A 72,089-nucleotide genomic window follows, 5' to 3' on the forward strand; every position below is an offset into this window, starting at 1 on the left:
AATACCTTCTATTGCATAATATACCCCCTCATTTTGTTCCTTTTTAAATTAAATGTCTTAAGAGTTACCACTTTATTCCCATCACGATGGCTCCAGGTGTGCTATACCTTTGTAATAAGTAGGACTGTTAGCGCTCTAGTTGTTCTTTAGAACACTCTGGGACATTCTGTCATTGGGCTATACTTGGGCTACATCTGGGTGATATTTGGGCTACATTTGGGCTCTTTTGTCTCTGGTGGCCATTTTGGGAGACTGCATGTCAGAATGTTTTAATGAAATAGAAAAGGATTTGAGAAGTCACTCAAAATGTGCCCTAATTTTTCATTCTGCAGCACTAATCATACTTTCTATGGCAAAATATACCCCCTCATGTTGTTTCTTTTTAAATTAAATGTTTTAAGAGTTACCACTTTATTCCAATCAAGATGGCTTCAGGTGTGCCATACCTTTGTAATAAGTAGGACTGTTAGCGCTCTAGTTGTTCTTTAGAACACTCTAGGAGGCTGCAGTAGAACACAAAGGAATCAACTGACAGTCTCTGTCCTTGTTGGATGTACATGTTTTACTGAGAATGTCAGACTTCATTTTCACATGACTGAGAAAGATAATGTGAATTTACAGAAAATATGCTTTCAGTTTAGCTTATAGATCCCCTTCCAAACCACTGTGGGAAAATCATGAGATATTAGTTTTCTTTCAAACAATATTCATGATATCACAGCAGAAGGTTTTTTCACATGGTAAAATCACCTTAGAACCCACCACAATTCCTAAAACGAGTATGGTACCATCAACAAATGATTTATAATGTAACTAAAGTCCTAAAACCCTCTATTAACTACAATGCTTTTTAATGAGGTGCTATCATGTATATTGGTCCCAAGATGGCTGCCAACACTTCTTGGATGAAGTGCTGACAGCCAATCAGATCAGATGTGTGGTTAGGCTCCGCCCAGATATATATATTTTTTTGAACCTAAATTACTCAAAATCCACTGGAGCACATATATTGAGACCTAGCAAAGGCACATCAGGCTAACAGTCCCTACAATTTTGCCAAGTTTCGTGCAAATCCATTCAGCCGTTCGAGCTAAAAGTGAGGCCAACCGCCCTATGGAAATTAACATGGGAAAAATGCGTTTTGGGACCCCCCTTTTTTCTCGGCCCCCCCTTGATGAAACCCCCCCAAATTGTCAGGGGCTGCTCAGAAACAAAATGTTCCATTTTCCTGAAAATATCAGCCAATTCCGTCCACAAACGCCAAAGTTATTAGACATAGAATTTTCAAAAATCCCATAGAGAAAAAATCCTAACTATATATACCTACTGGCGACCGCCAGTAGGTAATATATATATATATATATATATATATATATATATATATATATATATATATATATATATATATATATATATGTAGAGTGCAAGATCACACAAGGTTTTAACAGATAAGAGTTTTTTTTTGTTGTACGCCACCTCATCCTCATTGATACTCGTTGTATAAACCTTTGAAGGATAAAAGACTGTGTGGCATTGGTTCCACTGGAGCCATTGAGACTAACAAACACCTTAAGCCCACTTCTGAGGGACCAGGGCTGGACCACCTGGCAGGGTAGACTCACAGATGGCAGAGATCAGGTGTAGGTGCAAGGTTGTTGGAACCTTCTGTCCAGAAAGGCTCAAGTCAGGAGGCAAGCCAATTTGCCCTTGGAGTCACTTTGGGGTTCTGAGTTCAAGAGATGTAGGTCTAGTCCTTTTCCCCTAGGCAGGAGGGCAGCTGGCAGCAGTTCAGTGCCGCAAAGAAGAAGTACAACAAGACAGTAGTCAAGCAGAGTGCAGTCCAGCAGAGTGGCAGTCCTACAGCAGCACAGCATTCCTTCATCCTAGCCGAGTGCCCACAGGTCCAGAAGTGTACTGAAGTTGTGGTGTACGAGGTCCTGCATTTATACCCAGTTTGCTATTGAAGTGGGGAAAGCCTCTAGAGGTTTTCCCTTGAAGTCCCCAGGCATCCTGCCTCCCCTGTCCTTGCTCCAGACTGACTCTATGGGGTGTGGAGGCAGGACACAGGTTATTCAGGTATAAGTGGAGCTGTGCCAAATCCTCCCGCCCTTCTTGCCAGTGATGGCCCATCCAAACACACCTAAGTTCTCTATTGTGTGTGGCTGTCTAGGAGGAATACACAAAGCCGAACTATCAGGTGCACCCAGCCATGTGACCAGAGACGGGCTACAGGTGTCAAATGGCTTTGACAGGAAAATGTCAACTTTCTAAACTGGAGTGATGGAGTGAGCTAAAGAACAATGATGGATTCAACCAAGATCTTTGACTGGGGGTGAGTGTCTGAAATGTTTCAGAGCTCCATCCATCATCTTCTTGTGTTTCTTTTGTTCGCCCTAAGTTGGCAGGGTATGTTCAGATGCGGGTCCCTTGCTCACTTTGTCACTGGATTCAAGTTATCTCAAAACCATTGAGTGCACCTAGGGAAAAAAAACACATATGTGTATTAAAACTGCCCTCACACACAGCAAGCTGTGTCATGCTTCATCATAGGGCTGCTAACACACCTCCGTGCAGACCAACACTGGAAGTAGAGCAATAGGGAGGGGGAAGACAATTCAACACAAAGTAAGCAATAATGTGGGATCACAGTTGAGAAATGTGCAGAAAAACGTGATATAAAAACTGGTTCCAAGGAGTCTCTTTTATAATTGTAATACTGGGTTACCTGTCCAGAATAAAATGTGGTCAAAACAGGACCAGTGGATGATGGACTGGGGAGCTTATAATGACACAGCAGTCCCTTCACTCTGCAATACCGTCAACATGTTTCAGCCGGGCAAATGTACTACCCTGTCTTTCATTAGGACTCCCACCAATATGATCCCCTGGGTGCTAACCCTACCTCCTAACAATCCAGGGGTGAAGGATATCCACCCTTCTGAGTAGCTGCACAGGTTAAATGTGGGAGAGCCCCTTGCTCTCCATGAGGAACCTGTAACAGAATCAAATAAAAACATGTGAATTGTCAAGTGCAGTGCCCTCAGTGCAACACATAATACCAACTGAAATGGTATATAACCCCCCCACACACACAGTCATCATTCAAGGACAAGTCAACCCCAGCTCCGGCTAGAAAAAGTGGCACCCGGGAGTGTCACTGCCATATTCCAAGTCATGGAAGCTTTATTCGACTGTTTGTAGGACAATCATAAAAGCACATAAAACACACAGTTAACATTTATTTTTAAATTGTAAACATTACAAATAGTAAAAAATAAAAACACATTTTTTTCACAGAATTCAGATGGACTAGCAAACATTTTAAATATAAACCCACCGTCCTCGATCAATTAAAACTCAGCTATTAACAATCCTCAAATATCATAGTTTTCCTAAGCTGGTGTACTTTCTTCAGATACAGAGCTATCCTCCAGGCAATATGTTCATTTTCCAAAAACCGGAGTCAAAGTAACGCTGGATGACACTGTCTAAAATCATGATTTTTTTTAAGGGAGGCAGTATTCAAACTTTCCTTAGTGACACATAAAATTAACAAAAAAATATTACATGAATTGTGGAGTGGGCAGATTGCAAGTCACAGGGGCAGGGCAATAACATGTGTGACCAATCATTCCATCTGGAGATAGACAATAAACTGTGGACAGTGCCCAAGCTAAAGCTAGTTGAAAACATTCTGTCAAAGCCACTTGGTACAAAAGTCAGGTATGGCTTCATCCCTAAGCAAGTAAGTCTTAACGTAAGTGTAACTGGTGTTGCATCATGCCGTGTTTAGATGCTTTATCTGCTGCTCTTATCTCCCCCAATAATAAAAGACCCTCAGATTGTAAGCCCTTTCTAGACGTTGATAACATGGAACTTGGGTTTGTGAAGTATTCCGGACGACCAAGACCAATCATGAAGCTCTGCACATACCTGACCCAAGGAATCTGCAGTGCCCCTTCAAGTCTCAGGGTGTCTAACATGATCTCTCTATTTAACTGAGTCTGTACCTTTGACCATATCCCATGCCAGAGAAGTATTGGTTCAAGTTTAATAAGATTTGATAAATAAGGAACACCCAGCTCCTCATGGCAGGCAAAGGAAGGAGTACTTTGAGGGACAGACAAAATATAACGCAAAAACGCATTTTCTACAAGTTGTAATGGGTTGGTCTTAGCAAAGCCCCTCACCCCTGCCCCGTACACTGATGTATATTTTGCCATCTCAATTTGCAGGAGCTCTCCCGGCGGCTTCCTACCCAACTTCTTTGAGAAGGTGGCAGGAGCACTAGTTGTTCTTATAAACGCAAGCTTTTTAGTAGCTATCGTTTTGGTCCATGTATCATTACAATTAAAAAAGATGCCCGAATATGTGAAGCTTTTTGTTTGGGCTATCTTCCTACTCTTCAGGAAGATCTCCCTTACCCTCTCCACTGAACCCTTTGGCCACAGCTCATAACAAAGGTTTTAGAAATGTTGATAATTAGGCCCAAGTCCATCTAAAAGTAATTAAAACTGTCTAAAACGATTTGAAGCCCATTTTGTGTGCGAGCCATTAAAACTGCATCATCCGCATACAGTAACGCGGGTATCGAACGACCGCCGCAATAAAATCATCTCTTTAGTATGCACATATGACTAACGCATAGAATATCACAGTAATGCCATGTTACTAGTAGTTAAGGAGTTAAAAACAATGCAGGCATCAATGCTAGGAGACATAGTTGACACCATCATGAGTGATACACCGCTTACTGAGGTTATTTAAAATCTAGACTTGAACTGGTGGTGGGGCTAGGACAGCTCCCTATAGTCACACTCTATGAGACATAAAGATAGGAGTTAACAGAGTGAGACAAAAACAAAAGTTAACATGAGCGTAATATTGATGTATGCATCCATGGGGAACGTAATGTCCATCCGGTATCGGTGCTGAGCCAAACGAGTGGAACCGCAGTGTTTTTGCTAATGAGACTCGCCCACGAGTGCGGTATATGTAATCACCGTGGGCCATCCTGGTTCAGTCTCTCCATACCCTCAAAGAACACTTACTGCATCAAGGTGAGCTGTGGCCAACCCGTTTGGTCTCTCCTGGCGCCGCATAGAAGAGAAGTGCGGTGCTGCCGGGGTTCTGTATGCCCGATCCCGGCCCAGCCTCTACTCACGTGATCCACGTACCTGGATGCCTTGATCACTGCGTGAGTTCTAAGACTATGCTGGTAAAGGTCCCTGTCGGTCATCTTGTTTGAGGGAAAACCTCTGCACATGTGTGTCCTGGAAGGATACCAGGAAGTAAAAAGGCTCAGTTGGTGCCCATATGTCAGTAGAAGAGGCTGGTTCAAGGCAGTAAAACAAATTAAATAAATGCCAGTTACCGCCTTACGTGACCGGGCAGGTCGAGGCACAATGTAACATAAATAATGCACGCACCGCGAGCTCTAGTGAGGGCTCTGGTGGTTAATCTCCTGATATGCCATGTGTTATATGTCCACAGGGCAAGTCCATTTAAAGACAAGGTGAGGGCTACTTGACCAGGAGGACACGGGTGATGGATGTTAAAGTAACGGAGCAATCTCTTATTGAGATAGAGTGGGGAGTCCCGAGAACAGGAGAAGGGGTGGGAGTAAAGCTCAGCACGCAGACAGGAAAAACTCATCCACAATTAGCGATATTCTTAGAGTGTGTAGCATAACTAAGGGAGATTGGATACCCTACCAAGGAACAAAGAAAGAGACATAGAGACCGAATATTCAGGTACATCAATCTCGTCCTAGGCTAGTTACAGGTTGTTCAGGATATTCCATGGGATCTCGTCATTCAGGCCCTCGGCGTGGCTCCAAACCCTGTAAATTCATTTTTGTTCCCTTATGAAGAGGGCCCTCTCAGAGTTCCTGATGTTCATGTCCAGGTTAGGTTTATCGAGGACCACCCAGAAGAAATCTGCAGCCGAGTGGTTCTTCTCTTTGTATTGGGTGGTAAGTCTGCTGACAGTTCTCTGGCATCTGAACGTGGATCTATGTTCCATGATCCTTGTTTTCACCCTCCGAGTTGTCAACCCGATGTAAATGAGATCCCACCTTAGCATGTAGATCACGTTTGTGGAAATACAGTTTGTGTGCCTACGTTGTTCCCATGGATGGGTGAGTCCAATGTTGACAGTCTTGGTGTTTGCAGTCAGGTGGCATATGTTGCATATCCCACATCTTGTTTGCCCTGTGACTGGATGGAGGGTCCATGCAGATCTTCCTCCTGCTGTCGTGTCTAGTCTGGGCAGGGTGTTTCTGAGTCTGGATTGGACCAATATGTCATTAATATTCTGACTCCTTTTAAAAGAGAAAACGAGTCTCTCCACCTCTAAGACTTTGGAATTGAGAATCCTCCAATTCCGCAGGATGATCTTTTGGATGCTGCTCGAGGCAGTGTTAAATGTGGTCTCACATACTGTCCTATTTGTTTCCAGTTTTTCCACTGACTCCAGGAGGGCATCCCGATGACAGTTGTTGGCTCTCTTATGGGCCTCTCGAAGGTTTGTTGTGGATACTTCCTCCGGAGAAGTTTCTGTTGTAAGACATTTGCTTCAGATCTAAAGTCTGCCACATTAGAACAATTACGCCGGAGACGCAATAAATGGCCCATCGGGAGGTTCTCCCTAAGGGATTTAGGGTGAAAACTCTTGAATGATAACAGACTATTCCTGTCTGTTGTTTTATGGAGCATGGTAGTCTGAAGTCCCCCATCAGCAGTAAAGATCATTAAATCCAAGAAAGGGAGGTTCTCTTAGGTAATGGTGGACATGAACAAGAGTAGGGGGTTGTGGCTGTTGAGCCATTCCAGGAATTCATCGAGCGACTGTCTGTTGCACTCCCAAATAAGGAGGACATCGTCAATGAACTGCTGCCAGACCTTTATGTGGTTGTTCCAGGTCCCCCCTGAAGCGTAGATGTATTGGTACTCAAAAGCTGCCATGTAAAGCCCTACTAGGCTGGGGGCAAAGACACTCCCCAAGGATGTACCATGCGTCTGGAGGTAGTGGGTCCCCTGGAACTCGAAAAAGTTATTTGTCAGCGCAATTTCTGCCAGATGTAGAATAAAAGGTCTTAGGATGCAGAACTCCCACTACAGAGTGTACAGGGTCTCCTCCACCACACTCAGTGTCTCCCTTTGCGGTATATTAGTATACAGGGGCTCCACGTCCAGTCCCACCAGATTTTTTTAAGTCCCTCTTCTAGGTTGTGTTTCAGATACGTGTGTAAGAGGTTGGAGTGAGAGTATTTTCACTAACCCTTCAATTCATTTGTGTGTTCAGTCTCCATCCCAAAACCGGTCCCTGGGTGCTTTTTTCAGGTCCAAGGAAGACATGGCTTGGCAGTTCAGGCTAGACTGTTTCCAAGAGGCACAGGGTCTGCACTGATTTGCAAATAGCTGGGTCTGATCGGATGTGATGAAGTGAGCTAAAGAACGATTATGAATTAAACCCGATCTGTGACTGGGGGTGAGTGTCTGAAAATTTCAGCGCTCCGACCATCATCTCCTTGTGTTTGCTTTGTTCACCCTAAGTTGGCAGGGCATATCCAGACATGGGTTCCTTTCTCACTTTGCAGCTGGATTCAAGCTAGCCTGGCTGATAAGGGGTGCTGCCCTAAAACCGGTCCCAGGATGCTTTTTTTCCGGTCCAGGGAAAATCTGGCTTGGCAGTTTGGGCTGGACTGTTCTCATGAGGCACAGGGTCAAGGCTGATTTCCATATAGCTGGGACTGAACCGGGGTGGCAAAGTGAGCTAACGAACAATGATGGATTCAACCCAGATCTGTGACTGGGGGTGAGTGTCTGAAAGGTTTCAGCGCTACGACCATAATCTCATTGTGATAACTTTCTAAAAGTGGCACTTTAAGAATTGTAATTTAAAAATTCATAAATTAGGGTTTGAGATTAGGATTCCAGAAATTCCAGACACAAACTAGTTATCTATATCCATTTGGAAATCACACTGTAATATAATAACTCAATTTCAATGTTGTCCTATTGGAGAGGTAGGCCTTGTAGTAGTGAAAAGCAAATGTAAGATTTTTCAGTACCAAGACATGTAAAACTTAAAAATATATGTTCTACTTTATAAATTCATTTCAGCCTGCCCTCTCAGATGTCCAACACTTATGCTAGGGCTGACTTATATATATTAAAAAGGAATGTTTGAATCTGGCCAAAGGTGTAATTTTCAAAGATGTCTGGTGCATCGTCAAGCACCAGTTTCAAGCTGCGTAGTCATGTAGTCAACAGTCACAGGAAATAATCCAATGTTCTTACAAATAATCCTTTTCATCCATTGTTATTCTAGTTTGTTAATGCAGAGTGGTTTAGTCAGGTATGGGGTTATTTTTTTTTCAGTGCAATCGCATATGCCCATAGTGTAATATATTTTTCTGGTTCAGTTTTTTTTGTTAATTATTAAGGATCACTAATGTGTTGCTAGAGTTAATGTTTGTGTATTTATACTATGGACGTACATGGTTTGATTATCATCATGAACATTTTTCAAATTAATTTATGATTTCTGATGGGCTGTTTTTCATTCACAATATCCCTTGATGAGGGGCCCACAGCCAGAAAAGCATTGGGTGGACATTTGTTTGGTTGCTCAAAATGAAATGTGACTTAAAAAGCTGTTGGAAAAAGCCTAGATGGGCATTCCTTGAGCATTAAAAGGTTTCAATCACATAACCTCTGTATGAACTTTAAAATCATGGACAATAACTAGAATAAAAATGGATAAAAAGGGTTACTTGTAAGAACATTGGATTATTTCCTGTGACTGTTGACTACATGGCTGTGGGGCTTGAAACTGGTGGCTGATGCCGCACCAGGCATTATTAGAATTCATATTCGTGCTACCAGGGCAGAGGACACTTCAAGACGGCATGCAAATATTTTGCCTTTGAGCATTGCTTAAATCTTTTGAAAATGTTGACCATGTTTAAGGAGAGGAGTTGGCCTAATTGCTAGGGCAGCTGACCGTGAACCTGGGGAACCAGGTTTGAGTTTTGGCAACGACGCTGAACATCCTGTGATTCTGGGCAAATCGCTTAATCTCCCCGTGCCTAACACAAAAAAAGTATGTGTCCTCATGTAACGCAACTGGTGCTATGTAAAGCTCTCTGATACCTGATACCTTCAGGTCAAGTTTGCGCTATATAAAACTCTGTAAAATAAAAAAAATAAAAAATAAGGGAAAGTTTGCAGTCTACCTTTCATTTTGATAAAAGGTGTACTTTACCAGGTCAATTAGGTCAGTTTTGCTGGGTCCCGAAATTTGGTTCGGCACCACTTGCAAAATCAATTAAATCAGGTCATATATCTTGAAGTCCTTATTGAAGTGTAGAGTCTTGATATATATCTAAAATTCTTTTATTTTCTTGTTCTAAATACCACAATCAGCAAACGCGTTTCGTTCCGCACAACTGAACTTCTTCAGGGCTGAATTGTTGGAACATACATAAAAACATGATATAACACCAATATTAAAGACAATACAAAAATACATATAAATAGAGAAATATATACATTTACATAACATTGACAATAAACATAGGCTTTTTAGAGGGCCATAACCTCATCATCTTATAACATTATAATAATAACAAATTGCCATTTGTTATAAGACTCTTATGACCTGTAGTTCCAATACACCATTTCAAAATGTTATGACCATACTACTACTCTATTTCATACTTCACCCTACATCCTAATTTTGTAACAAAATTATCCCTAATCACCCCAGAACCATGAAAAAATAGGGCTCAGACATGCCGTTCTCAATATGGTCACCAATTGTAGGTTATTTTTTTGATGTAACCCAATATCCTATGTATCCAAGAAGTAGACTGGTTTGCGAAGATATTCTTATTAGTGCATATAAGCATTGTTCTCGGCATTTTAGTATCGAAAACTAGGAAGAAAACGATGAGAAATAAAAATAAAAGTAAAGAAAAAACTAAAAATAACGAAGATAATAAAGAAACGATAATCAGAAGTTTTTTTGCAATTGCAATAGCTATAAGTGCAATTCATCACTATATAGCAACATTTCTACAATCATTCAATCGTAATACACATAGAGAAGAACCCATCCAAAATAAATGAACCAAATCTCCAAAGAGTTATGAACGTGCATATAGGGGCCTACCTTAAAGTATATGTAGCTCTCTTATAGTATATATTATATATTCACAATTTGTATCAATAGGGTATGATAATCCAAGTCCCAATATTTCACACCAACGGACAATGACCTGTGTGGGTTAAAAATATATCAACAATAACCCATCACTCTCCACAATAGCCATGTCATACTTGAGTTTAAATGAAATCGTGTTGACTGTCACTTATAACTATCCAATTTCAACATATAGCAAGGCATCCATATTCTGTGCCCCATATCAACACTTAAAGTATAAACATACTTATGCAGGGGCCTACCTTAAGTTATATGTAGCTTCCTTTTAATATATGTTGTGTGGTCCCAAGAACAATTTCAATACAATGGTCCAACACACGAAATTTCGCATGAATGGTCACCAGCCTGTTGAGAATTCAAAGTATCTCAACATTAGCCCACGCGAAAAACACATCTAGGTCATTCATTATTTTCAAACCCACATATCCGTAATCATTCCGTAAGCCCCTCTATATCTCAACTCACCGGCTGCAATGGCCAGAAACATTAGGCATTCCACTACAATGTGTCCGCACTCTTTCGTGCACAGTTAACTTAACATACTCCCAGGTTCATTCAGTCACCTATTGCGGACGCCCCTCCATAATTCGAACCAAAAGCAGCACTAGCCCGATACCCCGATATTCATCCGGTATTGTATTTAATAAACTCCTCTGTGCCTTAACTCTCTGTTAGCGCTTGGCAAATGCACCCGATACTCAGTCTCCTCCAACCGTAATCGAAACTCTCCCGGCAATCCTTCCAAGGCGGCGTACACGTCTGCCATACTTACCTGCCTCTCCCTGCCCCTGCGCAGCGTACGTCGTAGGCCACGCCTACAGCGAGTCCTGTAATTTTCTGAACGGGTCAATGGTACTCACAGACCCGCCATATTAGAATGGCGAGTTTGTTTCTACCATCTTACCATAGCGTATTATAAGTATGCATCCCGATATGTCCTTAACATTTTAAAGGAACCTAAATTACTTATAATCCCAAGGCAAATAAATTCATGAACAAACGTCAATTAGTGTGCGACATTAAGTTCCTTCCCAATTTATCACCACAATTCAATATAAATCAACATACCAATTTGTATCTAACTTTTATATTAATCACAAATACTTGGGCAAGGACAGAAACGGGGGGAAATAAACAAAGCAGTACTGCAGATAATACCGGAGTGGGAAGGCAAATGTATTTGCATTACAGCACAACCACTGTGGGGAAAAATTGCCTCTAGTGTAACCCCAGGTGGCCATGCCTAAACATGAACCAGCTAACCTTACATGGCACATTTTGTCATTTCGATTTCAAAGAAACCACAGTTTGAGTCAGCATATTTATAACCCATACCTAGCTTTATATATTCGTCCAGTAATTATTTAACCATTTGGTTAAAGGATATCCAGGGGACTTTTTAATTATATCCTTCCATAGCATGAGCGTAGTCAAGAAAGGAAGCCGTGCACATATTTAAGTCAATTTGACCTATTGTCCTACTTCGTAAAGACAATTATTTCAAATGTGAAAGTGTCAATTTAAGTTGCATTGAGCCCAATACAACTCAGGGTGCTTACAACACCTTACTAATCAAGCCATCATCCAAAGTAGACAAATCATCAATCATTTAGAAACAGATACGCAACCTCCATCTATTGTTTATATACATAATCATTAGCACTATTCTCAAAAGTGGATCACATAGATATAATAAAATTCCAACCAAATATGAAAAATAGAGACCCATAAATGGTCCATTTCAAATATGGTAATGCATTTCACCATCGGTATTATGCCCCATTTCGATACATTCCAAGCGGCATATCCACATTGCCTCTCTTTTGTGCAGGGCAAGTTCCCTATCACCACCATGTGGGTTTAGAGGAATGTGATCAATCCCATGAAACCAGATTTTATTACCACTTATGTGGTGTTCCCTCATATTATAGGTCATGGGATATTTCAAATCATAATTTTAAGTGCTCAAAAATGTTCCTGAATTCTTAGTTTTAATGATCGAACTGTGCTTCCAACGTATATTTTATTACAACTACAACCTATTATATAAACCATGTAGTTGGTATTGCATTTTATGAATTGTCGTATTTCATATTCCTTTGGTGTGTTGTATTTAAAAGACTTGGATTTGTTTTTGCCATAAGGGCATACATTACATCCTGTACACGTGTAGAAACCCATGGGGGATTTGGCAACCAAGTCATGGTGCCAATGTGATTTGAATAGATGGGACACCGGAGGTTGTGTAGGGTTTTACCCCTCCTGAATGTGACTTGAGGTGTTGCAGTAACCAAATCTTTAAGATTAGGTGTTTCATAAAGTAAAGCCCAATGTTTTTTCAAAATTTTATAGATGTTAGTTCTGTTGTTTGTGTACTGCGTGGTGAAGGCCAAACGTGAAGCCTCCTTGGTATTGTTCTTCACTTGCTTCTTTATGTCCAAGGTGCTAGTTCTAGTCGTATTCTGAATTCGCAAATCTGCGGTCCTTAAGATATCCTCACCATATCCCGTTTGTCTGAATCTTTCCTTCACATCAATGATATTTTCCTTGAATTTGTCATTCATGCTGCAATTGCGACAAACCCGCACCAGTTCGCCAAATGCAATATTTCTAGTGACTGAGCTGGGGTGTGCGCTTGAAGCATGTAATGTACTATTACATGAAGTACACTTGCGATAGAGGGAACTTTGTATTGTACCCTTGTCAACAAAGAAGAGTATATCTAATAATTCTATACTTTCTTTACTGTACTTGATGGTTAACTTCACCTTATGAGGGTTATCATTTAGAAATGTGTGATATTCCATAAGTTGGCTGGGGGTCCCTTTCCATAGCATGATAATATCATCAATATACCTCTCCCAGAAGACAATCACGTCCATCCAGGGGGAGGCATATTTGCCCCAGGCATGTTTCTTCTCCCAGCAACCCATGAAAAGTTGCGCGTACGATGGCACAAATCTGCTTCCCATTGCGGTACCCTTGGTCTGATGGTACCACGAGCCACAGTGAAGAAAAACATTTTGTGATAAAATAATGTCAATCATGTCCATCAACATTTTGTTGTGCTCAGCATGATCGGCGTTGCGGGTGGCCTAGAAGGTACTAACAGTCATATGTCCGAAATGTTTAAGGATGCAGGTGTATAGCCCAGTCACGTCCACGGTGACGAATATCAAATCATCAGACCAAGCTAGTGCCTCAAATTTGCCCATATTGTCCCTTGAATCTTGTATGTAAGCTGATAGATTCAAGACAAAAGGTTGTAAAAAACCATCCACATATTGTGATAATCGCTCAGTTGGGATATCAATACCTGAAATGATGGGACGTCTAGAAGGAAATGTACCCGCTTTATGAATTTTTGGGAGAATGTAGATACATGGTGCCAACGGATTTTTGACCTTCAAGTACCTACATTCTTCCTCAGATAACAAACCAATTTCCCCCCATCCATGTATCCTGGTATTGATGTAATTGTCAAGGGAAGGAATGGAGTTACCATTTTTTCGTTGATAGCAGCTGGTGTCAGACAGCTGTCCATGTATCTCTTTGTTGTAGTCCGTAGTATTCATGACAACCACATTCCCTCCCTTATCCGCTTCTTTAATCGTAATACACACCTCTTTAATAAGTATATCCAACGCCAATCTTTCTTCCTTAGTAAGATTTTGCTTATGTTGTGTATACTTATTGGGAGTGTCAATCATCTTATATAAATCCTTATAGATGTCTATGTTTCTATGTACATTAGTAGGTATAAACTTGGACCGGGGTTTCAATCCACTAGTTATTTCAAGATCCTCCCTGATATCCACAACCTCCCTCAAATCATTTAAGGAATGATGTTCATCTTCACTGATAGAAAGAAGCATTTGTACATTCAATAAATCCGACACAGTATGAGTAGTGGTTGTGACAGAAACATTTCCACACGGAGGCTATTCTAAGGGTTATCATGAAAGTGATCTTTTAATTTGAGCAAACAAACAAATTTATAGAGGTCCTCCATCATTTCTGCTGGATCCCCCAACTGTGAAGGGCAAAAGTTCAATCCCTTTTGTAATACCTTAATTTCAACTTCCGTTAGGGACCGATCAGACAAATTCACAACAGTTAAGGCACTTTGGACTATGTCTTTCTGACAATGTATATTTACACTTTCTTGGACTAAGTGTCCATTGCACGTGTCGTTTCCTTCCTTACTCCCTCTGTTCTTCCACCTCTTTCCTCCCCTCCTTGTTTTGCGTCTCTTTTGACTTGTTTGGTTCTCAACCTTATTCTTTCCATCTCCAATAAAAAATTCCTCTTACCAGGTGATGTAACTGTTGTAACCCTAGCATCTTCTGAGGTAGTACTCTCCACAGAGGAGATAGAGCTACTGCTCACTGACAGGGATTCACTCAATTCTTCCCTTAATCTCTTACCCTTCCCTGCGGGTTTTAGATTATCAAACTTGTGAGCAAAGGTGTATATGCGCCCAGTTTTATAATCATTATAGTCCCTTTTAACCTTTCTCAGTTTTTTATCTCTCAAGTAAATCTGGTGGGCCTCAATTACTCCATCAAATATCTCGTAGTTTTTCTTCATAACTTCCTTAAGGTTTGAGCAGTCAATCTCTCGTTCTAAATCAGTGATTCCCTGTTTCAAACTAGCCACTTTTTTCTCTGAATGTCTTATTAATATACGCATCATGGAATTTGATGCCTGCCGTAAGTTATCTTCCCAATTCTTGAGTGCGTCCTCATCCAAATCCTTAAAGGTCATGAAGATAAGTATTCGTAGCCCACAGTGAATTTTCACATTATCAAGATATTTTTGTAATGTAACCCTGTCCAACCAGCGAGACATTTCCAGTAAGTTTTACACCTGCACATACACAGGCTGCAATGTCAGGCCTTAACCTGTTTAAAGGGCTACTTACGTGGGTGGCACAAGAAGTGCTGCAGGTCCAATAGTAGCATTCAATTTGCAGGCCCTAGGCACATGTATTATCACTTTACTGTGGACATATGAGTAAATAAAAAATTCCAATGTTACCATGTTGTAAAGAGGGAGCAAATGCACTTAAGCACTTGTTAGCAGTTGGTTTGAAAACCACCTTAAGGCTGACAGGCCTAACAATCAATTATTTATAAATGTGTCAAAGTGGTTAATCATTTTTGATAGAATTTAGTAAAGGTGTGTTGGACAATGACCTCTCTTTATTGTCACCCTCTATTTTTGTACTTCCCTTGCTTAACTTCTTTTTGTTGGCTTTTAGGACTCTGTGCACCTTTCCCTACTAAGCAGTGGTAGCGTGCTTGTGCTCACCCTACTTATCTTGGTAAAATGTTTTTACACCTTATTAGAGTATTTAAGCCCCTAGTAGGGTACTACATATACTCAGGGACTGTAAATTGAATACTTATTTAGGTATTCATACCCAAAGGTATTGATACACTCAGGTCTGCCAAGAGTTCATGGTTCTACTTGTTTTTTTTCTTTATCGTTAATTATATGAAGCCCATCGGAACAGATCACCCAAGTAGCTAGATAATCGGCATTCGCTTGTTAACAGCTTTGAGCTATCATCAGGCAATACGTTGACTTTCATTGCCTTGCCTACCTGACAAATAACATGCTGTATATGTATAATGAATGCAAACATTGAACTGCACTATTATGTTAACCATAGTTTTTCCTCTTACCGTTACTATGAGCAGTTTGGTGGTACATGCTAGTCATGTTATTTGGTCAACTGTATTTGACTGTCAACAAATTTGAGTATATATTTAGCAATGCAACAAAATGTGTTGCCTGTATTACGTGTCAAGTATAACAATTTACCTATTTGAAAAATGCATATATGCAATATACTGTTATTACAGAAATATTCAGTAAAAAGATGCTTAATAAATGGACACTTTATGTAGAGACGTGGTAATAAAGCAAGCATTTTCCTCTTTTAGTTCCTGGAAAACTCAGGGAAACACATACATGTGAGTGGAATTTTAAACAGGCTGTTAAGTTGTATAGAAACCAAGATGGGCAAGCAAGGAATATGTGCCACATGTGATTCCTTAACAGAGTGATCCACAAGTTCAAGGTACATTAAAGCCAGAAGTGAGGCATAAGACAAGGGCCATAGTAGATCAAACACAGTATCATGATGTTATAGTGCTGTGTCATTCAACAATGAATACTGCTCTTTTCCTGTTTTGAAACCAGACAACACAAAAAAATTGTGTTAGATTATAATAATTAAAAGCATGTGGGGCAAAATGCTCACAGTAATAGACAGCTAACAAATTTAGTTGGAAAAATTTTGAAAATTATGTTACATATCACTTTAGTCAAAATATAGAGCCTGAAGCATAGCCTCTAATTCCTTTTTAATTTGGCGGATTTTGGTATGCTTATACAAGATTGTCTCAGGGGTATAAGAATAACCCAGGCATTTTTGAAGCAACAATTTTGTAGATCTTGCATGAAGATTCTGTGGTATTATTATACATTGATGACACCTATATAACAGATGATGGGTCAATAGAGCCCATAGATAGGATGGACTGAATAGTGATACTATTAGCGCAATAGATATATAGCACATATTTTTTAAAAAGCTAATGTTCCATCCTAATGTAATCTTCATTGTATATGAACTGTCCAGTAAGGGTAAAGGACTGGCACCTGACTTCTGCACACGTGTTTTACTTTACAACCCTTAATGGGATTTTTCAAGTTCAAAAGAGCTTTCTTGCCACATTATGCTGAGCCCTTATATGATTTAATAACTCCCATTTTTATTGGGAAAAATTGGAGAAATAGGCACACTGCTAACTGGTGGGCTAGAAGCAGACATTTCAGAGATAAAATATTTCCAGGCATGAGACAAAAGACAAACCTAGAAATTACAGTGGTTTTTGCCCTTCAAGCTACAGATGCATTGTTTACAATAAGGTACAGATGACCCCATAGCATGCAGCTCACACTTATACTGGATCGTAGAGAAATGATTTACACTGACAGAAAAAATGTTCAAGGCATTACAAACCGCCATTTTAAAGTCGTGTCCTCTGGCACAGGTGAAAAAAAATTCCTAGTTTCCCCTATACCTACGCTTGAGGGAATACCAACGAAAGTATCCTCAATTAATTTGCTCTACACCTTTGATGGTGCAGTGGGTCACAATGTAAAATGTGACTGACATAACGTTTGATTGTGATCCTACATTTAGGACACAGGAATTTGTATAGAGTAAACAAACAATACCACACATTTCAAATATCTCACTAATACATGCAATCAAGAGAATATATGGACATGCCTATGTAGCCTGCAATTGGTGATAAGCAAAAATATTCTGGGCATGCTTTGTAGTGCAGGGAATTTTTGAAGATGGAGACGTCAAAGTGTTTCGTACACACATTAAAGTTTTAGGTGATTTCTAGCAGACATCAATGTCTCTCCAATCTGCCCTACCAAAATCTAATCCATCAGTTCCAACACTAATTATTTCAGATTCAGCATTCTGTGTCTATGGGTGGAATTGCCACACTGGCTCCTCAGTGGATTCAGGGATTCAGAAACTAAATTGATAAACTGCTAAAAGCAAGTAGCTTTGGGGGGCGGTAGCTGTTGTACCCCACATTCTGCCTGTGGTCAATGTACAGGATATTATGGCTAACAAAAGTGAAATCATTCATGCTATTGGGAACTGTGTAGTTGCTTTAGCTGCAAATACAGAGGTGCTGACAGTAAAGTAGCTGTTGTTACTCGACATCAAACAAAGAATGATGCAGCCATTTCATGGTTTCCATCCCAAATACTCCTATAGCCTCACCAAAGATAATGTTTCTATGATTTGTACACCGTTTGTTGCAGGCAGGCACATATCTAATGAGCGAGCTAGATTAGATCTGTTTAGGGCAACTCATGAAGGGTTAGGTTTGGCTCATTTGGCTCATACCGGTATCAGTGTCACTCTATCAGTCCTACAGCAACTATATTAATGGCCTTATTTTCCAAATAATACAAAAAGCAGGTACATCAACGTAACATTTTGGATCCAATATTCTGTATTGTTTTCCTCAATCATGTTGGCCCATTACCAGTAGTCATTATAAGTACATATTGAGTATAGTTGAATCTTGCTTTAGATTATTTTGATACATCCACAATAGACTGCCACTACTCAAGTAGTTATCAAATATTTGCAGTGTCTAGGAGCAATGGGAGCAGTTCATGCATTCCACTCAGAGAAAGGTCCTGCATTTGTGCTATGCTTGCTCTCTGATTGCACCTACCATACATGAACCCTTCAAAGAATATGGTAAAGTGAGCCAATGGAACACTAAAGCTAGTCTTGGCTGCTAAGATATTGGCATTGTTGTGGTATCATGAATTGAATAGGGTTCAGAGAGTGCTAAATACCTTGCTTAGTGGACTCTTAGGTGGCCAAACTCCTTATTATATTATATTTGGCGTTACAATGTCTGAATCTGATCTTAATTTCCCTTAAAGTATGGCAAAGTCAAAAATCAATTCGCATAACTCTGTTTCGAAGTTCACTTTGTTACAGTATATTCAAAATGTTAGAGAGACTCTCTTCACTAAAAACCACTTTCACTGGTGAAAGCTGCTGATGGAAGGCTTTACAAAATGGTAGAGCTAGTTCAGGAACACATACCAGACAAGCAAAATCATCCAGACCACCTGTTCCAGATCTTGAGGGAGAAGTCACATGCACTACAGTCCTTCCACCTCTTCCTGATGCGATGAAAAATAGGAAGGTGTCTATCAATTATAAAGCATCATTCAGCCCATTTTATTTAGTGGACCACTGCAGCACCAAATTACCTTCACATTATTCCAGTATATCCTCATCCTATTCTTGAAGTGCCTCAAGAACAGGTGATTGACGTCTCCAAATGTACACCAATCATCCAGTAATGGTCCATACATGGTGCAAGTATCAGCTTCAATAAATTAACCTGCTGCATGCTTATCTACGATTGCCACTTCTGCAACTGCAATCTTATGAGAACCATCAAAATAATCTACATCACTTGAAATTATATTGATGCAACAAATTGCGCAATTTGGAAATGCGCCAGATCCTGAAAGAGGAGTTTTTCCCCTTCCATCTCTCCAAGAAACATGGAAAACACCTACTTTGCAATAAGTTGATGCTACGGATGGATTCTTACCAATCCCTGGTGCCATTTAAGTACATCTGCCCACCCTTTTCTTATATTTGGATTTTTTCTGTAATATCATAGGTCCTTTACTGGCTTGTAATACTGATCATTGTCCCACAAATTTTGCATGGAAACTATCTGCCTGAAGCCTATAATACCATTTCATTTGCTTCAGCAATTGTAGATGCAATTTTCTTCTCAAAGAGCTAAAAGGGACCACCATTTTGCTTAAAAGGTTTTTAATTACCGGTCATAGATTCATCTGTTCACCACCATTCAATACATTATTAGAACAAGCTTATACAGATAAAAAAGAAAATATGAATGAAAAAGCACTTTTGTACCTACATTTTGGTAAATTCGGGGCACTGTTTCCCTGTTCAGAGTATGTATAATTCCTAGGACATTTATATTTTTAAATAAGACTATTCAGCAGATGAACTGCATGAGCTTCATCCCCCTTTCAGATTTAAAAACACCATCACTAACAAAAATCAATATTCACTTTTTGCAAATATAGAAAAAGGAGGCAAAGATTTACTGATGATGATTTGAATGAGATGATTCAGAATGGAACCTAAAATGTAACATTGTTTAGTTCAGATGGTATAGCCTTATTGCCAATTATACTGGTATGTGTCTGTGCATGCTTTTGCATAAAGCCACAGGTACACTAGAAAATGGAGCAGACCCTATGTATAATGTATAATATATATTCCCCTAGGACTGTAATTACATATAGTGTAGGCAATTGCACCAAAAATATCTGTCATGATCTAGTTTGAGTGAATGTAAATAAATATGTGCCAAAAATAGGTGAGAAAATGATTTGAGTGGTTTTAAGATCACATTCTGTACAGAATTAAAGGTCTATTGCTGCTATAATCTATGCATCCATAAAGGAAGAACATGCCTACTCCAAGAGAGATGATGCAGAAAGAGTTACAGATTCTGACAGAGAAATAATGCAAACTACTTTAAAAATGTATCACAATTGCCTTTCAAATGTATTTATTCTAGATCTACAATAAACGTGAATTCTTTACAACATGAATACGCTCAAATGTGCAGCACACTGACACAGTTACATTGGGTGTCAAAAGTACTCAAGGTGCTTATAATGCCTTGGTATTGATAAACAATACAGCTATCTATCTTCCTTACACTGCTTATGCAAGACCTGGTGTATAAAGTAATTTTTGCCTGTCACTGCTTTTCATTTCTATAAATTAAACTTACATCTATTGGATTGCAGAAACACATGCATGATACATTGCTTGGAGTTTTCATTTGGAAAATCATTGCCGAACCAACAGCATTCCTGCCTTCATTAGCACCTCTAGATGCACTAATTGTTCAAGACATTTGCACCTTTGTGATGCCATAACTATTCATGGCACTTCTAAACCATTAAAACCTAATCTTGCTTGTAAACTCCTCATGATTCCTTCTTTTTCTTTCCTTATTCTCACAAGCTGTTAAAACAATGTTACCTACGTGATTTCAAACAATTCAACAAATCCTGCTGCGTGTTAGCCAGATGTGTTGTGTATTTGTTAACTGTTCAAAAATTAGTCAAATTTAAAGGGATTTCACCTTATTCTCCTCCAATCAAAGTCTTTCAAAGTTTTTCATAACCATAAAATTATATGATACATTCACAATTTAATACATTTACAAGTTCATGGCAATTCCAACCCAGAAAGAGGTAACATTGACCTCGTCAGCCAGCACATTCACTCTACAAACAACCCATGTTGCCTCTGATATCCAATGAATCCTGCAAACTCAAATTCCAATGAATTTTGCTGATGTATTGCACACTGTGTTCTATGTCTTTAACACTACTGGCATTTCAAATATTGTTCACAACAATTGGATCTTACTTACTGAATGCTTTAATTTTTTTAACCATCCCTTCTTTTTTGGTCCTTTGTTTTCAATCCTGTTTTTCTTGGATTATCAACAAACATTCTCATTGTGGGGTGCACAATTTTTATTTTGTCTGAAGCTAAGAAGTACAAATGAACAGCAATGTGCCCTATCCAAATTAATTTCAATACAGCAAAGCTATTGCATTTTATCATGGAGTAGAGGTACGTGCTAATCTAAGTGCATAAGGACCTCTATTTTTCCAGCTTCAGTCTCCGTGAGCGAGACCTGTTTTTCAGTGCTGGAACGGTTTTCAAACTGTCATCTACTGTTGGAACAGCAAGATTGTCATCCTGCAATGCAGTGTAGTTGCCCATCATTAAAGCTGCTGCCTTTGAATCATTACTTTTGGTTGCACGTGCCGACTTGCTTGTGATCACAATCTCATAATTTCCAGAGGCTTTCCCCCACATGCATCAAGCATTTTTGGAGTCGCAAACGGTGCGATTCCTTAAAATCGGCCGTTTGCGATTCCAAAAATGCTTTTTGGAATGCATCATTATTTTTTTATGAAAATCGCTAATATTGCGACTTTCCAGAATGCGATTGCATTTAAGGAATTGCAATTTTGCGATTCCTTAAATGCAATGCATCATTCTGAAAACAAATTGCGAAATCAAAGATTGCAAGTGCAAATTACCACGAGGGGTGAACCTCGTGGTAATGTGCGAAAACTGTTTAAAATGTTCTAATTTGCATTTTGAACCATGTCATGTTACAGACACACATGTCCTTAGGACATGTGTGTTTGAAACATCCATTTTAAAATACATTTCAGGGGTGCAGGGGGGGGGTGCAATTCAAAATTGCGAATTCGCAATTTCCATTGATTCCTATGGGCCTTTTGGCCCATAGGAATCAATGGGAATAGCGAATTCGCAATTTTGAATTCGCATAATATTTGCGATTCGGTAAAAATTGCGATTTTTACCGAATCGCAAATATTAAGCACTTTCTATGATGCATCCCGTTTTGCGAATCCTTATTTGCGATTCGGTAAAAATCGCAAATTTGGAAACGCAAAACGGGAGTTTGATGCATGTGGGGGTTTGAGTGTTACTTCACAAAGTGCACTTACTACTACAGCTACATCTTTGACTAAGCCTCTGATACCATATTAATTTAGGATTTCAACATCTTCAATCTTTGATCACGTCCTGGTTTCACCATTCTGATGTAGCAGAATTATTGAACATCATAGTCTTCACTAGGGGTTTCGTTACATGATTGGAGGCTAGCATTTTGCATTAGGTTTTTTAATGCCACTCCCACAACAGTTCCTTTAAAGAACCATAACAACCATTCTAAAATGAGAACAAAACACACTATATAATCCCGCAACGTCGAATCTTCTCCCTCTTTTAAATGCTTCTCCTGCACAGATAAGTATTCATTTTAGTATGTGGTGAAATATTGTAGAAAATGATTGGTTTGAAGTGAGGCTTCTAATTTAAAGAAATGAGTGAATTATAGGATAGTTTAACAATTAAAAGAGGTATGAAAGTTATTTTGTTTTTGAATGTAGAAAGCCTAATATTACTATGTATTTGAATTACCGTAGGAGGGATACCTTTACTTTGTCTAGGCTGAGTATTGGATGTTCATGCAATTTTTGGTGGATAAAGATATTATTTTTACCCGTATTTTAAGTGCTAAACTTCCGATTTTAGAAATTCAGATGCATTGTCATTTTGGGCTTTTACTGCCACAGATACAAGCGTGCGTGCACATGATTGAGTAGAAAGTGTGAAAGTGTGAAAAACCACTACCGCCTTTAAAAACAAGGCAGGGGTTAGTCTTGCGCATGTTCAGGTGAGATGTGGGTGGCCATTGTGGTTTGGGCCTAATATAATTGCAATTATTGGATGCATGTCAACGTTCAGAGCTCCACAATAGAGAATGTTGGTACTTGGTGAGTTTTAATATATAACGTATTTATAAGGGATTTTTTTATTTCAAGCAAGTGACAGTGCTAGCACTTGAAAGGTTTATGAGAATTTTTCAGCGCTAATGAAGGCAGCATGGTAACTTAAAATGTCGAATGAAGGAAAAAGTGAACGTGTATTGCCAGAAGGTGTTCTGTCACAGGAGAGTATAAGGAAATATATATTCATAGTGAGATGAGCTCTGATATGAGGGAGACAGTAAGTAGTTTAGTTAATGAGGTGGTTAATAAGTACTTATCAGAGGATGAGTATTGGAATGTTACTGATGAGGAGCAAATGAAGGAAGGTAAGCACCTTAAGGAAATGAAACACATGGGGAAGGTTTCTTTACCCCAAAAAATAGAAGATAAGTTTTAATGCAGATTCAAAAACAGTGGTCATAGACATAGAGGATGACCAGAATAAGGAAGCTCTTAGCAGAAAACAAGAGAGATGTGCTTCATGCAGCACAAAAATGAGAGGTGTCCATAGCAGCTTGCAGGGAGATTCCTTTGATGATGGTATAGAGTATGGCAGGAGTTGTCCTATCGAGAATGTTGAGGGATTTGACGAATATATTTTAGATCTGCAGACAGATGACTATGTTTTCAGAGGTGATGATAAGGATTTGGACAAGCCTTCAACATCATAAGATGATATTATGACACCGGTAGGTGAGTGAATGTGTCCATCATTGAGCATTAGACATCCTCGTAGTGCAGATTAGTTGCCCTTGGAGCATGTAGGGAAATATATTCAAGAGTGGATTAGGAGGAATTTATACAAAGAAGTACGGGCTGTGATGGCAGAATGCTCAAGGCCCGTGATGGGGGAAAAGTTATATTATACACATAATTTAGATCCAGACTTAGTTTTCTTTCTATTTAAGTTGGGAAGGGACGCTAGAAGGGGTCTTGAGAGGCATGTGAACCAATGTCAGGAAAAGTTGTTAGATATACTTGGGCCACCGGCAAAGATTCTGGATATGGCAGGGGAGGCGCATTTGAGGAAACTTCGAGTAGATACAGAATTATTAAGAGGTTGGAGTCAAACAGCATTTCGTTTTTGGGAAAACGCTAACGCAGTCCTTATTAATGAAAGGCATAAGGCAATTTTGATGAAGATTAATCCTAAATTAAGACATGCAGGTAGCAAGACAAGTGACGTTGCATAGGGTCTATTGTTTGGAGAAGATTTTGGGGAAATAATGTTTGGAGGTAGTGTTTTTGACAGGGCCCACAGAAGGGACTTACTGTCAGCCGAGGGTGTACAAGGTCCCATTACACTAACCAGACGAGCGGATACGGAAGAGGTTTCTAGGCCTCAGCACAATTCTTCCCAAGCAGAGGAAGATCAGGAAGAAACAGAGTTAGCAGAGGAAGAGTACCAGGCCTTGGATTGGCACAAGGTGAGTATTAGGATAGAAAACTCACGTTTTCAAGAGTGGCTGACGCTTGGCTTGGACAGCTGCATCCCGTCTAATCGGGGAGGAAAGGGTCGAGGGCCATCAAATTCTTGGTTCAACGACTCGCTAACCTTAGCTGAGAAAGGCTGCAAGCAGCTCGAGTGTGCCTGGAGACGCTCATATGACGCAGCAGCAAAGATAGACTATCAGGCGGCAGTTAAGCAGTACCACAAGCGCATTTCGGAGAGCACGAGCTGAGTTCGTGGCCAATAAAGTCCTGGCTAGCTCCAATCCCGCTAAGACAATCTTCTCTCTGCTTAAAGGCATGACGAGTGCGGGGGTGACTGGGGTTTCTCCATCTCTATGAACCATCAGTGTAATGAGCTGGTGCGGTACTTTGTGAATAAAGTAGAGAAGATCTACCTGGGTCTACCTACTGTGGCCCTGCCCACTGAGGGGGAGGCTCCAGGGACTAGGAACCCTACGGTGGGAAACAGATTGTCATCTTTTCCTCCCCTGTCACCCACAGAATTCGAGGCCCTTTCTTCAAAAATCAAATCGGGCTCACCCGACCCTTTGACACCTGTCCATTTTCGCCAGTTTCACTCGCTGATCTCTCCCGTGAATATAGACCTGGTGTTCTGACTGAGTTTTTGTTCTATTTTTGAGTGATGGTGACTTTAGCCTACTATCATTCTAATAGAGTGAATAGAGCCTTAGATTTGGCCTATTTACAAGATGAATCCATTGATCTTGACATAATTCCCTATTCTTTTCTCTATTTGAGGGCCTATAAGCTTATGTTAGGGGATAGATTCCTTAGTATTGGTATTATATCGTCCTTTTGTAAGGTTATTAGTATATTCTGATAGAGTTATTCATCTTTCTGCTTACTTCGGGCCTTGTAGGCCTCGAACGGGAGAGACTCCATCTTTCTTTCTGCCTCGGCTGCTTGAGACGCTTGTAGGTCAAATGTGATGTTTTAGTTATAAGGTGTTATTCGCTTGGAGAGAACCGGCTCGAGCAGGCCCTTATCGAAAGACTGTATTTTTCTCTGTGTCGAAGACGCAACATCAGGCCGGCCGGCTGAGAGCGTGTCCTTGGCACGGGGTGGTACAAGAATTTGGTGGGCGGCAGGTTACTGGCTGGAAATTTCCATGCATGAAGAGGGTTCTATATTAGCGAAAGTATAGAGAGGAGGAGCGGTCATTTAGTCAGTTAGTAGACTGCAGCTAGTCATTAGCATTTTGCAGTTAATCAACTTGGAGCAGACAGTCGCCATTTTGAAGTCTGAAAAGACCAAAGGCTGATGATCTCTCAGAAAGATTGAAGTTACTTTAAATGGAGCAGTTGGTGAGCTTTGATACTGAGATCAGAGCATGCAGAGTGAAGAAGTCAGTGAAGTGGATTAATACTAGAGCGGCAGAAACTGAATTATAAGATCGAAGTTGGAAGGTGAAGATAGTCCGTGACAGAGAGGAGAGAGGAGTAGTGCAGAATGATGAAAGTGAAACAGACGAAACAGAGAACAAGAGAGAGGTTCCAGTGACTTGGAGGGGAGCAGAGGAGACAGAGCATAACGGTGCAGACGCGTGTCCGTGATTGCAGGGGTGATCCTAAGATGAGCCAAGGCACAGACGAGAAGGGAACCCAGATGACAACTAAGTCCAGACTTCGTGCTCATAAGGTGACGTCGACCCTTTCTTATTAGCGCGCACATACATATCTTAATTCTTTCCTTTGCTTTTCAGGCTATATGTCATATTGCAGTGTTATATCGTTATTATAATTTGCTATTGTGTAATAAAGGGACCCCAGTTCTTAGTGAACCACTGTGGAGTGTTGTTTTTCATGATAAGACTAACCTTTCTTCTAGCCGAATGCTGCTATATGGACGGATTCGTTTCCCGTCCAGGTAAGTGGTAACCAAATAAAGGGAAGAAGGAGCACCTAAATCAGAGAATAACTTTTGCATGTTGTAATTTGGCCATTCTCGTGTGAAAGGATTGGACTGCCTATCTGCCACATAAGGGATAATATCGTGTATGAGACATCCCCAGTAGATATTAGATATATAGAGAAACTTCCCAACAGAGAGAGAGAAAGTTGAAGGTATCAATAGGACAGTGATCGCCGTTGTGTAGCGGCGTTAGTGAGGGCACCTGAGGGATACGGTGTTTATCGTCACACGATTGTGGCAGCAGCGCGAACACCGGGAGGATACGGTGTTTAACGCCACCTGATTGTAGTGAGAGCATCGGGAGGAAACGATGTGTATACCCGCAGGATTGCGGCTTGCGTGAGCACTGATTGAGGTCGGTGTGTAATGGTAAGTGATCAGAAGTGCCCCCTTCACTATGAGGAGGAAGGTAGCATAGTCTGGGCCTGAGTTGCTGCGAGACTATAAGGTATGAGTGTGATGTAGAATTTGGAATTCCGTAGCCATTAGTGATTGTTTCTAGTAATCCCTATGAATTCAGGGGTGTTGTTAATAGTATAAGCTTGTATATTGCTAATTCCCCATCCCCAGGGAAGGTATCTAGGTACCGAGGTAAGTAGGTCCTGAGGAGGGAGGTGGTTACGTTTCGGCCAGGTTGGTGGTGTCTTGGTGAGCTGATCCTATCTGGTCCGAAAATCCGGTCGTTACATCTGGTCAACCTGTATCTGTCATCAGCATCCGTACCTGGGGCGTGGAAACATGCTTAAGTCATCCCACTGCTAAAAAACTTTCTCTGGACTCTGTTGAACCAGGCAACTATCAGCCTATCTCCCAGCTGCCTTTTTTGGCAAAGCTGGCGGAATCCCATGTGAATTCCATTCTGTCCAAGTTCATCGAGCAGAACGCTATCCTGGACCCGTCAAAGCACGGTTTCCGAGCACGTCACAGCACTGAGTCAACGTTGTTGGTAGTGACTGAAGCCATCCGGGGTAGCTTGGATGTCGGGGACTCTGCGGCCTTGGTCCTTTTGGACTTAAGTGCTGCATTTGATACCGTCTCCCACACAATACTTCTCAAACGCTTCCAGGAAATTGGGATCAGGGATGCGGCTCTGGACTGGATCAGGTCTTTCTTGGATGGGAGGTCTTTCCAAGTTTCGGTGACACCCTTTCACTCACAGGAGTTTGCTTTGCATCAGGGCTCAGTATTGAGCCCTCTATTGTTCAACATCTATGTTAGAACACTGGCGGAGGTGGCAAAGGGCAGGGGGTTGTCATTGGTGTCGTACGCTGACGATACCCAATTGGTGATCGCTTTCTCTAAGAAATGTGATATCAATTTGGGCAAGTTCAAAGAGGACCTTCTTGCAGTTTCTGACTGGATGGCGGCAAACTTTTTACAGTTGAACGCTAGCAAGTCCGAGATTTTGTTGTTTGGGAAGGATCAGGAGCTATGGTCTGAGCAGTGCTGGCCGGATCATCTTAAACCCACCCCCCTCCCCAGGGCGGCTGTGAACAACCTGGGTTTGTGGTTTGACGATGGCTTGACCTTCGACACGCATTTAAAAGCTGTGGCAGGGGTCTGTTTCGGGCTTCTGCGAGGTTTGAAACCACTGCTGGGTTTCTTTCCTCCCAAGGTGCGTCAAACCATTGTCCAGGCGTTAATTTTGTCCAGACTGGACTATGGTAATTCCCTCTATCTGGGCGCCAATGAGGCCAACATCAAGCGCATGCAGAGGGTTCTGAATGCGGCGGCCCGTATTCTGGTTGCACTTCCAAGATCTTGCTCAGTTGCGCACGTGCTCCCTAAACTCCATTGGTTGTGTCGAAGAGCGCATTCGGTTTAAAGCTCTGTGCGTATCGCACAAGATCTTGGCTCGCCAGGCACCTTTGGGGCTATCTAATCTGTTAGTGTTCTATGTGCCTGGGTGCCCACTGAGATCTGCTGACCTAGCGTTGGTCTGTACTCCCCAAGTTTGGAAAGCCAGAGCCGGTGGGCGTTCATTCTGCTGTCTGGCGGTGAAACTTTGGAACTCGCTCCCTGCGCCCATTAGAGTAATCCAGAATCATTTGGCATTTCGAAAAATCTTAAAGACCTGGCTCTTCCCTGCTTTTTCTGTTTAACACTCTGTTTCACTCTTGGGCTCTTGTTTTCAGTCTCTGGTGGCGCTGCGACGTCCCGTCGCTGGGGCAGCTATGCGCAATACAAATCCTAAATAAATAAATAAATAAAATTCTTTTTTTTCCCAAGAAAGGTGGGAGGAAGATTGATGTTTTTTGTAGAAGATTGGTGAAGGATTGCAAGAGATCCTTGGATATAAGGGATGGTTCAGAGTTACAAAGTAGAATTCCCAGGAGAACCTTTTCAAAAAGTAAAGCAAAGGGGAATGTGTTTAAAAAAGATTTGATGATGGTAATAGAGAACGAGCTAAGGCAGATGCTGGAGAAAAGAGCGATAGTAGAAGTAGAAAAGTGTTGTCGAGGTTTTGGAAGCAACATCTTCTTAGTGGCTCAGAAAAAAGAACAAAGATTGGCAACCAGTGATAAATCTCAGGGACTTGAACAGGTTTGGTCTATTCAAACTTTTCAAGATGTAAGGAATGCATTTGTTAAGGGGCATTCTGCAAGAAGAAGATTGGTTAGCGAGACTAGATATGAAGGATGTGTATTTTCAAATCCCTATGTGTCAAGTGCGTCAAAGTATCTGTAGTTCTATATTCTGTGTCTTTGTCTGTTTCAGGCATTTCGATTTGGTCTATCTTATGTCCTGTAGCTGTTCACAAAAAATGTTGAGACCAGTTGCAGCGTACTTGCGGGAGAGAGGAATACGTCTGATACAAAAGAATGATAAACTTTTGATGTCTCAAGAGACGGAGATGTTGGAGGCGTAAGTGAGGTTTGTGAGGGGTGTTTTAGAAGGACTGGGATTTTTAATAAACTAGGAGAAGTCAATTGGGGTGCCTTCAAAAGTGCTAGAATTTCTGGGTTTTCAGATAGACACATTGCAGATGAAGCTTTTGTTGACAGCAAAGAAGGTAAATTTAATGAAAAAGGGGATATAACATATTTTGAGGGCGGAAAGTTTGACAATGAGGGCTTTTGCAATGATGATTGGATTATTATCTTCTTCAATTCGGGCAATTTTCCGAAGTCCTCTGCATTATCATGCTTTGCAAAAGGTGGTGGGAGAAGTTTAGCATTAAAAGCAAGAGAAGAGTTGCTATGGAGGCAACAACATTTGGAGTCTTAGAATGGCAGTGTTATATTTGGCAGTGCACCAGATTTTGTCTTGTAGACAGATGTGAATTTGCAAGGTTGGGGGAGATCATTTCAGAAGTCAGGAAACTGGTGGATGTTGGTCACTGTAGAAGAAGAGCTTGCATGTAAATTGTTTGGAACTATAGGCAGATAGTTTTGCCTTGAGCAGCGTCAAAAATGTTTTAATGGGATAAGGGTGTTATTGTGCATGCACAATGTTTCAGCTATTTCGTACATAGATTATTTAGGTGGAACAAGGTCAAAGGTCAGAGTTGGCAGAAGAGTTGTGGGCTTTGATTTGGAGCACAGAATTTCTTTGAAGGCAGAATATTTCCTTGGGAAGTGGAATTACATAGCTGACTGGAATTCAAGGTTCTTCAATTATTTGTAAATGTATAGTGTGAAATTCTTGTGTGAATCTATCAAGAGTGAAATGAGCTTTGAAGCTCACTAATAAACAAATAATCATGTAGACAATGCCTCATACTGGTTTTCACTAAATTAATATTTATTACAAAATTAGCCCTTAATATTATGCAGTCTAATGTCGTACAATTTGGAAAATAAATTAGCAAAAGTTCTTTGTAATGCAATATACGATTGTCTCAATTCTAGCCTCTTTGAAAAGTTCAGAGAGAGCCTAGTTAGTGTTTATCTTCAATATTAGATTTTAAGAGGTATGATACTGCTGGAGCCTGAGGATTGGCCAAGAATGGTATTTAAGTCTAAACACCCAACTTACGGATTTCTCTTGAACAAGGTCAATGGGCCTTTTGTGCCATTTTAGAATTAGAGCATGGAACTGAAACGAGAGCATAAACTATATATATATTATCAACCTTTAGAATAATAATTCTCAGCCAATGATGAGAGGTTGGTGAAATTTCTACACCTTTATTTATCTTATCCCATTGACCAGGGTGAAAATTCCGCCGCAATGCGGGTTAAATAATGGGTGGGCTTGGTTCGGATAGCCGCTGGCCATCCTCCACACACGCCCACCGTGATGTTGGACGGCCAGGGGCTGTCCAACACAGCGAAAGGGTTAAAGGATTAATGTTGTTTTTGTCACCTTTAGTCAGATTAGTTGGTTTAAAGAAATATTGATAAAAGATTAATTAGTGATGACATAAATCAAGTACACAGTGTTACATAAAGAAAACTTGTCACTAAACTAACTAAGAAGCCTAACTTACCCTAAGTAGAACCATTGAAGAGTTCTTTTTGGAAAAGAGCAAGATTCGAAATATAAGAAGACCTTCCCATAAAGAGTAATTCCAGAAACTCAGACAAGTTCCCCACAGTTGCAGCAGCAACCGTCAATAATAGAATGATCTTTGCTGTAGCACTGATCAGATGAAAGGGTCATTAGAGAAAAGAAAATAAAGTCACCTTTAGGATTGGCTGTCGGCAACAGAGAAAATAATCAACTCTCCAGTAGAAGAGTCACAAGGCAGGCAAATAGTCTGGATCTCTTGGTCTTGCATCAGAAACTCCTTCTACCTCTAGTGAGAAACTCTGATTATTATAAAATTACACATTAATGTATTGAACTTCATTAGACATTAGCTCTTTCTATCCAATGGAAGCTGCTCATCCAATGGTATTATCAATGTCTGATGCTTCTACTCCTGATTCCCACAGTAAACATTCACCCCGATGTAGTGTGAAACTTTGTTTCGGGGCTCTAGTTACATGGAGAAGAGTTCTCATAAGAACCTTCTTACTAAACTAAAAGATTTTTCTCTATGTTCATTGTGAATACAAAGTAAATCAGAGATGATGGGGCACTAATATTCAGTGAACCATTCATAAAATATATCTATACATTATTTATTCGAGTAATCGGAGCAAAGCTCATTGTATTAGAGGTGGGTGTTCTAACTAAGAGGCCTATTAGGATGGCGGACGGACCTGCGTCCGTCCGCCACCCCGATGTTGAGGGACCGTTCGCAGGGGCAGCGGCAGTCCCTCCATACCAATTAGGATGTGACCGCCACCCTGGCGGTCACATTCCGTATCTTTAACCTTGCAGCGGGTGCTGCTTAAAGCAGCACCCGCCGCAAGGTTAAAAATGCATGCTTGCCTGCCGCTTTGTAAATGTAAATGCAGGGGGGTACCATAAGTACCCCCCATGTGCCCCCCCCACCCCCGACACCCTGGTGGCCCGCAACAGGCCCCCAAACACAAAAGACCCCATGCTTTTCCATGGCGGAAAAGCCGCCATGGAAAAGCATGTTGCAGCCTGCATCCTAATATGGCTGGTGGTGTCTTGCAGACACAGCCACCATTTTTGCCTGCGTATACCGCGGATCAGTGGCGGACGGGCTTGCCATCTGCCGCTGATCCCACCGCCATCCTAATGTGGCAGTGGGTGTTTCCAATGTCCGCGGCGGTGAATCAGCATCCTCCAGGCCGGCGGTGGCTTTCGCCGGCCCGGAGGATGCGGTTTTACCACCATCCTAATCGGCCCCATAGTGTGTTGAAGCTAAGGACACATGACTTTGAAGTCAGTACATTCTTAAACAGTCTTAAGCAAGTTGCTGGTGCTAGACAAAAGGTTCTAAATAAACATCTATTAAGCTGTGAGCAAGAGCCCAGAGAAAAAGGGGTTGAGGCCTAACTAAAAGTGCACATTTAAGAATGATAGCTTAGTACAAAAATGTTTATATATATTATTCTATTTCCTACAAGCAAATACATTTCACTGCCATATTAATTATTAATGACATTTTTTGTGTTTATTAATTTTACATTAGAAGAACTCTTTCAAGTTATGAAATGGGCACATTTTGTCATTTTCAATGTGAAAACATTTTCTATAGCAGTTTATACACATTCTAAATTGCAATTCTAACATGGTCAGCAAGTCAAAATATGATTTTAAAAGTTTTTTCTTCCAATATAATTCCAGAAATTTGTGAGGTTCTAGTTATAACACATAAATAAATCTAATGGCAATGCCCATGTCTTTTCTGCATCAGTCGATCATGTACAATGCAGTTTCCTCATCTAATTTGGATATCATTTTTTGTACATATAATCCATTTAAAAATCACACATACTGCTGAAAGTATGTTGAGTTGTAGATCTATTCAGAAGGACAAGGTAGTCTAGGTAACTTTGTGTAGGAGGTGACTTAACCTTATGACCGGAGAGTATTTTTGCACCTCTTTCTTTAAATAAAATCTAAATTCGAATATGCATGCCCATGTATCTATTTGGTCACTTTTTATGAACAATCAAAATAAATGGCTTTTCTTGAGTACATTCCAGGCTATTTATTGGTGCCAACGCTGCTTCAATATCCCATTATAGTTCAAGACATAATGAAAAATGTGAAGATATTCATAGTTTTATCAAATTTTATACATTTCTAAAATAGACAGACCAAAATCCAGGAACACTGCCAAGGACACAATGCTATGAATGTTTTGAGTCTCACAATGCCATAAATGTTTGTATTCCCTGGAGAATGAAGTCTGCAGATCAAATGTGTATTATTACGGAAGAGAACTAAATAGTGGCAGAATCATTTTATGCTGCACTGTTCATTTCTCTGGACTATATTGAAAGTGTTCAGACAGCAAGGTCCATTGAGAGGTGATGGATGTGTACCACTGTCCCGAGTACCCCAGCTGCAAAGATCTCTGGATCCCTCATGATGATTTTGTTGTCATGGGCAAACAAAGATCATGCATGTGTGCCATAATATAGTCCTGCTCATGGATTGCAGTTGTATTTGATCAGAATGGGTGCCGAAAGTGCTACCCTCATAATGGTGAAAGGTTTCTGTCTTTGTCAGCGGTTCCGTAGTACAAGCACAGTAGTGGCAGCATACCATGTACTGATCATTAGAAGTAAACAGGCATTTTTACCTGTGACACCGAAACTCATGATCCAATAATGTGTGCTTAACTCACCCTGGGCCTACGTCAAGTTAGTGTCCAGCAGAGTGCATCACATGAGTGTTGTATGCATGTGCTGGATGTATGTATTCCGGTGAATGGTACAACTGGAAGATTCTGAGTTCTATTTTGGGAGACCAAGGCTGAAAAGAAAGAGCACGAGGAGGTAAATCAATCCCCCTAAACATATTTTTAGATTGCTGCATTCCTTTGAGCTCCTGGAGAGACATGGTGGCAGAGAGAGAGCCAGGCTTTGCAGTTCACTACAAAGGGTGCTCTTTGATTCAGGGAGAGGTCACTGAAAAGAAGCCTGGGCACATCTCAGGAATGAGATGAGACTGGTAAGGGAATCATAAAGAGTAGGGCTGGGGCCCTGGGTAAACTTTTGATGCACATATTACTGTGGCTGACCTCCAGGTGTGAACCTCTAGTCACTCCCATGGCCTTTTTTGTGGGACTATCAGACTTGGAGTCACTCCTGCTGTGTCAGACTGCTTTCTGAGGGAAGGCCAGGACATAAGAGTAGGCACTTCAAACAGAAGCAGGCCCTCAACACAAAATGTAAAGACTCAGAACTTAAATCACATTTGGTGACTTAAGAGGGGCTATAAGAAGGGGCACTCGAAGGCCCCACAATTGCCAACTTTCAAGCAGCCAACCAGCCTGTATGTTGAGGGGGCGAGGGCTATGCAAGGCTTCTGCCTATGACTAGAACTATGGACTGAGGTCTGTCAGTCTCCCAGCTCGGTGAGAGGACATCATCCAGGAAAATGCAACACCACCTGCCCCTACTGCCTGGAGCACACTGCCTGTTGACCAGTGTGCTCTGTGAGGAAGAGGAGAGTGCTTGGAGGGAGCGAGATCCAGCGGGGGAACCTGGCAAGTGGATCCTTGTAGAAAGGTGTAAGGTATGGGCTGTTTCACCATTCGGGTCATCGCCCATATGCAGATTCAACATGTAGAGCACTCAATTGGCTTCCGGCTACATTTGGCCTATACAATAATCCCATTTATTCATACATACATACATACATATTCCCACACTTACACGTTGTACACACACAAAATGAAATGTAGCACTTCATATTATTTTGAGAGGAGGTAAAAGAATACCCCTAAACATATTTTAAGATTGCTGCATTCCTTTGAGCTCGTGGAGAGTCATGGTGGCAGAGAGAGAGCCAGGCTTTGCAGTTCACTACAAAGGGTGCTCTTTGATTCAGGGAGAGGTCACTGAAAAGAAGCCTGGGTACAAGTCAGGAATGAGATGAGACTGGTAAGGGAATCATAAAGAGTAGGGCTGGGGCCCTGGGTAAAATTGTGATGCACATATTACTGTGGCGGACCTCCAGGTGTGGACCTCTAGTCACTCCCATGGCCTTTTTTTGGGACTATCAGACTTGGAGTCACTCCTGCTGTGTCTGACTGCTTTCTGGGGGAAGGCCAGGACATAAGAGTAGGCACTTCAAACAGAAGCAGGCCCTCAACACAAAATTTAAAGACTCATAACTTAAATAACCTTTGGTGACTGGAGAGGGGCTATAAGAAGGGGCACTCAAAGCCCCCACAATTGCCAACTATCAAGCAGCCAATCAGCCTGTATGTTGGGGGGGAGAGGGCTATGCAAGGCTTCTGCCAAGACTAGAATTATGGACTGAGGTCTGTCAGTCTCCCAGCTCAGTGAGAGGACATCATCCAGGAAAATCCAACACCACCTGCCCCTAGTACCTGGAGCACACTGCCTGTTGACCAGTGTGCTCTGTGAGGAAAAAGAGAGTGCTTGGAGGGAACAAGATCCAGCGGGGGAACCTGGCAAGTGGATCCTTGTAGCAAGGTGTAAGGTATGGGCTGCTTCACCATTCGGGTCATCGCCCATATGCAGATTCAACATGTAGAGCACTCAACTGGCTTCCGGCTACATTTGGCCTATACAATAATCCCATTCATTCATACATACATACATATTCCCACACTTACAAGTTGTACACACACAAAATGAAATGTAGCGCTTCATAATATTTTGAGACCACGAAAAAGAACTCTTTTACCCAAAGACTCGAAAAATAGGTTCATGTGTATGGTCACACCTTAGGATACAAAAAGGCTCCCATCTACAAATGTCATTGAATCCTTGACTCTAGTCCTGATAAAGGTGCTTTAAAATTGACTCATGGGCTGACACACATTGGAATTACATACTTTCTGAGGCTTCCTGAATAAAAGGCATTAACTACATTGTTCATATTGTGAGAAACAGCTTGCCAAACTATCACCTTTTAGGTACCAATCACAAATGTGCATTAAGCACTAGTAAATTCCCATGATGAATAGCTCTAAGTAATTTGATATATGCATGGGTAAAAAAGCTGTCTATTTTATAGTTGTAAGTCATACATTTGCTTGTTGTTTCTTTTGAGTAAATCGTCAGTTTTTGATGTAGTGTGCCTATTTGGAAATTGTTCTTGTATGCAGAGAGCGGAAATACTTTATAGGCTATGCCATAATAAAGTAAATACCAGCAAAATTACATTATATGATTGTTCAATTATAAATCAAAGAAAGTTATTTTTCACAGATGCTATTGTTTCTTAATATGCCCACTTGAAACTTCACTTGGAGCCGCTAAAAACCTTCGTACAATCAGGGCCTAGTGACTATGGAATAATATCAATGCACCCTGAATCAGTGGAAATAGCTTGTAGAATGGAATCTTTTTTCCATCTTCTTCCATTATAATCATTTTAGGCATGTGAGTAAATAAGCCATGCATATATGGATTTGGAGAATATTTTGGGTAGATTAAATGAGGTGCATATTGAGAATAATGGAATACAATTGTTCCTTTGACTGTGCAATTATAATACATTCAAATCTGTAATATTAATAGTTTATATGTCTTTTTAAACACACAAAGCAGCAACATACTTTGGTCGATCTACTATGGTGCTGAAAACTAGGCAAAGTGCACCATTTCTGCACTTGACTCTCAGGGAAGCAAGGGTAAGCAGTTAAATGTTTCCAGCGAGTCATAGTCAAACGTTTAGAGATAAGCAATCAAATAAAAGTCACAATACCATAATGTCCACCCACTGCTTGAGTTTTGACTGAAAGGACTCTAATTTAATCACACAGAATAATATAATACTACACTGCCCAAATAGGTTATTCAGGCACACTGTTGCAATTGTGTTTGCAATATTCACTGAGGCACTACACCGTTTGGTACCCGCTTCCTTGCTAAGAGAGTTTCCCAGCTTCTAAAATCCCTAGAGCATAGCATGGTACAAGGTTCTAATTAAGTACAAATGCAGTTCACTCACAATGCCCTCAAAATACTCTCATAGTGAAGATGCATGCAAAAGTTTACTATTATCTTAATATACATCTTTCGGTTAATTTCGGATGCAAGGGTTCATTTTGCGCTAAGAAAATAGAACTAAATGCTGGGTTATGCTCATCGTGTAATTCCTCTTACTTTCACATTATTGTTCTGTAATTTTGCATAATTACACAGCAGCAAATTACATCAGTTACACCCACCACTACAACACACACAGATTTCTACCACCATCAGTGCTTAATTTGTGCCGGTGCTTTCTGGTGCTCAGCACGATACCTTTTTATCAGGGCTGGGTCTATACTGCCACTGCCAAATTACATCAACGACACGACTGCATTGCAGTCTGCACGTCATGGTCAAAGTAAATTAAATATAATTGCCTAACTGCAGTGTTGTTCACTTCAAAGACAGTCTCCAGAATCCTCTGTCGGTGAAGAAGAGTGTTTCTCTGGAGGGCTGCTAATAGAGCGAGCCCGATAAATCCATATCCATGATGCTAATTAATTTGCTTTCAGTGTTGCTGGTGGTGGGCGGGCCACTGATTGGGATGTGTTTGGTTCTATAGGGGAGGGGACTGTGGCTGCGTGCCTTGCATAAACTTTTTCAAATTCCAGGGATGGTGGACCACACCCCAGCACACAGGCACCAGAACCAGTTAACGTTGAGGTGGGCACTTTGAAGCAGCAGAAGGCCTCTTAATAAGTCAGTGCCACCATTAACCGCAGCAAGTAATCAAAAACCAATGCTGCTGGCTCGAGGTGACGTCACCCAGCAGTCGTGCCACTTGCATCCGGCAGGGCACCATGTGCAGTGCTGAGCTCGCCGCTGAGGCTGCAGAAAGCGCAGGGCCTTGCCCTTAATTTAACCCCTGTATACTAAAGTGTACACATACATTTTTCTTTGCTGGCAGTACTCAAAATAAATGAAAAAATCCTTAAAAGCCACAGGGATTAAATAAAAAAAAAGGTGTGATAATCTTTCTGGAAATGTGATTTGCACAGTGTGGGATTGGAAGAGCCACCAGCAGTAACCGTGGCGCATACAGTAAGCAAATAATAAAATCCAATGCTGCTTTTACTGGCTCGAGGTGACAGTCACTTGAACCGAGTCAGAAAAGGCCCCAGCAATCATGCCACCGGCGTTGGGCAGGGCACTGTGTGTATGGATATAAAACAGCGTAAATAATCTTTCTGGTCACATACATGTGACACAAACAGTGTGCAGCCAAATCACGTCTCACCTGTCCCCGATTTCCATGTCCCGAAGTTATGCACACTTCTATGTACAACACTCCCTGGTCGAGATGACCTTTTGAAAATAAGAATATTCCCTGCACAGCCCCTGCAGCTGGCTGTAAATCCATTCGTGCCACACCAAATGCAGTAAAGAATCCTTGTAAGCACGAGGGGTCTTCAGAAGCACATTTGCTAACTGACTTATTGTGAGAACAGTGCTGCGAATAAAAAAACACAACTCAACAATGCCTTCTTCGCATTGCCACTTCATTGGTGTCAGGCAACATTGTCCCTGCCTTCATTAAATAATCTACTTCACTTCTTTAGCACCGCCTTGCTATGAATTCAATTCAAGGAGCAGACTGACCATCAGCGCTATAATTAAGGCAGACTGACTGGCACATTGACATTCTGCACGCACAAGTGTTCTCTTTTTTCAGCAGCACCCTTTTGAAGGTTTCGTTTCCTACTGTATGTCATTTGTGTAGTGAGTATTTTCACTGTCTTTGTGTTTGCACAAAATACCGAAATGTGCAGTCTAACTTGTACAATTTCAAACCTAAGTGGTGATAATTAGGTCGCACAAAAGGAAAAGGAAATAAACCCAAATATCCCCCAACTGAGCTTTTCACAAGCATACATCCTACATCCATAGTGTGCATGGGATCAGGAGGGTTAGCCATGCAAGAATGTGCCTGGAACAAAAGTGAAGCTCAAGAACAGTGAAAGAATCATGAGGCCTGAGAAAACTGACCTGGCTGCAGCCTCCAAGGGAAGTTTGGGGGGCGATGGGAGTGAAAGGTTTGTTGGCAGGCATGTCCTGGTACATTATGTCCTTGCTTGTGAGTGATTAGTATGTAGAGCGAGGCGCATACTTGACGTCACATTGGGGCACCTACCTGCAGGAGGTATGCAGTGCATTTCTGGAGAAAGTTGAAAAGCGGAGTTGGGGCTGGCCTGGAGAACCCCCAGCATGGACAGAGGAGATAGCCGGAGAGATGGTGGTTTGGAGACCTGCCTGGAGAGGGCTGAGGAGGGCAGGTGATGTCCGCCTGGGGAAGAGTCCAGAGGGAGTGTAGGGTCGGTCTGTGCCATTCTAGGACAGGAAACTGGAGACCAGAAGGGAGGGAGGGGAGCAGCCCTTTAGGAGAGATCAGAAAAGAGGGGCAAGTCTATGTTTGGAAAGCAGAAGAGAAAAGCAAGTGTGCAGGCATGCGGGAGGGAGAGGGTCAGAAAGGCGTGTAGGATCAGGTGGTGTCAGACATAGCAAAAAGGCCAGAAAGAAAGTAGGGGATTGGTGAGAACTAGTCATGGAGGAGGGGTTTTATGCTCAGGGCTGAGAGGGAAGGAGGCCTTAAGGATTCATCAGAAGAGATGGGGACTTGCAGCAGAAGAGGGTGAGTGTGAAGGCCTTGGAGACATCAGAAGGGGATGAGGGGTCAGAGTTTGTCTAGAAAGAGGGTGAGCGCAAGAGGGGAAAGTGCACAGGTGTATGGCCACAGCAGGAGGGAGGGAGGTGTAAGGGCATGTACAGGTCTGGTGGAGGGAATGTAGAGGGTGTGAGGAGGTAAGGGCTCACTGTGGAAGAAGTGGGTGGAGCCAGCAGGGAAGTGGGTGTGGCCTCCAACAAATATTTGTAATTTGTAACACTGGTCCTTAGAAAAACAAATGTAAAACACAAAATAAAATATAGGCCACAATGGGTGCTATATTATGCAGTGTCCAGCCGGACAAAGAGATTTAATCTGTTAGATATATTTAGAATTTTTACACATTTCGCGAAAACAACAATGGAGTGGGATGCACTCCTGCATCCAATACATGAAACAAAGGACAAATACAAAAGAACATTTGAGAATTTCAGGCAAGGAGGAATGGAAGCTTAAATTAAATCAGCAATTTAGACAAGCTATCCATAATAGTAGCCACACTCATTTTACACAATGGTTAAGCGTGGAACTATTAACTAGGTCGGCGATGTTTCGATCCCTTGGAAAAATATTGGGACCATCATCAGGACTAATGGAATGATTGCCTGCTTGTAAGGCACTGCCTGTAACGAGAAAAAAGAGGAGAAGAAGAAGGAGAACTGTCATAAAGAGTAAGAGAAGAGCTTGTTTAAAACCAACAGAGTCATGCAGAAAGGGGATTGTGTTGATCCTAGAGCGTAAAGTAGTATTACATGCATGACTCACGGTAGGTAATGTATACAGTACAGCGGCATGCTCGCTAAGAGAAAGGTAAGGTTTCAGGTGCGAGGTAGGAAACAATTAAAGTGGATAAATAGCGCCTGTGCGAGGCAACGGGTCGGTATAACAGAAGCCGGTAGGTCGTATGGAGTGCGTGATGGTCATACCTGGACTCTATAGTAAACCATACTGTTGCTGTTCGGCCGCTGGCGAGCAAGAACTCGGAGAAAAACGGAAAAAGGTCATTAAAAGTGACGTGCTTAGTTAAACGAAAATTGCTGTAATGGGGGAATCAAGAAGACTACATACAGCCATACTGTCAAGCCAATAGCGAAGGAGTGACAGGGAGACATCCAAGAAGTGTAACTAGCAAAGTTGTGCCTAGTCTGACACAGACATAAGTGTTCAGCAATCAGGCGAACAAGTGACTGGGATTTGAAAACAATTATTAGTACTATCAGTGTCATGCCTAGGCCTACGCAACCTATGAATTAAGGGAATCCATGGAGCAAGTGACTAAGAGGAGATCCAAGGATATACTGACATGGTTTAATACGAGACAATATAGGAATTCAGGAACAAACCTTAAGGCGCTTGTGGCTTGCATATTCCAAAAGGATAATGGAGGGGAAGGCATCTTGGAAGGAGAGATAGACAGAATGAGGTGGCAAAAACCATGAGGGTGGGGGCAAGTACGGGCGTGTGCAGTGCGGTAAAAATTACCTCCCTTGGCAGGATGCTGGGAATCAAGTTGCAGAGACAGCGTGTAGTTGCTGCCTTCGTGCAGAGTTTAATCGGCAAGCAGTCCAGGTGGTATGATGGCCGGGCATAAGCAAATGCCGCTGCCTGATTTCTGGGTGGGAGAAGAGTGAAACTGATGAAGGCAAGGCTAACATCGAAATAGTTACCGGGCGTCTATGGGACTAAACTTACCGGTGGGGCAGGTATCGCGAACAAGCCAGAGGTTCCAATGCCTGATGGCATGAATCTGGAGGGGCTGAAAGATTGGGCTTAATTTATCCCGTGTGGTTTGGGCGTGCGGAGGCGGCCATGTTGGGTGAGGGGATAGGTAGAAAGTGAAAAAGGACTGCACGTGTGAAGAGAGTGATTTGAGGCATGGCGCGTAAAAAGGATAGAAAGGATAAAAGTGGTGTTTCTATTAGAAGAGAAGAAACGGATGCTTACAAAAACCTTGGCTTTAAGTGTGGCATAATATACTTATCTGCAACACTAAAGGAATAGCAAAGCATTACATGTGGGATTCCGAACATGGAAATATTGCAGACTTAGTCTAGAAACACTAAAGGAATAACAAAGCATTACATGTGGGATTCCGAACATGGAAATATTGCAGACTTAGTCTAGAAACACTAAAGGAATAACAAAGCATTACATGTGGGATTCTGAACATGGTACTATTGCAGTCTTAGTCTAGAAAGATCATAGCAATCTTTTTAGGGGTTGGATATATCAAACAGAAAGGCAGCAATGGGGGGACAAAAAATGGTTAGAAAGTGTTTAAAAAAAGAAGTTATTTTTTATAAAACCCCATAGAGAAGTTCTAGGGTACAGTCATATGTCAAGCTAGCCGGACTGTTAAGCAACAGAAAACATGAAGGATTCTACAGTAAGGAAGTCCAGTCTTCAGTCCTGTTTAGACAATTTCTCATGGCATCCATAAGGGTTATCAGCTTAAATTCCTCCCTGTTGAGGAGTTGAGCCATGTCTCCACCTCTTTTGGGGAGTTTGAGTACTTTAAGGACTGTCCATTTGAGATCATTCTCATTGTGGTTAGCCAAGGAAAAATGTTCCACCAGGGGTGCGTTTGGAGTTTTACATCTTACTCTGCTGCGATGCTGGCTGATCCTTGTCTTGATTTTCTGTGTGGTCTGGCCGATGTATACTTTAGGGCATGGATATTGGATCAAATAGATGACATTACACGTGTTGCAATCAGAAAAAGAACGACAATTTACAACAACATTGTTAAACGGGAAGGATTTGCTTTCAATTGTATAGTCGCAAACATTACAACAACCACACTTTGCATGACCTACCAAGGGGGCCAATCCCCAGTGGGCATGGAGCGTGTTGTGGGCAGTATGGTTGGGAAGTGCTGCTCTGACAAGGTGATCTTTCAGATTACGGCTTTTGCGGAAGGCAAAGAGTGGGCGTTGGATGTTAAGGCTTTCCACATTTGGTATTGACCAATGTTGGAGTATAGATTTCCTAATTGCGTTCGAAACTGGAGAAAATCTAGTGACTCAAGCTATTCTCTCAGTGTGTTCCTTGGGTTTTGGACTAAGAAGGACCTCTCTTGGGCAGTACCAGGCCCTTTTCTGTGCATTGCGCACAAACCTCTTAGGGTATCCACGGTCTCTAGGCTTTGTTGACAGTGTGGTGGCCTCTCTGAAGTAGTCCTCTTTAGCAGAATAATTGCGCCTAATCCTAAAGGATTGCAAATAGGGAAGGGAGTCTCTAGTACCCTGGGATGGTTACTGGTGTAGCTAAGTAATGTATTTCGCTCGGTTGGTTTCCTGTAGAGACGGGCGACAAGCTTCCCCTCTGAATGGTAAATTGTGAGGTCAAGGAATGCGATTGACAGTTTTTCAACAGTGATAGTGAAGGTTAAGCCTAAGCAGTTGTTATTCAACCAATGTAAGAATTTTTTCAGTCCGTCAGAACTCAGTCACCAGATGATAAAAATATCATCTATGTATCGGCGCCATAGAATGACCCCGGGTAGGAAGGGATTGGATGGAAACAGGATAGTTGTCATTTGTAGATCATCCATGAAGAGTATTGCCAGGTTGGGGGCAAAAACAGCCCCCATTGATGTACCCTTGACCTGTTGATAGAACTGGTTATCAAAGGCAAAAAAATTCAGTGTCAGGAAAAGCTCCAGGAGTTGGAGAATGAATAGTGTGGGGACAGCATGTGGGCGCAGCCTGGAGTCCAATACTCTTTGGATCACGAGTAAGACTGCAGACTGAGGGATATTTGTGTACAAGGATTCAACATCAATTGAACACAATAAGTCGGGTTCCAGAATGAAAGGGAGATGCTCCACTAGATTTATCATCGCCGTACTATCTCTTACATAGCATTCGGTGATTGGGACAAATTCCTTAATGAAAAAATCGACGTATAGGCCCAAAGGTTCTTATACGGAACCACAGCCAAAAACTATGGGTCTTCCGGGTGGACTAGTGGCATTCTTGTGGACTTTGGGGAGTGTGTAAATTACAGGTGTCCGCAGGGATTTGACATTGAGGAAAGTGAATTCCTTTTTGCTGCTGAAGCCCTCATGTAAAGCTTCCGTGGCAATTTGGGTCATTAAGCCTTGTATTTCTTTGGTGGGGGTTGTAGATATCCTACAGTAGTGGTCGGTGTTGGCAAGTTAGCATAGGATTTCAATCCTATATGTATCTTTGTCCTGCAGGACAATACCCCCTCCCTTATAGGCACCCAGGATCCTTAGTTACTCAATGGGTTCCCTTGTTTGTTCAAAACAAACACTCCAACAAATATTTGAGCACCTGGACTTCATATTTTACAAATTAAGCACTGACCACCATGCATTTTCCATACACACACAAACTGCATACATACAATCGTTATGCACAGTGAACATCAGAGCAAGACTCTGGGGTTCACATAACAGCAGAAATTTACACAAGACTAGTCAGAAGGCCATGGTCTTATCGACAAACAAAAATAGTCTGTTGACTCTATTGATTCACAAAACCTTGGTACGCTGCCAGTACCTTTTTATGTGATTACCCAGGGCATGGGCAGTAGTCATATGCCCACTAAGAGGGCCATCCTGCTGCATCCCTTCATGTCACAGAACAGGTTCTGGACCTGCAAGCACAGCCAGGCCTTTGTCAAGAGGGTAGATTAGCATGAAGCCGGGCCAACAAAAATTCTGGATACCAGTTTCAAATGCAGCCGGGCACTATGCGCATTGAAAGCAGAGTGCACTTTAAAGCACTCTGCTACATGCATAAAATCATGACTGATAGAGCACCGCGCTATCTTGCTGCTCTAGTTCAGCAATATGTTCCCCCCCGCACACTTAGGTCCTCATCGCATAACAAATTTCAAATTCCACGTATCAACAGAGCTAAAATGGGTGGCCGCTCGTTTGCTCTGTTGGCCCCATCCTTATGGAATTCTCTTCCTCAGTCCTTGCGCACGGAATCGTGCTTTCTGAAATTCCGTAAAGGAATAAAGACCTGGCTTTTCAACAACTAATGTCCCTCCCTCCTTTCACTGATCAGTTTGCTCTAGCGCCGGGAAACCTCCGGGTAGCTGTGCGCTTAATAAGTGCAATAATAAATAAATAAATAAATGAGAAGGGAAAAACTGTTCCCCATGCCTGTATATTTCCTTCCTAACAACATCCAAAAGTCAAACCTGGCAACAAGAAATTGCATAAAGCTCTCTCCTGTTGCAATTTCGTAAAGCTGTAATTTTTGTACCTCTTTAGGGGTAATACAAGTTTACAAAATTAATATAGTTGAGCTTGTCTGACCTCAGCTGCAGCTAGGGCTGCTTCAAATCCAAAGTATTTTTCCACTAAATTAACTTGACAACGTCTCTCATGAACACTGAGCACGATAGCATTTCTAATCCATTATATTCTCGATATGGAGGAAAATTGATGCAATGTTTTCCACTGAATTCAGCAAATTACAAATTTAAATAAAGGAAAAATGTGTACATTCAATAGTGCATCGTTATCAGGACTACAGGGTTACAATTAGCTGTAACACCCCATTTAATTGCATTATGCATGTCTTGTGGTTTTCGCAATCAATACCTTTCGCTGCTTTCCTTCATCTGAATGTTAGAAGCAGCTTGCATCAATAATCATTTGTAAGTCAATTGCAATTAAAAATCCATAGGAAAGAGCAAACTTCAGCGTTATAAATGTAGAAAACAATTATTAAACGCCCCTTTTGTGTCCCATCACTTTTCTTCATACCATTCAAAGAATAGTTTCAGCATTTTGATGGGGATGCTTGCACAGAGAGTCGTGGAAACATCTTTCTTTCTTGCTAGTTACACCATATTATTAGGGACAAAGTAGCAGGTCCAAATATACACATTTTTCTGAGGCTAACTTAACAGAAAGTGCAAAATGAAACTAGTTTCAGGACTATCCCTGTATTAATATAGCGTCAACTTGAACAGTTCAGGGCTAAACATTTGCATGCCATTTTTTAGGAAAAGTGCAAAAAGTACCCCATGGTCCTCCCAAGTCAAAAGGAATGGGTCAAGCCACATTTCCTTTTACCCAAATATGGCATTGAAGCTAGTACTGAAAAAGATCGTTTCATGTCATAAATCCTACTAGTCAAGTCAAGTCAAGTCAAGTCATAACATTTGTATAGCGCACTACATACCCAGAGGGTTTCAAGGCGCTTAGGAAGGGGAGGAGGATTATTTGTCAAATATCCACGTTTTAAGCTGCTTTCTGAACGCTAGGTGGTTCTGGGTGAGGCGAAGGTAAGCGGGGAGTGAGTTCCAGGTTTTAGCAGCCAGGTATGAAAAGGATCTGCCTCCCATGGTGGTCTTGTTGATGCGAGGTACAGTGGCGAGGGCTTGGTTGGAAGAACGTAGTTGGCGGGAGGGGGTGTAGAAGGACAGTCGAGAGTTGAGGCAATCTGGTCCGATGTCGTAGAGTGATTTGTGTGCGTGGGTGAGCAGTCGGAAAGTGATCCTCTTATTGACGGGTAGCCAGTGGAGGGCTTTAAGGTGACCAGAGATGTGTTCGTTGCGTGGGATGTCTAATATGAGCCTGGCTGAGGCGTTTTGGATTTGTTGGAGTTTCTTCTGGAGTTTAGCGGTGGTACCTGCGTAGAGGGTGTTTCCGTAGTCCAGTCGGCTCGTGACCAGGGCGTGGGTGACTGTTTTCCTTGTTTCGGAGGGGATCCAGCGAAATGTTTTTCTGAGCATGCGAAGAATGTTGAAGCAGGAAGAGGATACGGCGCTGACTTGTTTGCTCATTGAGAGTGAAGAATCCAGGATGACGCCAAGGTTCCGTGCGTGGTCTGTCGGGATGGGTGCTTTTCCGAGGGCTTCCGGCCACCAGGAGTCGTCCCAAGCAGAGGGGGATGTGCCTAAGATGAGGACTTCTGTTTTGTCTGAGTTCAGTTTCAGACGGCTTTGTTTCATCCATTCGGCAACTTCTTTCATTCCTTCGTGTAGGTTAGTTTTGGCGGTGTTGGGGTCATTGGTGAGAGAAAGGATCAGTTGAGTGTCGTCCGCGTAAGAGATGATGTTGAGGTTGTGTTGGCGTGCGATGGCCGCGAGGGGGCTCATGTATACGTTGAAGAGGGTGGGACTGAGTGAGGATCCTTGTGGTACGCCGCAGATGACTTCAGAGGCCTCGGACTTGAATGGAGGAAGGCGGACTCTCTGGGTTCTTCCGGTGAGGAACGATGTGATCCATTCAAGTGCTTTTCCTTGGATTCCGATGTTATTGAGGCGTTGTAGAAGGGTGCTGTGGCAGACTGTATCGAATGCTGCAGAGAGGTCGAGGAGGATGAGGGCGACTGTGTCTCCATTGTCCAGTAGAGTTCGAATGTCGTCTGTTGCTGCGATGAGGGCGGTCTCAGTGCTGTGTTTTGCTCGGAAGCCAGATTGTGAGGGGTCGAGGGATTTGTTGGCTTCGAGGAAGGCGGCGAGCTGGTTGTTGACGGTTTTCTCAATGACTTTGGCCGGGAATGGAAGAAGCGAGATGGGGCGGTAATTTTTGAGTTCGGTGGGGTCCGCTGTTGGTTTTTTCAGAAGGGCGGTGAGTTCAGCGTGTTTCCAGTCTTCTGGGAAGGTAGCGGAGTTGAAGGAGCAGTTGATGACGTCACGGAGGTGCGGTGCTATGACGGAGTCTGCTTTGTTGAAGATGTGGTGAGGGCATGGGTCTGTGGGGGATCCTGAGTGGATGGAATTCATCAGGCGGATGGTGTCCTCAGTGGAGATTGGGTTCCAGGCGTTAAGTGTGTTCACGGGGGGAAGATGGTCAGAAGATGGTAGGGTGGGTTGGTTTCCGGGTTGGTTGTCGAAGCTGTTGTGGAATTGAAAGCGGCACTGGCAATGGGCGTGTCAAGTCATAATTCCTTTCACCCATAGGTGATACTGAAGGTGGCACAATCTGTGTTGACTAATTGAAGAGACTACACATGCATGTGGATGGATGCGGACAATTGGCACAATCCCAAGTGAACAAACTATGCATTCTATACCTCCACCTAGATGTTTGAGGTCTTAAACTGCTTTACTGTCCTCTTACTGAGGACAGGTATTGATAATGTGTTCCAACTCCTTCTTAGGTAATCACTCAACTGGGTGTAGAGCCACCTTAAGAATTTTGGGATCCCTGGGTACCATTTAGTCAGCTTTTTTGAACATTGCCATAATAAGTATTTAAACTTACATATATCAAGGCCCCCCTAGTCATTCTTATTTTGTCTCTATTACAATTCCCACTTTCAGCCTCTCAAACAACCTTACATCTGACCTGCACAATTGAGAAAGAACTAAAAAGAATGAAAGTGAAGTGAAGGATATACCTGGAGAAAGTGAGATGGAGAGAAAGAAAGAAACAGTAGTGTTATAATTCGCTTTGCTTTAGATGTAGCCTGTGCATATCTCCATTGTTCCTTGCTCTGCTCAGCCACTGTGTGATGTCATGGCATGTTTGTGAGTGTCTGGAGACTGGCTGACAGTTAGACCTACAACTATTAATCTATCTGAACTGGCTATCTTTATCCTGCTTGCCAAGAGGGTAAACATGTTTGTATTTGTGAAAGAGATTTAGGCCGGTAGGGCCCCTTACTATAATTATAATGATGCCCTGAACCACACCAGTGTCTTAATCTGTCAGACAGCCTGCACATTGAGATGGTGGTCTTCTGAACTGTACTCAGATGAACAAAGTTGCTGTCAAGCCTTCACTGTTTCTTAGCCAGACCTGCTGTTAAACGGAGTACGAATGCCAAAGAAGTGGTCCGTTAATTATCATTTGTACACAGTTCAAGGAACTACAGAGATGATCTAATCTGCACCAATATCTAGGAGAGTGGTTGCAGTCAGCAGTCTTGGTTAGTGAACTGGTAGCATGGGAACTGTTTTTAGGTTTTGCTTTTGGCTCAATTGTAAAGACATCACAGTTGGTGAGTGAATATTTTGGGGCATATGTATGAAGATCCTGTTTTGCGAATCTTAAATTGCGATATTTTGCGATTCCCAGTTTGAGACTTGCACATCGGGATGTTTTTAAAAAAACCTCTAACCAATAGCGATTTCTTAAAAATCGCAGAAAAGTCTCAGAAACATGATGTGCGATTCTTTAATTGCGAAATTCGCAAATTAAGAAATCGCAAAAACGGGAATCTGCAATACAGGTGCAGCCTGATAACATCACAACCAGGAAGTGGGAGTGATTTGCTGCACCTGATTGCCTGAGCCACAGTTAGAGGCTGTTTGGAGAGTGTGAGGAGTCAGCCCAGCAGAGGAGCAAGCCCAATGGAGTCCCAGAAGCAACATGAGGGCAATGAGGGAGAAAAAAGAAAGAGGAAACACACATTTTCTGACAAGGAGCAGGAGGTGCTCATAGAGGCGATGTTGTGCAGCCATGAGTTCCTCTTTGGGAAAAAGGCACTGCGGGTCCCTGAGTCCAGGAAAAGAAAGATCTGGCTGGACATTCAAAAAAAAGTAAATGCTGTGGGTGTGAGACATCGCACAGTGGAAGAACTGCAAAAGAGGTGGTATGACATGCAGCAAAGGTCGAAGGAGAGGGTGGCAGCCAGACTGAAGTAGTCAAACAAGACCGAGGAGGATCATCCACAGCAGTAGACCCAACACCCCATGAGGAGCTAGTGGAGTCAACCCTCCTTCCTGAGAGCGTCAGTGGTGCGGCTGGCATAGACAGCTCCGACCCTGCAACCAGCTGCCAAGGTAAGATGCATGCCGAATATATCTGCACACATCCCCATCCCATGCACACATTCAGGAATGCGCAAAATAGAAACAACACATGTTACTCCGGTCCACTTCTTACAGCACACCCAGCAATGCATCATGGGAGACATAGTCAGATATATGATAGTGTGTCCATGAGACATAGGAAATGAAATGCAACATTTGGATCAGTGATAATGTCAGAAGTTAGCCAAGACAAATTGTTGAAACTTTATTGAGTGCAAAATGCAGACAATGACACAAACTCATTTATTCCCCTTTACATCCACAGAACAATCCAGGACACTTGATGACAGTGCAGAGGGAGAGGAGTCTGGAAATGCTAAGGACCAGACTGATGATGGGGACTCAAGTGAAGAGACAGAGCACACAACCATCATGTGCAGGAAGAACACATATGTGCCCCCACTGCCACCTTTGGAGGATGACATAGAGGCCTCAGGGGAGGAGAGTGAGCAAAGAGAGGCAAGACAGGGTGTGTCACACATCCGTGGGCAGGAATGAGTGTGCCAGGAACAGACACACGCAGGTCAAGGCCCAGGTCCAGCACTGCCACTAATGAAGAACACACAGTCTTTGCCGGTCTTGAAAACAGCATGCTGCAGGTACAGTGCCTGCAACAGAAATCATAGCGCTCTATTAATAGGCAGCTCAGCAGACTCAACAAGAATCAGCGCTACATGGGGAGGGCATCATGGCCATGGCAGGTGCCATACGTGACCTCTGTGTCACTTTGAAGCATGACCAAGATGCCAGGGACCGGGCTTCCCAACGTGCCAACGCACGTCTGCATAACTACATAAAGGCGGTGAACCGCCTGTGCATCACCACCAGCAACTTGACCCGTCGCAGCATTACTATGTAGGTGAAAATGTCACACTGCTGCCATGACATTGCAAGAGGACTGGTGCAGGTCACCAGTGCAGTTGAGCAGATGCAGACAGCAAACTCAGGTGGCACAGCACTCATGGTCTCTGTAGAGAGTGAGGAGACATCAAGTTGTAGTAGCAACACACCAACATTGCCAGATGCAAGAAGGCGCAGTGGCAGACAGGGTGCAGTACCTAGGCACACAACGGAGGGCACTCAGCCTGGAGACCGACCTGCATCAATCCGTCACCGAAGGAGGTGAACTGTACAGTTAAACAGTTGCGTCAATGGGTGATGTCACCCATTAATACAAATGGAACACTTTTTTGGGAACTACCTGCACTGTGGACATGACATGTGATGTGATAGCCTCTGTAGCATTGCATCTATAAAGGCATGGAAAAAGCGCGACAGGGAACTCTGTGAGACCCGCCAACCTCTGCTATGACCCCTTGAAAACTCCCTGAGGCTAGGAGGTGCAGGGAGCACAGGACCTGCACATGGGTGGGAATTGTTTGGGTCCTGCATGTTGGATGTTCCAAATAGGGTTTCAGCTCCTCAATCAGGTCCAAGATGGTCTGTGGGTGCAGCCTGTATTTTTCATGGATATCCTGTTCAGTCTGCTGGAACAGACTGACGTGCAGCCTGAAGATACAATCTTGTCTCATTCTCCTCTGTGCGAGAGTTCGAATACGCAGCCTCCTGGCTATCACATATAGTGCTGCCATTGTGGAGAGGCCTGTTGCATTGTGGGCTGGTTTAAGTACCTTGCTCCTGGTTACCACCTGCATGCACTTGTTGTTAATAGCAATTTCTCAAATTGCGAATTTGCCATTTTCTCAATTTGCTAATTTTTCATACATTTACTTGCGATTTCTTAAATTGCGATTTCCATATTGCGATTTTTGCAAACTTAGAGAATCGCAATTTAAGAAATCGCAAGGTTATCCTCAGATTTTTATTTTCCCAGTATAAGAAATCACTATTTTTGCAAGTTCTTATTTTGCGATTGTGTCTCATACATCGCGATTTGCAAATTTTTAGTCGCAAATGCTGTTTTTTGCAATTTCCAGCGTTTGCTACTAAAAATTTGTTTCACACATATGCCCCTTTGTCTCTTACCCCTTTGTGCATGCTGTTAGGAGCATGAGGGCTTGTTGCACCATTTAAAAATGGCCAAGGATTCCAGGGCGCGTGCTAACTGCGGCATTTGAGAGGACATGTGAGGCTGATGTGCACTACTCTCAAGAACTTCAGGTGTGTGTGAGGTAAGCACAGGCAGCTGACTTAGTGAAGAATTCCAGGTGTGTTACCTGCAATGTTGAGAATACCCACAAGGCTGTTGTACACTCTTCCGAGAATTCCAGGAGCAAGTAAGGTATGCACGTGCAGCCGACTTTGTGACATCACAGCTGAAGGGCTGGAACATGTGCTTTTGAATTGATGTAGCTACCAGTGGCAACACCAGGAAATGTGGGGCAGCATTATGTTCCTAAGTGTGGTCACAACAGGGCATTAGAGTGGCAAATTATGGAATTTTTGATTCACATTTGAGGTGCCCCTTGTTTCTGAGGAACATGCAGTCACTATGTTTCTAACTGGCCAGAAAAATATTTTTGAGTATTCTTCAATGTTTGGGGTAAAGTGCAGTTAAGCTGCAGATTGATGTGGAGAAAAGTAAGCAGGGGGCATCGTGGGACTTTTGGAGTTACTTTTAAAGTGGATATGATTTGTGATTGAAGAGGATTGGGCCTTGGCAGTGCCTGTGACCGGTTAAGCAACCAGTGAGGTAGTAGAGAGACTACCACTAGTTTCATTCTGATACTCTGTGATTTCATATATACAGGCAGTATGCTATGTGGATGTTGGAGTGAGATGTCGCTCACCAGAGAGGAGGATTTTGAATTTGCTGCCAGTGAATATTTTTCAAACCTATGCAGAATTGTATTTCAACGCTATGTGGGACGTTTACACATGATGTAATGGGTATTGTACATTTCTGTTTAGTTTTAATGCTATAGTGAATGTTTATGCATGGTTTCATGTCATACCGTTCAGCTTTTACGAATTGCTATGATAAATGTCTATTGCTAGTACATTTTTGTGTGTGTGGAGTGATTGTGGGGAAGCATTTCTGTCCTCATTTGTGATATGCAATGAGTTTAAATGTTCTCCTTCTGCTCATATAGCAGGGTGCAGGAGTTTTGGGTGACGACTACTGGTTATGATTGAGTCTGTGTTTTGCTTACATACCCCGGGTCCTGTTGATGTATGCAGATGGGGGATGAACTCTAAGCCTGCATGTATATGCGTTATAGGATGAGTGTTGTGGTAGTCTTCATTTTAAGATGATACTCCCTTAGGGGTTGAGGAGATGTTGTAAAGCTCATGCTGTATTGCACTCTAAATTTGCAAAACTCAAGTTCTTCCTCAGTGGTTAAGGATTATTTGAGATGCATGGTTGGGATGCATCTGGTCTGTATCGTCTTCCCTCAGGGGTTGAAGATATGTCTGTTGGGGTCATGTTGTATTGCACCCTAAATTTTCGAAAAGTTCTTCCTCAGTGATTAAGGATTGTTTATGTTTGTGAGGGTCATGTTGGGTTGCACCCTAAATATGCAGAAGTCCTTCCTCAGTGGTTATTGATTTCTAGGGTCATATTGTGTTTTGCACTCTGAGCTTACTGTAAGTACTTCCTCAGTGGATGCGTAGGTTTCTATGTTGTATCGTTCATCTTTGATTCCTTCTTCAGTGGTTGAGGACTCATCCTTCCATATAGCATTATGTGTTTCTATGACTTACTCCGCAGCACATATTTGTGTTTCTGAAGGTTTTGTCATTGACCTGTCTTGATAATTGATAGGGGTGAATCATTTATAGGATTAATTGATTGCATCATATTATATTTTATGTTTTCTTGTTGCATTTATTATTTTCTAAGGACAGGATATATGTTATAACCTGCTAGGCTTTAGATGTTGTCTGTGCATATCTTCATTGTTCCTTGCTCTACTCAGCCAGTGTATGATGTCATGGAATGTTAGTGAGTGACTGGATATTGGTGGGTAGACAGAATAGGCTGAGCGGTGAAGATGCTACTCCTGGCGGGATTTCCCTCAAGTAACTCGTAACTAACTTGTAAACCTCTTAAATGAACCTATAACTATTTAATCTACCTGAACTGGCTACCTGTATCCTACTTACCAAGAGGGTAACTTTCATCTACATCAGATAGATTGGCAGTAGAAATATAATGACATAATGAAGGACAGAAGAGTAAGATACAAAAAAACTAAGTAGGGAGAAATAATAGAGGAAAAGAAACAGAAAGCAAAAAATGAGAAGAAACCAACAAATGCAAATGCAATCAATGAAAGGATAGGACAGCACGAGAAATACTGATAAAATGATGGAGCCATGGATGGAAGAAAGTAAGGGCAAAAGTTAAAGAAAAGGAGCAGAGTGGGAAGGAAAATAGGTGGATGAAATTGAAAGCAAAAAATGAAAACACAGGAAGAAAGATGCAGATGCAATCAATTAATGTTGGTAAAAATATAATAGGGGTCTGAAAACAGTGGTGATGGGTAAATGAAACAGAAAAAAACCAAGAAAGATTGTAAGAAGAAAAGTGGAGGAAGAAAAGGAAAGAATGAAAGAACAAAGAGAAAGGAAGAAGAAAGGAAGGGAGAGGCTGAATACAATAAATACAAAAGGGTGGAAGGTGACAAGAAATCAAGAGCTGAGGCTCACAGTTGAGTAGGAGGCCAACGAGAATGATAAAATCAGAATAAGGGGAATTGGAAACACTGAGGTAGGAGGGAAATGAGATGAATATAAAGAAGGATTGCAAGTAATGAGTCAGAAACACTTAGGGGCATATTAGGAAGAACCTCGTTAAAATTATCTCAGTTTTAGCTGCAGGAAACTGCCGCTATAACGGCGATAATGGGCTTGCTATTATGAATTATAGAATTCCAATAGAAGCCCAGGCTAGATGCTCTGCACATCTACTCTGGGCTTCTATTGGAATTCTATAACGCATATTAGCAAGCCAATTATCGCAGTTTTAGCGGCAGTTTCCAGTCGCTAAAACTGAGTTAATTTTAACGAGGTTCTTCCTAATATGCCCCTTAGTCGGGTGATAAATGTGAAATTATGAGATGAGGGAAGAGACAGAGAAGTTGTCTTCAGGTAAGAGACAACTTTGGAAAATTGAGGGGAAAGAAACTAAGATATGGAGCTGTTCAAATAAAAGACATGGTGAATGAGATGGCATTGATATATGGTGAGACTCAGATGGGCAGTCCAGTAATTTTGCTTGCCCTTCTAGTTATTCTGTGGATAGTCAAGGCATCACAGTAGCATGGGCATGAATAAAATATTGTTATAAGTATGAAGGCCCTGCAAAATGTAGACCTTTCTGACATAATTTTAAGCATGCATTAATGATTATGCTTGGAATCCTAATCTACAGACCCCCCGGACACAGACCACAGTTCAGCGACTCCATCGCCGACCTCATCAGCATTCACGACCTCGCCTCCACAGACTACATCCTCCTCGGGGACCTGAACTTCCACCTCGAGAACAACAACAACGTCAACTCCACCACCCTGATCGACAACCTCGCCCACCTCGGACTCAGACACCTTGTGACAACACCCACCCACGCTGCCGGTCACACGCTAAACCCCATCTTCTCTGCAAGCCCCCACGTCTTCTTCAACCACACCACCAAACCCCCCTGGACCGAAAACCACAGCATCCATTTCACCTTCAGGAAGCCCACCACACACCACCGCACCCAACAGATGCCTCGTCGCTGCTGGGGCAAAGTCACCGAAGAACAGCTAGCTGCCACCCTCGCCCAAAGCCCACCAGTCAACCCCACCGAACCCGACACCGCCGCCCTCAACCTCCAACAGTGGATAGATGACTGCGCCAACACTCTCGCCCCGCTCAAGACACCCTCCAACAGCCACTCCAGCAAGAAAGCCACCTAGTTCACTGAAGACCACCAGGCCTCCAAGCCAGGCATGCCGGAAACTGAAGAGGACCTGGCTCCGCGACCGATCACCAGACAACTACACGGCCCTCAAGAACGCCACCCGCAGACACCATAAAATCATCAGAACTGCCAAGAGGACCGCATTCAAGGACCACCTGGATAACAATGCACACAACAGCAAAGAGCTCTTCAGCATCGTGAAGGAACTCTCCAACCCCAGCCCCAACACCAACGACATCCCCCCTTCGCAGGACCTATGCTACTCTCTGGCCACCTACTTCCACAGCAAGAATGCAGACATCCGCGACAGCTTCAACGCCACGACCACCCCGCCAACCACTTAGACCTACACCACTGCGTCCACCAGCCGCCTGATCACATGGTCCAACGTCAATGACGATGATACCATCAAAATCATGAACTCCATCCACTCTGGATCCCCGTCTGACACATGCCCACACCACATCTTCAACAAAGCCAGCACAATCATCGCCCCCATCTCCAGAAAACTATCAACATCTCCTTCGAGACAGCAACCTTCCTGGAGAGCTGGAAGCATGCCGAGATCAACGCTCTACTCAAGAAGCCCAAGACGGACCGCAAGGACTTCAAGAACTTCCGTCCCATCTCCCTGCTCCCGTTCCCGGCAAAGGGCACTGAGAACATCGTCAACAAACAACTGACCCGCTACCTCGAGGACAACAACATCCTGGACCCATCCCAGTCCGGTTTCCACAGCAACCACAGCACCGAAACCACCCTCATCGCCGCCACAGACAACATCAGAACCCTGCTCGACAATGGAGAAACAGCGGCCCTCATCCTCCTGGACCTGTCAGCCGCCTTCGACAGGGTCTGCCACCGCACACTATGAACACGCCTACACAACGCCGGGATCCAAGAGAAGGCCCTGGACTGTACCTCATCCTTCCTCTCCGGCAGAACTCAGAGCGTCCACCTCTCACCCTTCCGCTCCACCGGCACCAAGATCATCTGCGGCGTACCCCAGGGATCACCCCTCAGCCCAACGCTGTTCAACATCTACATGGCACCCCTCACCCTCGTCGCCCGACAGCACAACCTCAACATCATCTCCTATGCCGACGACACTCAGCGGATCATCTTCCTCACCAAAGACCCTCACACCGCCAAAACCAACCTCCACGAAGGACTGAAGGCCATCGCTGAATGGATGAGGAACAGCCGACTGAAGCTGAACTCGGACAAGAGAGAGGTCCTCATCCTCGGCTCCACCCCTTCAGCCTGGGACGACTATTGGTGGCTGACATCACTGGGAACAGCCCGCCACCCACTGAACATGCACGCAACCTGGGGGTCATCCTCGACTCCGCCCTCTCCATGACTAAACAGGTCAACGCTGTCTCCTCATCCTGCTTCAGCACCCTACGAATGCTCTGCAGGATCTTCAAGTGGATCCCCACCGAAACGAGAAGAACAGTCACACAGGCCCTCATCTCCAGCAGGCTGGACTACGGAAACATCCTGTACGCAGGAAATCAACCAAGCTCCTGAGACGGCTACAACGCATCCAGAACGCCTCTGCACGACTGATCCTCAACATCCCTTGCCGCAGCCACATCACACCCCACCTGAGAGACCTACACTGGCTCCCCGTCAACAAGAGGATAACCTTCAAGCTCCTCATCCATGCACGCCACAGTCCCCCGCATGTGTAGAACGACTGCCGGTGGCAGATCCTTCTCCCACCTCGCCGCCAAGACCTGGAACACCCTCCCCACCAACCTACGGCAGACCCAAGACCTACTGGCCTTTAGAAGGCTCCTCAAAACCTGGCTCTTCGATCAGTAGCACCACCACCCCCCCACCCCAGCGCCTTGAGACCCTCAAGGTTATGTATCGCAGTTAACAAATGTCTTGATTGATTGATTATTTGGAATCCAAAGGTAACAATGCATTTCATCAACTCTTCCCACCTACTCCAGTGACTATACGAAAGGCAGCAGTAGAAATGGTAAAGTTGGACTAGCATAAGAAAGGAAGAGGACTTCTCCTCTCTGATGTATCAATTCTATTGTTCAACGATGTCCACATCATGTAAAGGATATCTACAAGAGAAAGACATATGTTAGCAATATCTCTGTGTAACTAAACTCTCTGTACTTTGTCATGGAATTATGAATTTCTGAAAAAGAAGTACACAAAGAATGAGTACCTCAAATACATATAGGCTTGTACTTCTTCCAACAGATTGAATAACTACTTCAGGTTTAATCACTATGCACTCTCTTGTGTTGATGAACTATAGTTTTTACTTGAATTCTATGAAACTGAAAGGGAGACAGCAATGTTAATAATCTTTTGTTCACAAATCTTGACAACTGGTATGTACTTATGAAAACTCTAATACCTTATCCATCACATTCATATGTACGGGGGTAATATCATATAGTCTAAGAATCCTTTCTCTCCCATCACAGGAATAGCCATATTACAAGGGAAGTATGCCTAGTTTTATAGGAGGTCATATTATGCTCTAACAATATTCTAATGATTGCTTTCATAAATAACATGACTTTCCAAATATGCCCCTGTATGACCAGTGTTCATCAATACAAATCTATAGGCAGCAATAGCTGTTGGCAGGGAAATACGAGATTACATGTAGTCAGGTTCTGGCTGCAGTTGCATTGTATCATGATTGCCTAGCAAAGACGCTATAGTCTACGTGGAAAGTTACACCCAGACATTCATTGTCACTGCAGAACACACAAGACTATGTGGCCTGCTGTAGACTGTAGTTCACTGTTGGAACGCTGTAACATATGCATTCCCTGCACGCCTACAACCTTAGTCCAGACACAACTGACATTTTGTGAGGATTGACACTTTTTACTTACCCTGCAAGGAACCTAGCTCAATCAGGTTTGATTTATTGCTCTCTAGGGCTTAAACCATACTAAGCGATAAGCAGTGTGTGCAGCGCAGCTTTCTCACTGTGGGCTTTTGAGGTATTGGGGTGGCAATGGCATATGGTGACACTCTTTGTCCTATTGTAAGCATTCTAGGCATCATGGTGACCACCCTGCCCTAATATTAATCATGGAATAGGAGATCTAGCCATACCATATTGACAGAACTCTTAGCATTATTGCAGACACCATAGACATAATAATGGTGGACATCACTGACAAATGTGGACATTTGTGATTCTTTTATTTATCCTGGCAAAAGGGGGGCATTTTTGATTTTAGGTGGCTACCATTAGGATATGGTCCAGGAGAAGTTACATTTACTGTAGGAGTGCATCATAATCATGTGTAGTCTGCACTCTGATATATTCTGTGTGATTAATGTTACTAAGGAAATGGAGTATTGCATTATTAAAGTGCTCCAAATCAAGATTTATGTAAATAGAACATGACTAATAAAGGTCTAGGTAACATTTACATAATAATGTGACAGGCAAAGTTAATGTTTAAAATGTTTCCCATTGTGGGGTTGATAAAATAGAAAGAGTATGTGTAGCCTAAGGTTAAACATGTATACGTGTATCAAGAATTATTTTCATGCAGGTGCATTTGGAATAATATCTTTGTAGTTCTTTACAATGTATTCATGTATTAAGAAGCTGCATTTATTATTGTGTATAAATGTGCATGTATTTTGTAAACCTGTGCACTGCTAAGTTGATAAGAGTGGGCCTCAAGAAACCGTACAGTTCAAGCTCATGTTTAAAGTTTAACATGTAATTCCTATTTAACCTTCAACGTATTTGCTTGTACTTTTGTTTCCACTGCAGGTGTAGACAAAGCCTCATTAGTTAGCATAGAAGGGTTTTGTTTCCATTAGATAGCCAGGTATGAGAAGACAATGTTTGGCAAGGAGAGCGTGGTAACGAGCAAGGATGTGAGTTCTCATGGAGGAGGAGAAGAATGACGAATGACAAATGGCAACTTATCGATTTGGGAAAGGCAGTGCAAGTATCCAGTTGTGCTGGAATAATGGAAAAGTACTAGTGAAAAGTCATGTGGGATTGTCTACCTTGAATACAATTGATAGTTTATGCTGTAAGATAGTTAGGGACAGGAAAGATATCTTAGGACTTCACAGAGAGCAGATCTATGCTTCTGTTTTTGTGGTTTTATGCTACGTGACCCTTGGATGGAATGCATTCTACTGAAAACTCCAACAGCTGACACTCTTCTAATTTTACCTTGACTTAATGTGTATTAGATTATGGTTGCCCTGTTAAGGCAGTGTAGGGAGAGATGGCTTGCTCATGCTTACTGTGGAGAATCACGTGATGCAGTTTCATACTTTTTCCTGATCATTTGCATTCTCATCATAGAGTTAGTGATCTGCTTTGTGTTGCATAGGGTACATCTCTTAAGGAGATTTGGACTCATTTTCTTCGTTCTGTATTTCTATATTCTCATGTTGAGGCTGGACTATGTTGATTTGTTTCTAAATTTAAATTGAAATACTACTGAACTCAGATTTAGTTGTTGAGTGGGTTGTTGTGTGACCAAATTGTTTACACTGTATTGAAAATGTGAATGAGATTGTTTTCTCTGTCTTGACTCTCAAGTTGCTACCAAGACCAACTGGATTGAAGATAAAGGTTTAATTGGGCCCAACCTCTTGCACTGCAATTCCTGACATGTGATTTTGATATATGGACATGAGTAGCAGATTCTGTGTTTATTTTCTCAAAATAACAAAGTTCTTTAAGAAATGTCAATCTAATTTTGTATACGAAATTAATGAACTTCCATTATATATTAAAAAAAATGAAATTGCGTGATAATTCATGCTGAGTGAAAACATATGTTTCTGATGCTACCTATTTGGTCGTATAAGGAACTTGCTGCTATGACTGCTCATGTGAAAGCACTTCATTGTCGATATTGACAAACTTTTTTTGCATCATCACCAGTACTGCTGTATAATTCTAGCACCATCAACATTAAAGTAGCACTATTGATATATCTTCTGTCTGGATCCGTACCTTTTCTGTAAACTTTCTCCAGAGCTAGAGAGATGGTTTTACCTGTTCAGTAGTCCTGCTGTCTAATGTTCCATCATAATTCTTCAGATTTTTCCTATCTGCCACCTGCAAATAGATTCTTGGTACCAATATATGACTGCAAACAGAAACATGAATAATTACATCAGTCGCGTTCAGAAAATAGTGGGAGGCAATGTTCTAAAATTGCCATGATATTTGATTTTGCTCTAAAACGTATTGGGCCGATTCACAAAGGTAAAGTGAGACGAAAGTTTAACTTTACAACTTTTCGTATTCACAGAGGGCATTTACTACTCGTAAATGCCCTTTGTGAATACCTTTGTAAATTCCAAAAGTTTAACTTTACCACTTTTCGTATTCACAAAGTAGTAAATGCCCTTTGTGAATACCAACAGTCGTAAAGTTAGACTTTTGTCTTCCTTTACCTTTTTGAATCTGCCCCATTGTCTTTTAGACCATTTTGGGGAAAATTAAACTGAAATGCTCCATTTTGCTTTCATTTTCTATTATGTCTACTGAGGGTTTCTAGACTTCTTTGGCACTTTGTCAAAGTAGTAGAATATTTCTTGAGGACCCCTTCAGAAGGATCTTTGAAACCTGTTGATTTTCTAGCCAATTAATTTAATACTGTGATGTACAAGGTGAACCAATTTATTATACTTTTCTGGGGAAGTAGTAACTGTTCAATGCCCATTTGTATGAAAAAATTTTGCATGTCTTAATGGAGCAAATCAAGTCAGGCCATTAAGAAACGCAAAATTGCCTTTCAGTATGTACGAAAGGTGTATGTGGCAATGCAAAATGTAAGTTTTACCCATTAGAGCCAGCATTTTGTGATTTGCAAAATAGGAAATTGAAATAGGATTACCTATTTGCGATTCTGTAACTGCATGCATGTAGCTTTTCCTAATTGTGTCTAGTCGTAAAATGCCCATTTAGGAAATGCCATTAGCATCAATTCGGATCTGATGGTTAGCAGGTGCAAACTTTAAAAAGGCACCCAAGATGCATTAGCATATAAATGTGCTGTTCGGTCTGTCATCCCAGTTGTTTTTCTAGGTATTTAGATAAATATAAATGAGAAGTGATTCTGCAATTTGAAACATATGTTGATGCAAGAGAGTTAGGATGTTCTCCCTCAAGGTTATCTAAGATAATATGGTTATAATGTATGTGTAAAATGAAGTGTAATTAATTTTAAAAAAATTCTGGAAATATCTTTTTCCTTTTACTCCATTTCCTCTCTTTCCTTTTTTGTAACCCTTTATTCTTCTGATAAGAACTTTGTATTGTACATTAAGGTCCTCAGGAATCAGTAGAATGCAACTAAACACATGTTGGATTGGATCAATCACTAAATGATTCAAAACTGTATTTGGGTATTTTATTGAGTCACTCAATATGAGATAGCTTAAATGAGTCCTGTGATAAGAGTCGATTGCAAGAAATATATAACAGGAACATTTTGTCATTATTATTTTGATCCTGTGCAACTTTGGATATGATGGGATTTAGATTTACATTAATCAACAACTAATCAAGTGTATCAAATATGCTATAAGAACCTATTGTGAGAAGGATCTTCTTATTCTTGGACTTTGGAAGGAGATCTTTAAAGCTATTGGAAATATGTAACTAATTTACAAATTTGTCTGGATATTATGTTGGGTCTTCCTGTGGTTGTCCTTGCTTGGCTCGTTCGCTTACCTTATATCAAGGAGAGTTTAGTGTCTTACTTATCTGCTGCTACATTAACATCCATATTCAATCAAGAAACTACGAGCGTGCTAAACAAAATTTACCCTTGTGTTTTTCCTCCCATTTACAACACTTATGGAGGCCTGTCACATGAGAATGTTTTCTTAAGTGTGGGGTGGCACTATTGCTACTGGGAGCAGCCGTTTTTTCCTCAAGCAATCAAGAACGAAACTTATGAGACCTTCACTGCGTCCAGTTGTTCACATTTTATTCTTACAGAAATTAGTCTAGTATAGCCACCACTTTAAATTGAGGATGGCCCTTCATTAGAACTGAGGTTCCAGGAATGGGATTAGACCCTCCCTGGCATTGTTTACTCTGGATAGATGGAGTACCAGGAGTATTTTCAATCTAGCTAGTACAGAAAGTAGCTAGTATAGAAAGTTTAACTACTCCCATTCCCACCTTACGTCCCACATTTAAAGGCCCTACATAGCGAAGAAGGAACTTAAAGTTGACTCCCAGAAATATTCAAATGAGCTCTCTAGACATATAAGAGAGTGCTGACTGTCAATGCCTATTACATCTGAATATCTCTTCTTACTGGTGTTACCTAGTAGAACATTGTGATCAGATCATAGATGGTGCCCAAAATGTTCAACAAAGTATTCCAGAACTTAAAGATATGCAGAGCGCATCTGCAAGTGACAACTTAGGGAGGCCATGTAATTTTACTACTTCCGTGTAGAAGTGTTTGCTAATTCAGATTCCGTAATCCATTTTTTGCAGGGGACAAAGTGGACACATTTAGTGCTGTAATCAGTACTTACCAAAATCACGACAGAGTCTTATGATCAGGGGAGGTCAACAATGAATCCCTTTATTTTATTAGATGGGTGATTGGAATCTTGATTGGTCAGAAGCCTTTACCAAAATGCCTATGACAATTATTTGTTTGTGTATGTGGATTAGGCTTTATTTGTATTACAATACATTTAACAAATGTGTCTACAAACGATTGATGTCACTGCTTGGATATCTGCTACCATGATATTCGTAACAAAGTCTAGAGTTTTCTGCTTCATTGTGGCAGGGCTGTATCCTTCTCTGACTTTTTCTCAGCATTTTGTTTTGATAGTGCATCTGTCTTTCCTCGATGACGTCCTGGATGGTAGGTCACAAAGCAATCAGAATAGGAGAAAATGATAGACCATCTGGCATGCCTGACATTAAACATTTCATAGACCCTAAGAAACTGAGATTTTTTAGTTAGTCCATGAAGTGAAAAGATATTCAGAAACTTCTAGGTAAGACCTTTGATGCATGAAATTCCTTTAATAGTGAAAAGTGCAATTGTGTCTCAGGAAGATCCCAACACTAAAGCCATTCCTATAAGGAAATCACAAATTTGCAATTTCCAAATGTGTAATTTCCTAGTTTGTGATTTCCTAATAGCGATGTGAATCAATAGGAATTACTGTTAGGACATTGCAGGTTAAATTCCTTTTTGTGATTTCCAAAAATAACTATTTCAATGAATTCTCTGTTTGAGAATCGCTGTTTGGGAATTTCAGACATATGGGGTATGTCAACTTCAATAGGCAGCCCATAACGTTTTATTATATTTGGCAAGTGTCCGTTATGGAACTAGTGGAACAACTGTAGCTTTCTGTTAATATTTTTTGCAAAGTGAGCTGCAAAAAACACTACTTTCCTCATTGGTTTAAAAATCGCTTCAAGAGGGAATACTCCCGGAGACTTAATTTTCTCATAGAGAGGCCAGATGGCGGCCGGACTCTCAGCCGTGCGAGCTGGCTAGTGACACTCTCTCCTGGCTGACACACCAGTCTGCTTTTGTAATGAATCCAGAGGCTTTTGGTACAGCGGGATTCAGATCGTAGAATTTTGTAATATTACCTCCGTGCTTGGAAAAAGATTTAAGCGCAACGGACTCCTCTGGCGCTTCCTTGTTTCAAGGAACCAAACTTACCTGCTGGATTCTCTTACGACGGGCGGGATCCTCTTTGTGTTGCTCTGACAGCTCTGGCAAATGCGCTTTTCTGCAGCGATTCTCTGTTCCACATCACGAGGTAATGCCGCCAAAGGGTAAGAACACTAGTACGGTCCCCGGCATCACTGGATGCGCTTCGCTCCGGGGGGGAAGCTCCTCGAAGATAAATACCGAGGAGGAATGCACAGTGACGGCGCCGAATTCGGGTGCAACCACCCTTGGGGAATCGTCGCATACCCGGCGAATTTCTGCAGAGACGCTGGCTCCAATCACAGCGAAGTTAAGGCATACAGTTCCCACTATGTAAAAAAAAATCGGCAGTTAAGAATAAAATGCCACAGCCACCTATTAAGGCTAAAAAAGGTCATTCTGTTATTGTAACTCCTGCTGCAATTGTATCTCCAAAACTCCCAGCAGTGACAGTTTTAGATAAAATGGATGCTGACCTTTCTGCTCCTCCCCGTAGCTCATTAGTGTCAGCTGGCACTCCCAGTAGTAAGCGGGGATCTGCAAATAATGCCACAATGTCGATGGAAGGTCATTGACACGGAGCCTGGAACATTCATTGAAAGTGCAGTCCATATGGAGCAAACTAGTGTAACTCTGGGAGTTGTAGTCTCAGCTCTGGCTACTGGAACTACAGCAAACCCTCCCGAGTTAGGGGAGGCCAGCCATTATTGCTGCAGGTTAAGCCAGGTGGGAGGTCGCAATCAACTCTGCAGGCGGCAGGCTCAACCTCAAATGGGGACCCTGAAGGCAGTGATAAATTCTATTCTCTGTCGGATCAAACAGGCTCATCCGAGGAAGATCTTGGGGAGGACAAGGATTGGACAGATGTTAACAGTGAGCTGGGGTACTGGCGCACCAGCGAAGTACTGAACTCACTATCTGGGCCTAGTACAGCTCGCAAAGCAGCCAGAGAACAGGGGGCCCCAACATCCTTTCCTGACGCAGGATCATTAGCCTTGGACTACTCTTACTCCATGCAGCCTGGTATGTAGGGTGATACCACTGAGGTAGGGAACTTGAATGGAGCCAACCTTTCCCATGTACATCCTGGCGAGATGACACTGGCGGTTATCTATCAGACCATCATGGCTCACCTCGAAGAAACTTGGCAAGAAAGCGATTGCACTCAGGGTGCATGTCGCAGGTTACAAAACTCTATCCGGAGAGTAGCAAAGACATGCTCAGATATTGTCTCTAGAATTGGGGAAGTGGAAGCAAGGATTTCTACTCTTGAGGATGATATGGCCACTCAGAGAGGGATTACAGATCTCAAGAAGAGCCAAAGAGAAGATATAGTTTGGAAGCTCTCGGACCTTGAAAACAGAGCTCGGAGGAATAACCTAAGAATTCTGGGGGTCCAGGAAGGGATTGAAGGGTCAATATTAGGCATTTTGTGGTTGAGCTGTTTAGTGAAGCATTCCCCGGGGTCAAACAATGGGACTGGCAAACTGAAATTCAGCAGGCTCACTGCTTTCCTTTTAAGCAAAAGAAGCTTACTGGCCAAATAGAAGACAAACCTTGCGCCATTCTCATTTGTTTAAATACTTTTTGGGCCAGAGAGAAGATCTATGACCTGGCCCGGCCTGATAGGAAGCGGAGGGGCAAGGGGTGTGAGTTTTCCATCAGACCTGATGTGTGTCCGGCTACGGTTGAGCGGAGATGGTATAATAACACCATTTCAATCTAAGGGAGCTCAAGCTTTCTTGCTCTTCCCGTCTAAATTGAAAATGATCTATCAGGGTCAAACTAGATTCTTTGTCTCTGAAATTCAGGCTCAAGACTTTTTGAACTCACTTTAAGGGGTAATGTTGCTTTATTGCTCTGTCATTTTGTCTTTTTCTTTGGATCTTTAATATGTAATGTGCAGGGGGTGCTTCTCTTGGGTAGAGAGGAATATGAATATTGTGTTTATTTTGTTTTTTTAGGCTTTTTTTCTTCTTTCCTCCTCTTCTCCTCCCAGGACTGTACCCCTTATTGATATTAGCGGCCTGGTGAGCTTGCCGGGGGATTTTGAGTTCAATTCAGCTCCTCCATTACAAGGACCTAGGTCCTGTTGCCTCACACAGGGGGTGGTGGGTTGGGGGAGTCTCTAGTGGGTCAGTTCGTGGAGGGTGGCTTGGGGGTGGAGTTCTTGGGTGGGGGGTTGGTTCTAAAATTTGAAAAATGCTTGAATGTATACTATAATCGCGGCATTTGTGTAGGTTTTTGTATTATTATGGTATGCCTAAGGCTAGAAGGGTGGCTTAAATCTGTTTTGTATGTACCTGGTGGGTTTGGTTATATATGGGAAGTAGATGGCACAGGGTAAGATTTGCTTAGCTTCCTGGAACATATGTGGGCTCAATGACGGCAAAAAAAGGACACGGTTTACAAAAATTGTTCCGGTTTTGCATATTGACTCACTCTGTTTGCAAGAGACCAGACCCATGTCCCGTGGAATGATCGGGACCTTCTGTGAATTCCAGGGTTTGATTTAGTTGGGTGTTCCCGTCAGACAGCCAAGATTAGAGGAGTTGCAATTTTAATGACAAGGGGGATTGGTGTATGCAAGAAAACCTGCCAAGATAATTCCGGGAGGTGGGTCATTACAGAGCTGATCATTTATCATAGACCCTTAACAATATGCATGGTCTATGGCTCAAATTTAGATGACCCTGAAGTTTTCCATCACCTGAAGGTAGAGCTGGCACTATACCCTCATCTGATTTGTTTGTGTGGTGACATGAAAATTAATTTACACGCAGACTTTAATATGTTGTGTGATCTAAGATATGGGGGTAAGAAGCCCAGGGTCTTTAGTGCACTTCCAGCCCTGACTCAAGATCATTGTCTGACTGGTCCTATCACAACAAGAATCAAGACGGCTTTACGTATTACTCGGCCCCCCATAACAAAATGGTCCGGCTGGATTACTTTTTTATGACGGATCAGTTAGCTGAGGATACCTCCATTTCAGCCCCTCCAAAAAGTTTATCAGACCTCAATCCTCTGATTGTTGAATGCCCGTTTCCCCAAATCCTTGGTCCTCCAAGGATCTGGACATTTGAAAGGAAGCTTTTAATAGAGCAGTCCTATTTAGATCATATGAATATGTGGATATCTGAGTTTTTGAATATTAACAGGGGGACTGCTTCTGGCGCCATGGTTTGGGACACACTTAAGGCTGCTGTTCGCAGAGATGATAAGCTTTTCTGCTTTTCGGCGTAAGATGATTCGAGAACAAATTACTAGCAGCATGGAAGAGCTCAGAGTAGCAGAAGTCTAGTTAATAGATGCCATTAAGGATGGACAGGATATAGCTGGAAGCAAGGCATTGGTTTGCAAGACCAGGCCTAGTGTGCTGGAGTTCTTTGGTCAGGACGTTGCTGCCAAATCTTTGCAGTTTCGTACTGAAATGTTTGAGATGGGTGAAAAATCTGGCAGGGTTCTGGCCAAACGGCTCCAGCAGAGGAATTTTGCTAATCATATTACCAAGATACAAGTGTTCAATTTGGCCGGGTTCAGGATACACCAGAGGGGGTTATGGGAATGGGTAAAGGTCGAACTTGCGATTAACTCTTTAGCCAATGGAAAGGCTGCCGGGCCAGACGTAATTCCTCTGGAATTGTATAAGTTGTTTCGTGCAGAGGTTTGGCAGGATTTCCTGTCGGTTCTCAGAGATGCGCTGCACGGCTCTATCCCGGATTCTTGGCGCCAGACTAGTATCATTCTTTTTAAGAAATAAAATAAGCCGGAGCTTGATCCTTCCTCATACCGTCCCATTATCATTTATAAATACTGATAGCAAAATTCATGCTAAAATCTTAGCCACTAGGTTAGCTTTAGTCATCACTCCTCTGGTATCTCTGCGTGAGCACAGGTTTATCCCGGGTAGGGATACAGCCGATCATATCCGCCGAGCTATAGCACTACTGGACTCGGCACAGGTAACTGGCTCTCCCATTGGTCCGATCCTGCTTGGACACCAAGAAGGCGTTCGACAGGGTCCCTGGGGATTTTTATGGGCGGTTCTTCGATGGAAGGGTTTTAGCCCTGAGTTTATTCAAGCGATTCAATCTCTGTATATTGCCCCAGTGGCTTCACTATCTATATCAGGGCTAGTATCTAATCCATTTAGTATTAGCAGGGGTACCCGACAGGGGTGTCCCTGCTCGCCTCTGCTATTTGCCCTACATATTGATCCCTTCTTAAACAAAATTGAATAATCATTAGATATCGTGCCGGTTAGGGTAAATTCCACAGATTATAAAGCTTTGGCCTATGTGGACGACATTGTTGTACTGACCAATGATGTTGCATCTGCCTAATGTCCTTCCCTACTTTTCAGACCCTAGCAGAACAATATAGTCAGCTTTTGGGATATAAAGTAAATGTTACCAAAACTCAAGTTATGCAATCTTCTGCTATGGCCCCTTCTCAAGCTCCTGTGATCCAATCTGCAACATACCTAGGAGTTAAAATTACTGCTCTAGTAAGTGACATCCCAGATTTGAATATTGTATCAGTGATTGAGTCAGTTAATTCTACCTTGGTAAGACTGAATAATCTACACCTCTCTCTGTTTGGTAGGTGCAATGTTTTAATGATGTTGGTTCTACCAAAGTTTGTATGTCTCTTTAGTACCATCCCCCTTGAGCTTTCTTAATCTAGTATGGCTAGGGCAGAGAGGACCTGTAACAGATTTCTCTGGGGATACCATCGCCCTCGCAGGGCAGCAAAGTGGATGTGCCTTCCTAGAGAACGAGGTGGCCGGTCAGTACCAAATCTGCTGCTCTATTTCTGGTCTTCACTGATCCAACATTTCGGCGTACCACTGTTTGGGGACAAGGCGGTGGTTTCACTGTCTTGTAGACCCTCAATTTTTGAAATAGGATTAGGAGAGGAAGCTAAGGGAATTTTGTTGCGAATTCTTGAACCCAGTTACTATAAGAAGACTAGATTCAAAGTTATTGGGACAATGTTTTCTGTTTGGCGCAAGATCCAACGTAAATGGTCTGCTCCTAATATTAATTTCTTTACACCCTTCACAGCTGCTAGACTCCTACCCTCAGTCTTTCAAGATCAGATTACTTTTAGATGGGCGTAGCTAGGGCTGGTAACTCTAGGGGATTTAGCTCTGGATGGTATTATGGCCCTTTTTCTTTTTTAAAGAATACGTTTAATCTTAATATACATGATTTTTTCAAATATTTGCAGATTCGTAGCATTGTTGATAGAACGAAGGTTCAAACCACCATTATATTAGAAAGGAATATTTTGTTGGAATTAGTTTTAAGGAGGTCTAAAATTGGGACTGTCTATCAACAACTATTATCCGGCCTTCCAGGTGATATGCCGCTGCAGAATGCTAAATTGGAGGCGAAGCTAGGGTTGTCGGGTGTGGATATTACTCAGGCACTTGAACTGTCCAGTAAGGTCTTAATTTCTGAAAGCTTAAGCTCTCAATGCTTCATGGCCTTACTTGATTTGTATTATACCCCGGCTAAGATCTCCAAATGGGGGGGGTAGCGGGGGACACTCATGGCCGAGATGTGGACTCCTAGCTGCAAATGATATGCATATGTTTTTTACTTGTCCCAAATTAGGGTCCTTTCTTTTGGAGGTAGAGCGGTTTATTAATTCCAGGCTTATGATATCAGTCATTCTTACACCCGAGTTGGTTATTTGTGGGTTTGAAAACAACGGACCACCTGGGAGATCCTGTCATACATCAGCCCTCCTGCTTATTGCGATGGCTTTTGTCCGCCTCTGTATTACAATTGAATTGATCAGCCCAGATGCGCCGACCTTTATTAACTGGAGAGCGAGGATTCTGACTCTTTACAATCTGGAGTTGGCAGTTTGGTGGAGGTGGGGAAGAAAGAGACAGGATTGGGGTCAGAAGATCTGGGCTCCAGTGGTGGAGTGGCATAGGGCCATATGTATGAAGCTGTTTTTGAATCGCAAAGGCCGAAATTCGCAGAATTTCGACCTTTGCGATTCGCAAACGGCCTTTTTGTTTGCATTATTTCCAATGTATCATACAATCGCAATTTAAGGAATCGCAATAATTTGCGATTCCTTATTTTGCCATAGCATTTAAGGAATCGCTAATTTTGTGATTCCTTAAATGATATGTATGATACATTTTTGAAATGCGAATTTGTGTTAAGGAATCGCAATTTACCACCAACTTGTAGTTGATGGTAATTTGCGATTTCTCATAATAATGCTCTATTTGACATTCGTGAGGGTGGTATATGACACACATACATGCCCATAGGGCATGTATGTGTGCCACATGCACACACATGTAGATTTGAGGGGTGCAGCAGGGTGTCTTTGAGACACCCCTGCACCCTTGTAATAATTCTCAAATTGCGATTAGCAAATTGCGAATTCGCAATTTGAGAATTATTGCACCATCATTCCTATGGGCCTCCTGGCCCATAGGAATGCATTGGAAATCATTCTTTATTTGCGATTTCGCAAATTGCGAATTCGCAAATAAAGAATGATAAGGAATCCCTAAAAAATAGCGATTTTGTACATACATACCGTTTTGCGATTTCTAAATAGCGAATCGCAAAAATTCGCTATTTAGAAATCGCAAAACGATATCTTGATACATCCGGCCCTTAGTGTTATTTGTTTATGGCTTTATTTGGATTTAATGCGCCCTCTAGCCATGTTTCTTTATGTATACTGCTACTAGATTTTTTATAAGTACCTTTCCATATTTGAGTTCGGAATGTTTCGTTTTTGCCATGAATATTATGTTGTCTTTATATGTTTTTTGTTTATCAAGCTTTAATAAAAAAAAATTAAAAAAGAGGGACAACTCCCAGCCTTACTAGAGTGTACTGAGCTAACTTGCTTCACGCTCTCTCAACGCCATTCAAGACATGTTTAAAGTACGTGTATTTTTATTTTCCTGGCTATTCTCTTAAGTGGTAATGTCTCTGGCACCTCTAATCGCACACAAAGAGTAGACAAAGCTCTGCCATGAAACGGACAGGCACATAATCTGTACAGCACAGGCATCAGCTGTGAAAGCTTCCCTTCACAGTGCAAATGACGTTTAAGCAAACCGAACAGCACAGATATGAACTGCTTGGCATCAATAACTCTGACAGGATCGCTAATCTTTCTGAGTCTCTCTGCAGGAAGACTATACAATGCAGGATCGTTGAAGAAAAGTTGAATACCAAGACATGTCGAGAAATGGCAGTGCACCTAGCACTCACATCGCATGGGCATTGAGGGATTGCAATCTCAGATTTTAGGGATTCGGGCAAAGTTTACTCCTAATAAAAGCTTTCATCTATATACTTTACAATTCAGCTATTACCCGTTTCTCCTAAAATTTATACTAACATCAGAAAAATGCAATCTCTTATGGAAGTGAAAGTGATGAGGGTTGACAGATCCTGTGGTGTTTTGCCAATTATTTCATTTTTTTTATTTTTTAAATGTTCTTTCTATTAAATAATTGTAACAAGTCACAGGCCACACGGTTGCAACGAAGCCTAAACAGGGCAGTTGTACATATTTACCGATTACATCACAGCACATTATAATATTAGACAAGAAGAGCATCAATGTCTTTAACATTTTTGCATAATTCTACTGAGGGAGAGATACAGATTTTGCCTCTGGAAACATTCCATTTTGCCCATTTATTATCCCACTTCGTCGGGCACCCTCGTTGCTTGAACACATCTTTTTCGGCGAGCATGGCCCTGTCTATATCCTTGGCCCATTTTGAGTGTGTTGGTAGGATACCAGTTCCCCACCCCTGAGCAACATTTCTTTTCGCCAAAGCAAACCCTAGTGATGCCCATGTACGTTCGGTATGAGTCAGATCCGTTGTTTCCCATAAATCCAATAAACAAAGCTCTGGGGACATTGTGATAGCTATCCCACTCACCCTTACCAACTCAGACACTATTTTCCCCCCAGTAAGATTGTAA

This window comes from Lissotriton vulgaris, chromosome 1_1 (genome assembly GCF_964263255.1).
Source record: "Lissotriton vulgaris chromosome 1_1, aLisVul1.2, whole genome shotgun sequence".
In the NCBI taxonomy this organism is placed as follows: Eukaryota; Metazoa; Chordata; class Amphibia; order Caudata; family Salamandridae; genus Lissotriton; species Lissotriton vulgaris.